The sequence below is a fragment of the Amphiura filiformis genome, chromosome 14 (assembly GCF_039555335.1).
Source record: "Amphiura filiformis chromosome 14, Afil_fr2py, whole genome shotgun sequence".
Taxonomy (NCBI): Eukaryota; Metazoa; Echinodermata; class Ophiuroidea; order Amphilepidida; family Amphiuridae; genus Amphiura; species Amphiura filiformis.
The window spans coordinates 58,979,715-59,051,803 of NC_092641.1; the positions used below are offsets into that span (position 1 = coordinate 58,979,715).

The following is a 72,089-nucleotide window of genomic DNA, read 5'->3' on the forward strand; positions in this document are numbered from 1 at the left end:
TCATTACTCTCTGACCAATGCCCCTGGAATGAAAGTGATATCTTTGATCTGACTGATTACTAATGTCATTATCAGTATAAAACCACCAGAATTCTTATTTTGTACCCGATTACGATAAAAATGCAGTCGCATGTCTACAGAAATAATATTATATAGTATAGTCCTAGGCATTCGTCAAACAGTAGCAACATTGTCGCTTAACATGATGACAGCACAATTCCGAACGGCGGCACTCGCCACTTTGACGCTGGCAATCGTCTTGGTTAATGCAAATCAAGGAAATGTGGGAGAGACACCATCATGGGGTGGGCCACCAGGCGGGCCGCACCGCAAACCAAACATAATCATTTTTAACGCGGATGACATGGGATGGGGTGATTTCTCTTCTTACGGCCATCCAACACAGGAGTGGGGTCCCGTAGATGATATGGCGTATGAAGGAATGCGATTTACGAGTTTTTACGCCGCTGCGTCTCTTTGTTCTCCTAGTCGATCGGCCCTTATGACAGGTTAGTATCTATAGGTTTCGTTCTTGGTCTCCAATGAAACCATTATAATTTCTCTCCTTAACTGCATTCTGGTGAATTTAAAAAAATGTAAACAAAAAATGGGCCTACTAATCCATTTATATAACTATGTTGACCATTATTTCTTGTTTTCATTTTGACGACAAGATACAAGATTATGGTAATTGAATTACAAGATCGTGCTAAAAATGATAATAATTGAATACTGTAGAACATAATCACAGGCTATTTCAGTTCCAAACAGCATCCTAGAAGGATATTAGGCGTTAGCTACCGAAAAACAACTAATTGTATGTATAATTCAATTTTTAAACATTTTTATACAACTTTCCATTCTTTGCAAAGTAAAATATTAGTCCATTGATCACCCAAATTATTTTTCACCAACACCTTCCGTCTACCGACGGCCTCTCATGAACCGACGGCCATCATGAGCAGTATGATAGTGTACGCATGCGTGACCAGACGAGTTTTACCCTACCAGTAAATTTTGCCTTAAATAAGGTAATTTAATATAAAATTTACTCCCCCCCCTATCATGAGTTTTTGGCTAGTGAAAATAAAACAATGTACCTTTTTGGACTCATAATTTACCAAAAATTTGAAAAGGTACCCTAAACAAGTTGTTCAGTTTCAGAAACCTACACTTATTCTTGAAAATCAATGTTTTTAGACCCTAAATGCGTCACTCGTGTAACTTGTCTTGCCTAATAAAACACCTCCTTTTCATTATTTGTTTTGGTCACGCATGCGTACAAACCATTTATATGAGTGCCCCCCCTCCTCCCCGGTGAACGCGTAGTAGGCCAACGTCTGCAGTCGGAAATTGGACTATATTGCGCGTTCATGAAAACAATAATTATTAATCTAATTTAATAATCTTCTTACGACCCCTCCCGACCCAGTGTAAGTTGTGTGGCCATGTGCTTAGAGGATATTGATTAATTTCAGTGGGTCATATGGAAACTTACTCAAGAACTGTACAAGTTAAAAGCACCTACTTTGGCAATTAGAAAATACTGTTGTGACATGATGCTTACATCAACGTCAGTTTTAATTTTCGAATGCCGTTTTTTCTGTTAAATTTGCTTGATGTTTAAATCTCGAGATATGTTTAGTTAACAACGAAAGGGTAAAATCACAATTTCGCCACTTTTACTAGGGAAGAGGGCTGTGTATGTATATCAATGATAGCATCAAGTTTATCAAGAGTTCCTTTTCGTGGAGGTTACTAATGTTACGTTGACGGGCGGAGGTCCACTTATCAGTAACCGTGTTCCGCGTTTGCGTTTTGGCAAATAAATAAAAATCATTGCATCGCATGTATCGCGTTTATTCATGAGGTTATGAATAACGTTTCATGTTGATTAACTGCGGTGTGCCAGGGAATACCAAAAAAGTATACCTTTGTTATATATAACACGTGTCGGGACAGGTTGTATTCTGTTATTGTTTATTACCTAGTGAAATATGATCCCAGTGAATTATGATCGCGATTATAGTATGATATCATAATCATTCATTCCAGGAAGAATGCCGGTACGAATTGGTGTATATGGTAGAGATAGAGTATTCTTGCCTAGTCATGTTGAAGGTTTGCCTCGGTATGAGGTTACCATAGCAGAAGCTTTGAAAGATGTGGGCTATGTTACCGGCATGGTTGGCAAGTGGCATCTAGGTTCGTATGTAATGTTATTTACTAAATCTGTCCATTGTCATTGTCGCATACTGACAAATAACCGATCTTTCTGTATGTGTAATCCTTTGCATTCTATTGCTTACAGGTGTATACTCTTAGGCCAATCAAATTAAGGACAATCGGGGACTAAGGTGGTACTACACCCCCTGATAAATGTTGTGACTAATTTTGCATTTGTCTCAAAAAATAACTGCACCAAAGGAATGTATATTATAGGGGCAAAGAATTCAATAACTTTGCTGAAATTTCAGCGATTCAATTAAGACGAGTGGTTCATTTTATTATGTTATTAAAGAAATGAGGTACATTCTAGATGTACATCTATCATAAATAATGTTACGCTTGTCTTGAGTCACTGAAATTCCAGTGTAGTAACTGGATTCCTTGCCCCTATAACAAACATAAACTTTTGTTACCAGTGTGTTATTATTTTTAGAGAAAAATGCAAAAATAGTCACAAATTATCAAGGGGTGTAGTACACCCTTAACCCACCACTGATTGCAACAGAAACCATTTAATCACCCTTCATTTCAGAAAAGTATATTAATAAAGAAAATGTCAAAAGTCCTCAAAAGTCCAAGTAGTTGAACAGTGCCTAATTTGCATGAATCCAAAATAGCCGCTTATGCTGGGGTGAAATGTCAAAGTTGGTTCAATCTTGAACTGCACGTATATACCCCAGCAGCGGTGGTTGGTGCCCTGGGGTTGCTGCAGCACGGAAAAGACAAGCCCGGAGAATACGTGTTCGTTTTCACCTTTTTCTTTTTAGATCTTGTTTAATGGTGTATACTGAATGAGTTATAATATTTTTAAATGAACAAATGCTTAGTTTCTCACAACTTTGGAAAACATTCGACAAGATCAGGCCCGTACGCAGGATTTTGTCTGGGGTGCTGATTTTGAAAAAGTGGACTTTTTTTTTCCAAGGGAGGGGGGGCACTTTTGTGAAAAGTGGACTTTTTTCCCAAAATTTTGACCATTTTTGACCAAAAAAGCGTAAAAAACATCTTTTTTTTGCTCGCTACGCTCGCAATTTGTGATATTTTGGGACTTTTTGTATACTTTTGCAAATTTGGGGTTGGGGGTGCGACGCACCAACGCACCAACCCCCCCCTGCGTACGGGCCTGGACAAGATGAGTTATTAGAAAACCAACTCACATAAAATTACGACGCATGTATTATGTTATCAATACTGTTGCCTTGTGTCTAGACTAGCGAGTTATTATCTTCTTATATAAACAAATGCATATTTGTCATGTAACATATGGCCAAATTCGTAGTGAGGCTGAACTAAATACTACAATTGTTTAGCTATGAAATAACTAAATTATGAGTAAATATAATGCTGAAAATAAAGTCATGATATAAGCATTCAGTGGTTTGTTCTTATTATTTGTTCTTTGGCAATTATAATATTCTCGAAGCGCTGTTCAATACTTATAGTCAAAATCAAAAGCATGCTGAATCAAAGTGACCCGCTAATAAGCTCTAGACCGCCAAATATCGTGTTTGTCGCCCTCTTGTGCCCAGATGTTTTTCCGCATAAGCGTTGGTCTCTATTCGCCAGCTCCTTGGTAACTGAATCACGCACCTTGGAATCAGTAGTACATGTCATAGAATTTTTTGTTGCGATCATTTCGATCGTGGTGCAGACCTCAAAAGCGTGATCCAGTTGACACAGTGATGATCGGATTACACATAACACTTCGCTGTCGGCTTGTGACAAAGGAGGGCGCGTAAATTAAATTTTAATTTTAATTTTGATAAATAAGAAAACAATTATTTAATTGATTAATAATGAATGAATGAATCAATGAGTGAATGAATGGATGGATGAATGTATGTCCAAGATGGCGACCGGTTCGGACGTGCCTCAACGTTCGTCCGACAACCTTCCAAAATTCCACCTTTGGATTTATCTATTGGTTGCTTATTTGGCATATACATCCGTCGTAGCTTCCGCCGTTAACGTTTGCGCAAATTGTGAGAAGATGGGGATAACTCAGGAGCTAAAAACTTCTTTCAAAGAGGCAATGCGATCTGGCCGTCTAAAAGCAAAAGAACACACGCTTCCGGATACCACAACAACCGGCATACGCAACCCGGACATGTATCCCACTGCCGAGAGTTTCGATCAGTTCACTGGGAAAATCTTGACTGATAATGAATGGTCTCAATTTGAAGGACTTCAATTCCAACTAAGAATCAACATTGCAAATGAACAACATGGTAAGAAACTGAACTTTTATCATCCCGACCCAATCAAATGGTGGAAACTCGTCAAAATTCTAACTTCAATTTTCATTTGGGGAGGTGAATTCCAAGAACAGAAAGCTAACTACGGTGGTGAATATAGCACGACTTTTCTTAAGTATGTGTACCGTATCATCTGCAAATTTCCTATCCCTGATATGGGGAATCGCTCAACACCCAATGCTGCCGTCAAAAACTGGTACATTAGAAAAATAAAATATGGTTTGGACTACATACGCAATAAAATCCAACCTAGTTTCAAGAGCAAAAATCAAAATGGCGTAAACGAAGAACCCAACCAAATTTCTAAGACTAAACTTACTGAACTCTGGAAATCGAACAAAAAACGGGCAATTGAAATCATCAAACATGATTGTATGGATAAGGCACAAGTGAAGTGTCCCGTCAACAAAGAACTAGTCACGGAGTTTTACTCTGAAGCCTTGTTCACACAGTCGGACTTAAACCACTTAATACCGGACTTAAATTACGTCGGTAATAGTATCGGGTATAAGTGGCAGTGTGAATGAGCGTCGGATATAACTATATCCGACGTAATGTGGTTTAAATCCGACAATTTAAATCCGAAGATGACCAGGGTTAAGAGCTGTTAAGACCGATCGAAACGTTACGATCGGTAATAGTAATTACGTGTGAACACTGAACAGCGCTTTTGGGCTGTCGGATATAACTGTGACCTTTCACCTTTCTGCGTGATTCAGCGTGAAGAACACTTCCGGGTTAAATTAAATCACTCGCGCAACTGATTTGAAGCAGAGTATAAATAGTGTGACCAGTGAGAGATAAAACAAAATCATCATGGATGCAGGTGCGAATATCAAACGCAATAGAGGAATGAACTGGCAAGAGAAGGAGACATTAGCTCTGCTGACCATTTCCGGTTAGTTATGACCGGTAATAGCTCGGATATAAACACGTCGGACATAGAGCTATTGCCGATTCGTCGTGTTCACACAGTCGGACTATTACCGGACTTAAATTACGTCGGTAATAGTATCGGATATAAGTGGCAGTGTGAATGAGCGTCGGATATAAAAAAAATTACTATATCCGACGTAATGTGCTTTAAATCCGACAATTTAAGGCTGAAGATGACCAGAGTTAAGAGCTGTTAAGACCGATCGAAACGTTACGTCCGGTAATAGTAATTACGTGTGGACACGCAGCACTATTGGGCTGTCGGATATAATTGTGAGTAGGCCTATATCACTCGCGGAAAATTTTAAGCAGAGTAATTTATGGTGCAGCTGCAAATATTAATATAAACTAGCGGGATGCAGGCCTTGCCGTTTAGATTTTAAAGGCGAGTGGTTAATCACTCGCTAGCATGATTGTAGGCGAGTGGTCGAATTTTCACAAATATCACTTATTTAGGAAATAATCAAGTAGAGTTTCTGTCTTGACACGGTATTTATGTACATTTATGTTGAAATGCGCGCGAAGCGCGCTAACATTTTTCACTTTCTAGGCTTGGAGGGAGTACAGCATCGATTAAATACTGAAATGGCTGATTCAGTGGCTGATTCAGTGGCTGATTTTGGGAGATTCGCAGCGAGTGATATTTAGTGTCTATGGCGAGTGGAAAATCGCTCACTAAAAATCGAGTTTGGGCGAGCGGTGGCGAGCGAGAGCGATCGCTCGCCTCAAACGGCAAGGCCTGGGGATACGATTATTTTTTTCGGGCATCACCGTTAGATGAGTAAATGGGAGCGTTCACTATAACAGGAAGAATTACTGAACAGGTAGAAAAATAGGGGGTGTCATAAAATATTTTTGATGACCAAAATGTAGGGAGTCACAACACAGCATGACTACAGATAGTGTGTTTATTTTATTCAAAAGACTGATGCCTGTTTTTTTTTTTTTTTTTGGGTGTAAACGGTGGGGGGGGGGTCATAAAATATTTGCTGCCGAAATAGGGGAGGTCGCAATTTTATTGAAGCCGACTTTTTGTAAATTTGGGACCCCCCCCCAAGAAAAAAATAGCATGATGATGGGAGTCAGTGTAATTTTTTTAATTTTGTCATTTTTCAAAGATGTCCACCATAGTAGGGCCTACATGTATAAAATGCGATATAGAGCTAAGTCTACTGTAAAATGGGACTACTTTGTCAAACTAAAATAATAATAATAATAATAATAATAATAATAATAATAATAATAATAATAATAATAATAACAATAGGCCTAACAATAATAATAATAATAATAATAATAATAATAATAATAATAATAATAACAATAGGCCTAACAATAATAATAATAATAATAATAATAATAATAATAATAATAATAATAATAATAATAATAATAGAACCTACATAAATACAAAATTGGTCTTAATTTTGGAACTTTTGAATTTGCATTTTTCTTACATGACATACCTACCGCATTGTCTGTAATTTGTTCTAAAGAGGGGCGTTTATTGAAAGTGAATTTTCAGTGAAAACATTTAAAATCGGGTTAAATTTTCTGATGATGCTCATGTAGAAAGAAGGGGTTTATGACCGGTAATAGGCTTTAACGGACATAACACGTCGGGCATACGCTGGCGAAGTTACGTCATTTATCGGATTAATTACCATAGCAATAGGTGAAAACAATTTTGAACATTTCGCGCTGTACTACAAGCAGGTTGCACTCATCACCTGTATGTCTGCAATCATAGATTGAATACAATACCGGTCTTTTCAAAGATACTAATCTTACAGGTGCAACTAATCAGCATGATTCACCTATTGCTATGGTAGTTAATCCGATTATTACGTAACTTCGCCAGCGTATCTCTATTGCCGACAAATGTGGACGCACTAAGGGATTAGCGGAAATATTTAATTCGATCGGACATAAGCCTAGATAAAATATTACCGGTAATAAGTGCATGTGTGAACACAGCTTGAGAAAAGCCGTCGTTTATTAGATGAATGGAACCCTGATTTGGCACCATGGAATGATCATCGTGATCAACTGAACTTAATTCCCCATCTCGACATGGATAATTTGAGTTTGACAATGCCGATTACAGAAGATGAAATCAAGCAAGTCCTCCGAGTGCACCAGGGTACGACCGTATTACTTATATTGACTATAAAATAAGCAATGTGATTAACGTCTTAAAATCAATATTTAACATATGTTTAAAAAACTGTAAAATACCTAGTGATTGGAAACATGCTATCATCAATTTAATTCCCAAATCAAGTGATGACTCAAGAGATTTGTCTGAATGGAGGCCTATCTCAAAACTTGTCACTATTTACAAAACGTTTATGATGGTTCTAGGCAAGCGTCTTATTCCGTGGATTGTTGAAACTAATAGACTTTCTCATAGTCAAAAGGGATGTTTACCACGTAATGGATTACAGGAATACGTTTTTTGTCTTAAAAACTCAATTACTGATTTCAGGCATCAATCTGGTAAATTGTATATTATGTTTCTGGACTTAGCAGACGCTTTTGGGAGTATTGATCATGAAATGATGGTCGATGCTTTAAAGGCCTATGGGTATCCTGATATAATTGTCGATTTAACTAAGGACATTTACACAGAATCTACATTTCAGGTTATTACGAATTCCGGTCTTACCGATCCAATTGTCAGACATAGAGGCATCATTCAGGGCTGCCCGTACTCTGTGATTGCAGGGGATCGACATATGGCTAAGGTGGTTATGTAATGACATGCAGCCGTCCATTCCCAATCAAGTTCAAGGGTATGTCGATGATATCGTTCTTGCTACCACTGACGAAGCCTCTATGACTGACATGGCAGAACTTTTTCTTAACCATTCTGGTATGAACATTAAGCATCGCAAGTGTGCTATTTTACATGGCCAAAGATCTGGTAACAACTGGTACCGTAGGGATGATACAAGTACTATTCAAATTGAAATTCAAGGTGATGAGATACCAAAACTGGGCAAATCTGGTAAATATCAATATTTGGGCCATGACATCAGTTTGGATGGTAAATCTAACCAGTCTCAAGTTGCTGATATATTTACTTCTCTTTCTCAAATTTTGGTCAAAATCGATTCGTCTTTACTTCCTATTGTGGCCAAATTGGAGGCGATCAATATCATGGTTATGTCTAAATTGAACTTTTACCTTAGCAATGTAACCATGTCACTTTCTCAGCTTACTGTTTTGGAAGATGAAATTGTTAAGTTTATTAGATCTTGGCTTGGTATAAATAACTCCAGTAATAGGGACATCATGTTTATTCCTAGAAAGTTTGGGGGATTAGGTATTATCAATCCTACTACCACGTACATTGCTAAAAAGATTTCGTTTCTGTTATCGACTTTGAACTCTGGTGATCCTCAAACAAGACATAGTGCACGCTCATCACTTGAGCTACATATGAAAAAGAGTAAAGTGGACATGAACAATATTGAATCTTCATTTGCTGGCTATTGTACTGATGAAAACGGTAGATTGATTAAGCAATGTGCGGTTAATTGGCCTAAATCGGTCTGGATCGAGCTCAATGAATTGTGCATGCGTGAAGGCCTGAGGTTGGAGATGTCTGGTGACGAGTACGTATATATCTCCTCCCTTGATAATGAAGTGGCTATTGTTTTGCGCAATCAATCTACCACATTCAATCATATCAAAAACCAGCATTTGGATAACCGTATCACTAGGTTTAAGACTAAGATATCTCAAGGTAGAATTCTAAACACACCTTGCATCAATTTGCAAATCTCGAACAATTATCTCACCAATACTGCTATTGCTGATAATCTGGTCAAGTTCATCCTTAAGACACGTCTTCAACTTCTTGAATGTAATTCTCTGTTGCACTGTTATTATCCTCGTGTTTATCCTAAGTCATGCTTACTATGTAACAACCCATTTGACACTGCTTCTCATGTTCTCAATGGTTGCATGATTTTCAATAACATGTACATCAAGCGTCACGACAGGATCGTTAACCACATTCATTCTGAACTCACTAAGACCCGTCCTCAGCTCATTGTGTATGTAAACAAGATAATTACAGGCAACATGCTGAATTCCAACTCGACACAGCTTTATGCTAATGTTATTCATAGTAAACCGGACTTACTCATCCTTGATGAACAGTTGAAAAGGGCTTATATTGTTGAAGTTTCATCTCCGTACGACGCTTTTATTGATCAATGTTATAATACCAAATTTACTTATTACAGTCCTTTGTGTGAACTGATCACTCTCGACACGAATTATTCATGCAAAATCGTCATCATCATCATTGGTTCTACAGGGTGTGTCCACAAAAACGTGGTGCCTGGGTGAAAAATACTTGGGTTTGACACCCGGAGGAGCAAAGCCATTGCTAAGTATTTGAGCACCAGCGCTGCCATTGGCTCAAAAATTGTATGGCAAATGCGTGTTGGTGCGGTCAATGCACAGCGCTAGTTTGTTTTCGCCCTTCTGGTTGTCATTTACTTGGCTATGGGTTTGCTCTTCACCATGGTTTAAAGTTTTTTGCTTTTCATGTGTTTTCCATGGCTTCACACTTTTTGCTTGTAATTAGATTTTGAATTTGCCGCCTGCTCTGCGAGCTTATGTGGCGTTCTCTGTATTTTGTATATTATTGCAGTTGTCTAATAAAATATTTGAATTATGTATGTATAAATGAATGAATGAATGAATGAATGAATGAATGAATGAATGAATGAATGAATAGTTACTATTATAAGCGACATCAACAGCCAAGATTTTATAAGTCTGCGAGCGTCGTATATTTACAAAAATATTGCATAAGCCGTTACGTAATAAGTCAGACGATATAATAAATTTTGTTTCTCTCTAACATCAGGGGTTAATGCGAACAGCGCAACAGATGGGGAACATATGCCTCACAATCATGGCTTTGACTACGTGGGCACAAACCTACCGCTGAGCAATGCTTGGCAGTGTGATGAAGAACACGTAAGATACTTTTTATATATATTTTCACAATGCATGTGTGCAAGTGGCTTTACTGTCCTATGTAATATGTGGGAGAAGATGCATTTTAAAGGTATTTCGTTTTATACCGGAAATTACCTTTTAATGACCTTTGACCCCCAAAAAATTCCATATATGGTCAATTCCAGCGAAAGTGGGACAACATCTATGTTAACTTTCCACTTTAAAATGTCATTAATAAAGGAAATCACGTTATTGATGGAGCATATCATGTCACGTCCAATGTGCTCTCTTTGTGCATATAGGCCTTTACTAGCAAGTCATACCAGGGGACAAGTTATGATGGCTTAAATGAATTGTCGTTACCCACGAATTCAAAAGATAAAGCACCATATATGTCATTGAATGTCCTTCAATCAAATTGAAATTATTACCGTTACAAAGACGTTTGCGTGATCTCTCATCATATGTAAAACGATTGAATTCCACCAAAGTTTGTGGACTCTAGAGGCCATTAAGTCAATTTGGCTAATAATTTTGTTATCCGCGTATCAAAAATAAAATGATCGTTCTGAAAAATGTTAAGTGAATATGCCATAAATGACTATATCATGAAACGAAGTTTCGTTCTATAATTCTGAGGTCCAAGTGATTATTTTATGCAAATACGTTTTACCCATAAAATTCCATAAAATCAAATTTGACGTTACCCACGTATCAACTGTTACCCACGAGTCCAGCAAATATAATTGCCATAACTTAAATTAACATTTAATGACTTAACTGATTTTAGTTTGACAAGCGCTTAAAATTGTAAATCGTAAAAATACGTTCACCGCTTCAAAAAAGAATCTACGACGGTTTAAACTTTTGTTACCCACGAATCCCGAATAGATGCTAACCTTGAAAAACAAGGTGATTGTTTATTTTAAGTTTAAATCAGCACATATTCAAGCCATGGGCATGCTATAATTTTTACAGTACTTACAGTTTATGCACCTAAGAAACGCAAACCCCAAACGGTACTATAGTACTTATAGCTTTACCCACGAATTCGGCGTTACCCACGAATCCAAGGATTTACTCGTAAATTATATGTTTCTTATGCATCTTAATATTTTGAAAACATGCGTAACAAAACAGTTTAATAGCGTCCTCTTGAAGGTATACTGAAGCTGTGTCATGTGGTTTTGATTGATTATCCTAAATTACCATTTTTGGGGTAAATGCAATTGGTTAGAGAAACGGGAATCATTGAAACACAATGGAGGAATAACCGCATGATGGTTTCCAACCTTCTGTAATATTTTTTTTTTTTTTGCCTACCAATACATACCTTCAAATATGTGTTACCCACGAACATTTTGGTTACCCACGAATCCCTACTTAAATTATAGTTAACAATGTATTGATAGTGTTTTAGTTCATAGGAACTGTCAAACACGAGTTAATAGAATATTGCTGCATGAAAATATGGAATGATTTTACTAAAATAATAATATAAAACTGTTTGCTCTGTCTATTTGAATTTGGCAACTTCATTATTCTCAAAATTAAAATTCCCAAAATACCATAATGATCCATTCTAAATATTCCATGTAGTTTGTATTTTGATTAAAATTCATTTTAGTGCCATTACAGCCTGCATTATTGACATGCGGAAAAGTATGTTTTATTTTAATTTTAAAAAATACTAGGAAATGCTATTTTCCAGACGCTGTTACCCACGAATCCATCCGAGATCCTCATCCTGCGACGAAATACAAAATCTAACTTTATATTTATATGAAGCATTTATTCTAATCTTTCGAAAAAATACAGTAATGTTAAATGACAGTCACTTTGGAAAGAGTTCGAAGAATTGACACAATCTTAACTGTACACCTGGTTCTTTCTTAAAATTTGTAATAACCAAAATATTTCTTTGTAGATATATGTAATAAAATTATATTTTACGTTCAAAGTCTTCACCGATGTTTAGTGTATATGAGTCACACATAAAATATTGAAAGATATTAAAGAAAGTGAAATTTTATGGCGTACAACAGGTGAAAAAGGCTTGAATTCGTGGGTAACATGCATATGCGCATTTATCACTTTATTTGGTCTAGCAAGAAAAGTTATTTTTCAATCCGATGGCACTTGATGATAAAGGTATTTCGTTTTATACCGGAAATGACCCCTTAATGACCTTTGACCCCAAATAAAAAATACCATTATATACATTGCTTAAACACAATTCATTTGTGAACATACCATCACTGTCCTATGTTTTTCTTAGCTTATAAAATTTTATGAAGATATTTCGATTTATACCGGAAGTGGTCCCTTAATGACCTTTGACCCCAAATCTGTGTACACCACATTGACACTGGGTAATAACAATGCATGTGTGCAAGTGGTGTCACTGTCCTACGTAATTTGTGGGAGAAGATGCATTTTAAAGGTATTTCGTTTTATTCCGGAAGTGACCCCTTAATGACATTTAGTAAAAAAAATACCACATATACATTTGGTAACTGCAACTCTTACTCACGGCTGTGTAAGAAAGGCTGTGTAAATATAAAGGCATTGAATAATGAATAATTGAATTTCCGTGAAGATTTAAACTCGTTACTTAAAATACCAAGACACTTGTGGAGTGCTTCACCATACCTCAGTTTTAAGGGGATACCAAAACCAGTTTCCAGTAAAAATTACCCATCCAATTTTTGATATATTTCATTTCGTTTATTATAGTGGCATATGAAAAATGGACCAACGTTATTGTGTTTGCTGTATAAGAACGCCACCATTTATCAACAGCCATACTCGCATTACAAAATGAGTGAAACTTTCGTAAATGAGGCTACTGGTTTCATGAGGGACGCTCAGCAACAACGTAAACCGTTCTTTCTGTATTACGGCACCGCGCAGACCCATGTAGATATGTATAGTAATGAAGGCTTTAGAGGATCATCTAAAGAGGTAATAACAAGACGCAAGGGACATCATAACCGCTCTATTAATAATTGGCAAACAAAAATATTATTGTTTTATTACTTTATTTATAACATTCTGCCGAGGCAAATCCCGATAGTGCTCAGAGGCTACTAAATTACAGGGATGCCAACCGAATATGAAGGGACAGGGATGAGGGAGAGGGCCAATTTTAGAAGCAGGAGGAAAACCAGAGCACCCAGAAAAAGAGCAAGGGTCGGCAAGCAAACTCACATGTGGCAAAGCGGGAAATTCAACCAGGGCCGCAGTGGTGAGAAGCGAGTGCGAAGACCATCCTCTTATGGTCGAACCCTAGTCGCAGGTTTGAACCCTGGTACCTTGTACGCTCACGTGAAAAATTTGAGTTAGCTTGAAACTCCCCCGGATAATGAACTTACTGCTAATTGTCTCGTTGTAGCCCGTACGAAACTCGGGGAGCTTATCCTGGTTGCGAAGGTTATTTGTGGAATGTCTAGGGTATGCGCTTTTGAAGCTGCAAAGTCCCTGGGTTGTTGTTAAATGGTTTATGGAATGGTGTAAAGTGTGCTGAGGTTTGTGGTTCAACGTCTAGCGTTGTCCTTGCGCGTAGCGCACTATAAATCACTGCGCTTTTGTATGGTTATGGTGTCCCTTACACCTTTCGCCTTACAGCCGTTTGTTCGTATGAACACTCCAACCTAGTCACCTCACTAAAATGATCATATTAATCATTCTACAACTGGTCTTAAAATGATCATATTTAGTGCAGTGATATCTCCATCTTTTTGTTTATTTAAGGTTATAAAAGTTGTTTTTTTTTTTCGTTTTTTGGCAATCGTGGTAGCTATTGTTTGTTTTATTTTGTTTTTTTAACTCTGTGGGCAACCTTGATGGCTATTGCTTTTTTTTAAAATAGTGCTGCGTGCAACCCTGATGACTATTTCTTTTTGTAGTTTGCCTTGTTTTTTCAGCCTCCTCCTCCGCTACACCAGGATGCTTTAACCTAAAAAATTTATTCATTTATATATTTTATTTTGTCAAAATATAGTTTCAAAAACTCAATAACAACAGATGGTGCTATTTATAGTGTAGGCTAATTATTTACGACCATTCTATCTATCTAGGCTATGTCAATCCACTGTTGGATGTAGCCTTCCTCATGATCACTCCAGATATTTCTATCTACTGCTACTCTCGCCCATGTTGTGACAATATGATGTTATTTCATCTCTCCACGTCCTCTTCTGTCTACCTCTTCATCTTTTTCCCATTCTTGGTTGCCATTCTAGCAATCTCTTTGTCCATCTTTTATAATTTTTTGTGGCAACATGTCCAGCCCATTTCCATTTTTATTGTTTGATTTTTATCAAACTTTCTGGTCAGCTGTCTGATGGTTGAGCACCTTACTTTGTCTAGCAGTGAGATGTTTAACATTTGCCTTTCCATTGGTCTTTGGGCAGATTAATATTTAGTTAATGACCATTACATTGAGTATATATACTTTCCTTCTGAGTGACATAGGTATATTTTTATTGCATAAGATTTATTTTTGTCTTCCAAAGCAGCTCCATCCTGCTTTTATCCTTCTCAATACTTCTTCCTTAGAACAATCCTTTAACCTCAGTGTTTGGCCCAGATATTTATACTCCGCGGCCGCAACTCTTTCAATTTCCTGGTCTTCAATGATGATCTTTTCATCTGTTGCCAAATTTGTCATGTATTTTGTTTTCCTTAGGGCATTTTCGATCCCACCTTCTTGCTGTCGTTATTGAAGTCAGTAAGTTGTGTTTGCATGTCCTTCACTGTTGAGGTAGTAGAGGCAACGCCATCTGCAAATCGGAGGTCTGTAAATTTTTCTCCATCAACATTGATACCTATTTCATCCAAAGGTAGCTTTTTGAAGATAGCCTCCATAGCTGTCTTTGGTATCTCCTTGTTTAACTCCTCTGGATATCTTAACAATTTCAGAAACGTCACTATCCAGATGGATTCGAGATGTTGCATTATATATCCTCCAGAATACAAACATACCCTTCATTTATACCTATTTCTCTCAGTGCTTGGAAGAGATCATGATGTTCTATAGAATCAAATGCTTTCTCGTAATCAATGAATCCAATACATAGGTCAAGTTGATATTCTTTTGATTTTTCAATGAGTTGGTTTATTGCAGGTTGGTGGTCCATGGTTGAGAAACCTTCTCTAAAACCCGCCTGCTCTCGTGGTTGATTATTATTATTATTATTATTATTATTATTATTATTATTATTATTATTATTATTATTATTTGTGTTATTATTATTATTATCATTATTATTATTATTATTGTTGTTGTTGTTGTATTCATTGTTAGGACGTTATGGTGACAATGTACGAGAAATGGCGTGGACGGTTGGTGCTATAATGGACGAAGTAAAGCGTATGGGAGAAGATTTTAACACCCTCGCCATCTTCACATCTGATAATGGTCCACTTATAAACGTTTGCAATGAAGGAGGCGATGCAGGAATTTTGAAAGGTAAGCGACTATATGAAGACGTTTAAGATTCTTTTGAAATGTCGATTAACTCTTAGCCTTCAGTATCTAGGGGCTTCACGTCAGAGTGAATAGAATAAATTATCTTAAACAGTGCAGTAATTACTAATGAACGGTACTTCGCAAACTTCATGGACGCAACACAAAAGTGCACAATCAGGACATAAGCCACTCAGTTATGAAATTGTCCCACAAAGTGGAATTATTATTTGTTTAAGCAGTGGATCGCATGTTGTCGTAGTTTCAATGTGTTGGTTCCAATTAAAACGTTGAGCCGCTTCCTAATACGATCAAATTAAAGCCATAATGTACGAACCACAAACTGCTCAAATAATATTATTAATACTAAAGTAACTGCCGGGAAAAGTTCCTGTCCATTTGAAGCTGAAATAACAAGGTAAAGTAAAAGAAACTCCACTGGCGATTTCGGCCGTTTTTACATGGAGTTATATTGGTGGGGGGGGGGGTAAATAATTATGCTTTATGTCAAAATGGCTCTGTTGACATACAAATACAAACATTTGGATGTAAGTTTGGACATGTGTAAACATTACGAATATTCTTTAAAAAAAACAGGTTTGAAAGAAAATCATATTATAAGATCGTACATCATGCTCACGTATAGACCTACACTTATATTATCAAATTATTTTATTGTATTGTCTGACAGGTGGAAAGATGAATTTCTGGGAAGGTGGCGTTCGTGTTCCCGGTATCTTCCGTTGGCCAGGTCATATTAAAGCAGGAATTACCACCGATTTTGTGGCAAGCCAAATGGATATCTTTCCAACGTTAATGACTATCGTCGGAGGTTCTGTGCCTGATGACAGGATAATTGACGGTCAGGACATTTCGTCAACACTCTTCAAATGGTTGCCCGAACCTCAACCGGAGCCCACGAGCAAACTTCTAAATCGAAACCATCCAGGCAATGAACCTCGTATGCTGGTATGGTATTGCCAAGATAATCTGTACATAGTCCGATATGGTAGTCACAAGTTCCATTTTTTGACCCAGAGAGTCTGGACAAAGGAGGCCAATTTCAATGAACCAGGACGATGTGGGGACGGGGGCTTTCCATTTCAGCAAAATACCCACTGTGGTCCTTGTCGTTTAGATAATCCAGAATGTGTCTCACAACACGACCCTCCAATAATGTACAACCTAGACCAGGATCCCAATGAAGCATACCCTTTGGACGTTTCCCTTCCCCATCACAAGGCTGTTTTAGATGAAATGATGCCAAAATTACAGGCATTTCAAGCGTCTTTGGTCATGGGTACTCCTTTACTAGATGTCCGAGATAATGCTGTATGGCCATGTTGTGATGGGTCTTTCCCAAACTGCGGATGTAACTATCAATATTTAGGCCCAGTCCCACCGCCAGGAGATGTTTCTCAAAGCTCAAAAGAATTTCTAGATATGATGATTGACCCTGCGAATGATAATTACATTTTGTAGACCTTGGATGTATCTCAACTAGGTTCATAATAAGCGTTTGCTTATCGTACATCTCATTGTCTCTTCTTATCATCACTTACCGTTTTTACCTCTTTACAAGCCGACGACGAACGTCGGCTTGTACTGTCTTCTTCCAATTCTTCTTCTTACAAGCCGACGTCAAACGTCGGCTTGTGCTGTCTCTTCTCAATTCTTTCTTCTTTCTTTCTTTCTTTCTTTCTTCTGGCAACCGCAATCAACTGCATGTAGCTCCGCAAGGGATTGACAGATTTCAACCAAAGTTGACCCAAATGACCATTGGGCTAGGCCAAACCTTCCATTTGACTTTGACCTCGCTGTGACCTTTGACCTAGCTATAATGGTCAAAATGTGATTTCACAAAAAATGCTACTCCTTCCACAAATTTCATGCGATGGGGACATGGTTATATCATGTGACTCGACTTTAGTCGGTGTCTATAGGGTGTGCTCAGATAAGAGGTCAAAGGTCATTAAGGGGTCATTTCCGGTCAAAGTCTAAAAATATTCAAAAATCACTGTCTTTACAAATTACATAGCAGAGAGTCGCCATTAGCACACATGCATTGCTACTAGCCAGGGTCTTTAGGATGCCTACAGTTTTGTGGTCAAAGGTCATTAAGGGGTTACTTCCGGTCAAAAACCAAAATTATCAAAAATGTTCAAAAATTTTTTATCTCAAAATGTAAACAGACCAGAATAATATAACCAACATACAATAATTAGTGTTACCTGATGTATGCACGGTATTTTTATTTTGGGGGTCAAAGGTCATTAAGGGGTCACTTCCTGTTTTTAGCTAGATAACTTCAAGAATTTTTATTTCAACAACTGAACATAGTAGAATTTTTTAATTTAAACTGGAACAATGCATTTTGTCGGTGTATATAAGGTTTTTTTTCCCATTGAGGTCAAAGGTCATTAAGGGGTCAAAAGGTCAATCAAAATTTAAAAAAATCAAAATCCATGTATAAGTTCCGATTAAGCTGAAATTCACCAGGAATATTTCTTATGACATCCTAAGCACAATGCAAGAGCAGTTGACCCCATCCGTAACCCAGGGGACAAGATATAAGGGTCAAATTGCGGCTTGTATTCAACGTCTGTTGACTCTAGTTCTTTCTTTCCTCTGGCAACCTCGTGACATTTTGCGTGACTTGCCACGTTTCGCCCTAGCTCTCTTATGCTTTGACAGATTTCAACCATACTTGAGCCTGGACTGAACCTTCCATTTGACTTTGACCTTGCTGTGACCTTTGACCTAGCTATAATGGTCAAAAATGTGATTTCACAAAAAATGCTACTCCTTCCACAAATTTCATGCGATGAGAACATGGTTATATCATGTGACTCGACTTTAGTCGGTGTCTATAGGGTGTGCTCAGATAAGGGGTCAAAGGTCATTAAGGGGTCATTTCGGTCAAAGTCTAAAAATATTCAAAAAATCACTGTCTTTACAAATTACATAGCAGAGAGTCGCCATTAGCACACATGCATTGCTACTAGCCAGGGTCTTTAGGATGCCTACAGTTTTGGGGTCAAAGGTCATTAAGGGGTTACTTCCGGTCAAAAACTAAAATTATCAAAAATGTTCAAAAAAATCTCTTAATGTAAACAGACCAGAGTAATATAACCATCATACATGAATCAGTGCTACCTGATGTATGCATGGTATTTTTATTTTGGGGGTCAAAGGTCATTAAGGGGTCACGTCCTGTTTTTAGCTAAATAATTTTAAGAATTTTTATCTCAACAACTGAACATAGTAGAATTTTTTAATTAAAATTGGAACAATGCATTTTGTAGGTGTACGTAAGGTTTTTTTTTCATTGAAGTCAAAGGTCATTAAGGGGGTCAAAAGGTCAATCAAAAATTAAAAAAAAATCAAAATCCATGTATAAGTTCCGATTAAGCTGAAATTCACCAGGAATATTTCTTATGACATCCTAAGCACAATGCAAGAGCAGTTGACCCCATCCGTGACCCAAGGGTCAAGTTATAGGGGTCAAAGGTCAAATTTCGAAATTGGTCCAATCGAACTCAAATTCAACAGGAATTATTCTTACGACATTCTAAACATGTTAAATATATTTATGACCCCAAAGGTCAAAGTTTAGGGGTCAAAGGTCAAATTTCTAAATTGCTCAAACTTGACCCATTAACAGGTCGGCTTGTGTGTCATGTCTCGCATGACTTTCTATATAGCTCTTGTTTCTCCTTGTCTCTTGGTTATTGCATTTTAATGAATAAAACTGAAGTACACTGATCATCATTAGGTGTGAGGGTATCAACACAACATTCTTTGCAGAATAGGTGAATTTTAATATTTTCGTTGATATTCTGTATATATTTCTTTTACATCACATTGCTTATTTAATTTCTTATCATTTTGTTATCTTATCAATCATTTAAAATTTCTGCCTGCTTTTGACATTTATTGCATGAAACGTAATTTTTCTAATCATGTCGCTGGGTATAGGACCTGATATTGTAATTTAACTTCTGAAATGCAAAACCTCATAGATTTTTGGTAATAGTAACAAAACCGCTACATACAGTCAAATCAAGTTTTGAGAAATGATCGTAATGTTATGTCTCAACACGATCCTCCATTAATATACAACCTACACCGGGAACCCTATGAAGCATACCCTTTGGACGTGTCCCTTACCCCATCACAAAGCTGTTTTAGATGAAATGATGCCCAAATTGTAGGCGTTCCAAGCGTCTTTGTTCATACCTCCTCCATTACTAGATCCCCGAGATAATGCTGCATGGTCATGTTGTGATGGGTCCTTCCCAATCTGCGGATGTAACTATCAATATTTGGGACCAGTCTCACCACCAGGAGATGCTTCTCAGGGCTCAAAAGAATATCAAGATAATTTATGATGATTGACCCTGAGAATGATAATTACAGGTGGTATTGGTAAACCTTAGATGTACCTCAACGACGTTTGTAATTGCGTGTGCTTATCTTACATTTCATTGTCTGTTCTTTATACCCCTTACCATTTTTCCTCTGTTCTCCTTGTCTCTTGGTTATTGCATTTAAATGAATAAAACTGAAGTACACTAATCATTATTTGGTGGCAGAGTATCAACACAGTTCTTTGCAGAATGGGTGAATTTCAACATTCTTGGTCATATTCTGTATGCATTTCTTTTACGTCCCAAATTGCTTATCATTTTGTTATGTTATGTCAATCATTTGAATTTATGCCTGCTTATTTTGACATTTATTGTATGAAAAGTAATTTTTCTAACCATTTCGCTGGGTATAGGAACTTGTAATGTAATTAAACCTTTGAAATGCAAAACCTCATAGATTTTCCAGTAACAGTGACAAACCGCTTATATACCGTCAAATCAAGTTTTGAGAAATGATCGATCTAAAAGTACATAGGATCTATTTTTTAGTCTTAAGATAATGGCAATGTCGCAACACAAGTTATCTTTTCCACTGATACCGGACAAAAAGCCCATGTTAATGAGGTTTTGCATTTCAGAGTACAAATTGTATATGCATGCATTTTCTCCCGCCCAGCAACTATTTGTTATTCATAAACTGAACTGGAAATCACAAGCTTTGTAAATATTATAATATGAAGAAATGCCTATTTTCAAAATGTATCTTTAGTCCATTCGACCAGTTTGTCATGACTAGTAATTGAATATATGAATACAAAAACCACCTAAGTCCATACTTTGGCCAAATTGAGTTAAGCATGGGAAATTGTTGCTATACATAGGCCTGTTATATGCATGAAAGAACAACTCAAATTCATCCTCTGTGTCTATTGGGCATGTGAAAAATAGCATGTATGAAAGAATCACCCAATTTCATGATTTGAGTCTTGTAACACTTTGATTGAAATCCAGTATGTATAAAAGTCCAGTTGTAACACATTCATTGCTGGAGAATGACTTTTGAACAAAAAATGGGTTTAATAAAGGAAAGTGTGTGGTTTATATTACATGGCAGAATGCTTATCAACATTATACATACCTGTGTGCTTTATTTTGTATTATCTTACTAGTGGTAATCTCATTCTAACATTTTTGTCTTTGTATATGATTCAAAGTCCAAAATTTAAAATGAACCCCACGAAGTCCCTGAAATGCTAATCGCCATACCTAATACAGGTTAATCCACTCATTTGCACGTAAAACTTACCATATTGACCAGGTAAATCTAACTGAAGGAATTAAAATGATACACAGGTTTTTCTTTCAAAATAACTTCGCATGGACTTAGGTGGCTTTTGTATTCATGTATTCAATTACTAGTATTAGCTTCAGTAGTGTTAAATTAATCCTCATCTAGCAACGGAGGGATATTCCTTCTTTGTATTTGTTTCCCGTCGCCATAAAACGCTCAACGCCCCCCACCGCTCATAATAATCATCCGACTTACATACCTAGGGTAGGGTGGGATTTTTATGAGCATGAAAATTGCCATTTTACAGGGTGAGACAAAAAAGTGCTATAGGGCAAAGAATGGATATTTATGTGAGAACCAAGTTGAACTTTCCCATTATAGAATATTTTTATAAATGCCACACTCGATAGTCACGGCGCGACGCGATGGCCGTTTCGCCGCCATTTTTTTCCATTTTATTTTATTTTTTCTAAAAATTGCCCCACCCCCTCTGGCTGCTCTAGATCGACAACAGACACAAAAAGCTGGTATCGCCCATCCCTACAGAGGTTGGATCAACACATGACTTCTACTTTCACCACGGTGATTTCACACGCGTTTGAATAGAAATTGTTTTGCGTACTTTCCTAAGCACATTTTTTCAATATTTTGACAAGTTGACGTCGAATTTTCTATTATATATTGTTTGGCAATAATGTATGTTGCCATGACAGTTTTTCCGAAGTGGTAGTTTTAACAACATTTATTTTCATTTTAGACTTTTTGATAGTCTATTTTTTCTTCATTTCAGCTTAATTTAGCAGTTGTCATGGTTGTGTGTAAATTCCTATTACTATTAGATACGTTGTAATAAAACACGATTTTAAATATTTGTATATTAATTTTCTCTGAGGGTTTCCAGCAAAATTGATATTTTATTTTCCTTGGTATGGGTTTCAGTTGTGGCTAGTAGTCAGGTAATGATGATGGTGATGATGATGATGATATGATGATGATGACGACGACGACGACGACGATGATGATGATGATAATGATGACGATGATGATGATGATGATGATGATGATGATGATGATGATGATGATAATTAATACACAAACGACAAAGAGGAACAAACATGCCTAGCATGTAATTCTATTTTTAACATGGAAACGTTTGACCTCTTATCTTCTCGCAAACTAAGATTATGCATATCTTATCTCTTCAATAAACATTGTAAAAGTCGATTTGGCCTTGACACGTGGGGCTTGCCGAAAATGTGAGCATGTCTACTATTTCCATGATGTGAGTGATACCATAGAAACGTGCTCTTTGTTTAAACATTATAAGTAACATGAGTGGCAAACATTAATGTTTCATATTGCTTGCAACCCCCCCCCCCAAAGCAATGTTGGAGCCAATACTAGACCAATTGTCCGTTCCTGTCTCAGTTCTCAGTATCAAAACAACATTGACTGGTGGGTGCGGGAGGGGGGTTGGGAATTTCATACTAAACTAAATCCCTCATCACTGCCATCATCGTCACCATCACGACTCTAATACTCATCTGACATCGGTTGTATTATCCATCATCATCATCATCATCATCATCATCATCATCATCATCATCATCATCATCATCATCATCATCATCATCATCATCATCATCATCATCATCATCATCATCATCATCATCAACAACAACAAAAACAACATCATCATCATCATCATCATCTAAACCATCATCATTATCACCATCATCATCACCATCATCATCATCATCGTCGTCGTCATCATCATTTACACTATAGCCACACAAATAGAAATCTTACATTAACTGCAAGTCATCAGAAAAACAAAATATTTTAAACAAATTATTGTTTTATTACTGTGCGCACAGTTTGCAACAACAACATCAACTGCTAGATTATGCTCAAATGAAAAATAAAATAGACTTTCAAAAATCTATAATGAAAAAATATTTTGTTTGAAGTATGATTTAATATAGGCATGAGCCAAGTATGTTTTCTGCTATAAGTAAGTATAAATAGACTTTCAAAAATCTATAATGAAAAAATATTTAGTTTTTTGTGTTTTTTATCGCAAGGATTGGGTATTTTTATTACAAATTCGGAATTCTGTGAACGCCAGCATGGTCAGGAGGCTTCGCCAGGGTGCAGAATTCGGTGGAAGTTTGGACACTAAAAGGCATTTGATCCTTGATTTTATTGATATGAACTTTGTTCAGTTGTAAGCATAATGACCGGGGTACCAATTGTATATCTTTATTAAATTTTAAAGAAATTTTTGCCCAAGTTTGACCTACGCAAATCGTTAAGTGTGTATTGACAAAACGCTGTGTGTCAGTCCTACATATATAGAGGCACGGAGTATATAGGACTGCGAGCGAGTCTAATACTGTATGTGGTTATCGATTGTGTTAGGAACGGCAGAAAACGGTTGCGAAGAAGACTACGTGGATCGCTAAAAATTAAGCGTCCTTAACAGCCAGTCAACTTTAAGACAAATAGGTGAAAAATTTAGGGTCCCCTGCCCCTATGACGCTACGCCACTGCCAGTCGTTTTAAATCCACCTTACATAGAGTGTGCTGACATTCAAGGTTTAGATATCTCGTCAGTGGACAAGCATTAAAATTGGGCATCGCTCTAAAATGTGTCATAATACAAAACGGCATATGCTAATTACTTGGTTTTAAAATAAAGATGGATTATTTGCCTTATTGTACTTTTTTACTCACCCTGTGTATAGTATGTTTTACTTGTATTAGTGGTTTGGTAAATTATGAAGTCAATGGACCTGGACCCATCCAGCTTTTGGTTCAACCTACCAGTCAGAGTTCTGCTCCTCCGACTCCACATATGTACCATTAAGCCTTCGAGCCCTGCCGCACTGTAGCCGGCCAGCACATTATGTGTTATTCTGCTATTTATTGGTATTATTTGAAGTTATACATTTGTTATTCAATCTTTAATATAATTGAAGAGCTCTGTTGCAAAAGCCCTTACATCCACTTTTAGCTGAAACTGAGTTATTGACATGACATTATAGTGTGGGTAAAAGACAAATTTTGGTGGTTGTTTGACCTCCATACCACTTTCCCTTCCGGAAATATCGTATATTTCCCGTTTGGGAAATCTTAGGGAATTTCCGGAAATCTGAACTTAAAATGAATATAAAATTTTTGGAAAATAATTTCTTGATGTATAATAGTAGCCTTGAATGTTCTTTAACTATTAAAACCAAAAGGAACTATTTTTGGGTCACTATGTTTGAAAAAAAATCATTGTAATTAACGAAAGCTGTAGCTTCGGAAATGCTCAAAAACGTAATTTTCCCAGATTTAATTAAAAATTCATAATTTAAAAGGTAAATGGGATAAGTCAATCTTTCTTTTTGATTTTGAAAGCATTAGTCAAGTTACATAAAGTAGTGTAAACAAATGGGCTCAAATTTGATTGCAAAGGTGGTTTCTAGAAAAGGGGTAAATGTATTTTGTTGCAAAAGCCCTTACATCCACAAAAGGCGCTATATTAAAGAAATAATAAAATAAATAGGAAGGCTTGGAAATTGTACCAAAACCATTCTTTTAGTTTCTATTCATCAACACTTTATCCGAACGAGTAATACTTGCACAATTAAAAAGTCATTTTCTCAAAAAGTCAAAAGTGAATGTAAGGGGTTTTGAAACAAAGCTCTTCATATGTTAATGTATTTTCCTTGACTTCTGGGCCAAACTGAGTGTTAATCACTCTCTAGGCAAAGCAAGTTCTGATAATAAAAAAATAAAATGAAATTAATTAAACTATATAGATCACATTCTAATAAACAACACGTGGGTCAAATCTCACCACCCTAACTGTTGAGTCGATGACGACATTGTTCGAGTAACCTTCTTCTGACAACAGTATTTACGAACCATAAAAATACAAATATCATCATCATAAGCAAATTAATTTGCTTTCCAGGAACGTCAAGCTTGATGTAATTATAACTATTCGATGATTTACATCGATTTATTTAACAACCTTGTTTATCAACAGATTGAACCAATATGCGATGCAAATAACGATGATGACAGAGCAAAAAATTCAAGGATATACACAAAATGTCAATATTAATCACAATCACATTCTTTGCCATTTAACACCTTTATCACTCATTTTGTGACTTATTTTGAAACAAAGCTATTTAATGTCCTCTTAATTTAGTTCCAAACGGTCCATCTGTCTCGGAGGTATCTCACCCAATGCTCGATATTATTCTTACTCGGCTCCATCCCGTGGTGGCGTGATCTTTAGGAGATGGAGTTCTAAAATTTGTAGAGTCATGTTGTGCACAAGTTTTAAACTGAAGCTTGTTTGGGAGTTCGGACGCATGTGTGGGATGCCGTAGAGTGGGGATTTCAAGGGGACGGTCATGTCGATTTGAAAGCGCTCTTTAACAAACCCATAGTTCGTTGAATTTAAAACCGCAAGACAAAACAGGCGAAAATAGTAACTTTTTGCACAAGATTTGCAATTTGAAGATAATTGGCCATTGCTTTTTAAATGTATATTGTGATATTCACATGCGATTACAGAGTTTAGAATCTAAGATAAATATACTAAACATGATAAATGCCGATAATAAGATTCACTATTTGTAAGTGTCTACATGGTCTAGTGGTGAAGGTTTATAATCTCCAGGTTATGGTTCAATTCCCAAAGAAGGTATAGTGGTCACAAATCTGCTGTCGTCATAAGTACAAGGTAAGAGGCTTTTCTTCAAGTGATTTGTGTCTCTTTTTTTTCATTTTTTTACCACTAACGCGGTTTGCATGCAAACTAGTCACGCAAATGCGCAAGCTAGTCAAGCAGCTGCCTGGTTAGAACTGCTTGACTTACCTAAAATTAATCAAAATGTGCACCATCTGGAATAACTTAAAATTAGTCATAAAGTCATTGCCGTAAACGTAAAAAAATGCTTTTTTGGAAAAATTTAGCCCCCCCCCCCCCCCCCCCCCCGCCGCTTTTTAGATATCCGAGGACCGCACTGGCCAAAAAATTGGGTCAACAATTGACAACTTCGGTCGGTAAAAAAATATTTCCCTCGGTACATTTACAGATGGTGCCCCCCGGTTACGAAAACCTGGCTACGCCACTGAGTCTAGCGACCAACCTAAGTTAATCAGGCAACTTAGTCAAGTCGGCTCGACTATCCTTAGACTGACTAGCCTTATTTTAATCAATATGGGCACCATCTGAACTGGACTAACTTTATGTTGGTTAGACGGACCAATTTAAGTTTTTAGTATAATAATAATAATAATAATAAATAATAATAATGATAATAATAATAATAATAATAATAATAATAATAATAATAATAATAATAATAATAATAATAATAATAATAATAATAATAATAATAATAATAATAAATAATAATAATAATAAATTAATTAATTAATTTCGGTGTTTTATATAGCGCCTTTTCCGGATCTTAGAGGATCAAAGCGCTGTAATTTCGCTGCCATGGTGAATCATCACAATCAGATCGCATCAACTAGGCTGGTTGCAGCCGAACTTGGCGCAAACCTATCTGCACTTAGATTGTAACATCCACCAATTATCTATGCAGCTCCCCAAATTCCATTGGGTGAAGGAAGTTTTTGATAGCCAAACAACTAATCACCGATTTTTTTTTTTTTTTTTGAGGAAACCGAAGATCCCGGAGAAAACCTGCGAGAGCGAGCATGGAATCGGGATAAACCAAGTGCACATGAGTCCTTGGGCCGCGCCGGGGCTTGAGCCCGGGACCTCAGTGGTGCAAAGCGAGGGGACTACTGCTGCGCTAACTCGCCCTAATAATAATAATAATAATAATAATAATAATAATAATAATAATAATAATAATAATAATAATAATAATAATAAAATAAATCAGTAAAATGCGTAAAAGGGGTTAAATGTAAATATGGTTAATCTTAGTCAATGTTACATTAAGGTTTGTTACTGTTGCTTTGTGGTTTTAAAAATGCAATTCGATATGTCTAATGTCCTCTCAGGTTTTACCAAAAAATACGTGAAACGTCGCTATCTAAGCCCTTAATTCAAAAAGTTGACTTAATCCATCTAAAAATGGGCTATTTTGTATAGTATAACATGTAAAATGGTCCCTTTGTTATATCTTTTTACTTTAGACCTTTGATATTTGTGTACATCCATATCAAAACGCTGCACTTGTCGGCTGCTACATGTGTCTCATTTCACATAATAACTAGGAATAAATATCAGGCTCATATCAAGTGTAGGTCACTTCATATCATCCCCAAGTCAAATTGTATAAGAAATGTTCTCTGTATTCCTAAACCATGTGACTTGGGATGATTTGAAGTGACCTCCACTTCGGAGATGAGTCTGGTATTTATTCCTAGCCATTATGTGAAATGAGACACATGTAGCAGCCGACAAGTGCATCGTTTTGATATGGATGTACACATTTTAACCTGTTAATTAGGGGTGGGTGAGGATAGGTGATTCGCACCACCTGCATCCCCCGCACACACACCTCACCCCTACATTTTGGTGGGTTTTGGCCCCCGCCTCATACATGCTTTTCCCCTTGGCAAAAGGTCATTATATTATGTTAACATCATACATATATATATATATATATATAACATGTGTTATGTGATATCTATCTCTTTCATCTTTCTTTCTTCTTTCTTTCTTTCTCCCCAATCATAGAGTAAAAGTAGGTTGTAGTAACATCGTGGGATGCAAATAACATCTTGCAATCAGGGTGAGGTAACCCTATTAACCTCTACTGACAACACGCATCCTGCTAGCGCGTCAGTATATGGCAGAAACCCCTCATGAATTATGAAGTACAAGAATAAGGAAGGCCGTAGAACCCAAGCCATAATGGATACCATCTAGATGGTTCGAAATCGCCCAGTCATAACTACTCAGAGGCAAGACCTCAGAATGAAGTTCTGCAATCAAAGCCACGAGGAGGCTCCAAGGCGGGGAAGAGTGGAAGCTTCAGAATGGAGATTAGTAGGAAGACTGGACAAGAGTTATTTGTTTGCACATACAACACAAGAACAATCAGAACAGAAGAGTCCTTACAACATTTGTTGGAAGAGTTAGAGGAAGGTTTGGAAGGGGGGAGCTTGGTTGAACAATAGATGAGAAACAGAAGATGACAAAAAGGCAAGAGGAGTTGGTTTCCTGATACATTCAAAAATCAAAGACAACATTATAGAGGTGAAGAGTTAATCAAATCGGGTCATCTTACTAAGACTTCAGCTAGCTGGAAAGGAAGAGATGTGCATCATCCAGGTATATGCACCAACAAGTGACCATGATGATGATGAAGTGGAGCAGTTCTATGAAGATATCACAAAAGCACTGGAAGAGCACAAATCAAATTATACTATAGTTATTTTTTTATCATGGGAGATTTTAATGCTAAAGTTGGTAAACAACAAGAAGGTGAAGAAAATATCTTGGGAACATTTGGAGTTGGAGAAATATATAGAAGGGGTGAGACCATGATAGAATCTGCTGCCCAACACAGTCTTGTGATCACAAATACCTGCTTCAAGAAAAATGTGAATAGATACTGGACTTTATACTCAGTAGTCAGAGAGGAATTGTGAAAAACTGTGAAGTCACCACAAGAGTAGATATCGCTAGTGACCACAGAATGGTGAGAGCCTGCATTCACATCAGCAGAAAGTTAGCCAGAATTACCGGTAAATTCATCAAGAGCCAGAGAAAGAAGAAAGTTAACTTGCTTAAACTAAGAGAAAGGAAGGAAGAATTTCAAATCCATATGCGAAATAGATTTCATATCTTGGAAGATGAACATCTCAACATAGATGACAGATGCAGCCTGATAACAAACATCATCCTAGAAGAGGCAGCATCTGTAGCACCTCCAAGTAAAAGATCAAAACAGAAGACAGAGGAGGATATTGAAATCGACCAATTGAACTAAAAAAGAAAACAACTCAGGGAAAAAGATAACAAGTCAGCAAGAGAGAAAGTAGAATATGCCGAACTTGTTAAAACAACCAGAAAGAAACGAAGACAGAGAAATAGAAATAGAGGAAGGAGAAACAGATTCAAAACATACTGGAAATGGGAAAAGGTCCCAAAGAAATAAATAAAAAAGTCGAAAGAAGGTCAGTATCCAAAAACTGGGCAAAAAGGATGGTTCACCAACTTCAAATAGGGAGGAAATCCTAAAAATATGTTGAGACTTTTATCAAGAACTATACAATTCACACACGGAGGCCAAGAGCCAAGAAGCCAAAATAACATCACCAGAAAACTCAGAATTACCAGACATCACATTAAGTAGAAACAGCAATCAAGGAGATGAAGAAAAACAAGGCACCAGGACTAGATGAGATAACAAAGGATATTCAAGAGGAGGGAGGAAGTGAAGTAATAACCCATCTAGCAAAACTGTTTAACAAAATCATCACCAAAAAAATGCATCCCACAATCTTGGAAAGAAGCAAAAATCATTCTTCTTCACTAGAAGGGAGACAAAGCAGACATCAAGAATTACAGACCCATTAGTCTTCTCTCACATCTGTACAAAATCTTCACAAAAATTCTTCAAAATAGACTAAAGAAAGAACTGGATGAACATCAACCACGCGCGAGAGCAGGCAGGTTTTAGAGAAGGTTTCTCAGCCATGGACCACCTACTTGCAATAAACCAACTCATAGAAAAGTCACACGAATACCAACTTGACTTATGTATGGGATTCATTGATTACGAGAAAGCATTTGATTCCGTAGAACATCAGGGCACTGAGAGAAATAGGTATAAATGAAGGGTTTCCTTCCAACAATGACGCATGGCTCCGAAACATGGCCATTAACTAAATACTTAGAAACTAAACTACAATCCGCTCAAAGAGCAATGGAACGGCAAATGTTAAACATTAAAGTAAGGTACTCAACCATCAGACAGCTGGCCGGTGTTGCAGAAATTTTGAGAAAAATCAAACAATCAAAATGGAGATGGGCTGGACATGTTGCCAGAAGAAATGATAACAGATGGGCAAAGAGATTGTTAGAATGGCAGAAGATTGGTAGGCAGAAGATCAGGTGGAGAAATGATATAACATCATATATTGGTACAACATGGGCGAGAGTAGCATTAGATAGAAAGGTATGGAGTGATCATGAGGAGGGTTACATGCAACAGTGGATTGACATAGCCTAGATAGATATATTAATTTTGATATCGTATCATTTACATTTACCGCTCCATATGTTAAATTCCCAATGATAAAATGTGCCTCTTCAAATATCAATAAAATAATACGTGTCATATCAGCCCAATATACCCCTCTGTGGTCTGTGCATTACATACAATTCAACACTTATTATGTTACACGGAAAAACAGTGGCATGATCGACGGGAATAAATAATGTTTATTTACTTATTATGTTAAATAATGTTTATTTACTTATTATGTTAAATATTACCCATTGGTTCACATGGTAACAGAGCTAGGATAAACTTAATAATAAGAGGCAAATTGGCACATATCAGAAATACGATGAGCTGTTTAATACTTATACAACCATGATTTAAGAGCCTATTTCGCGCCAATTTTCAGAGCAATTTTGAATTTTGAAATTACGCATTGAAATAACTTAATTGACTCAGTAGCTTCACCTAATTTAGCTTTATCGTCAATTCATAATGTTATTAATATACGCGATGTGTTTAAACCAATCACAGATAAATCCAATCACAGATAATAACTTTTAAATACGTGGACGCAAATGCAGGTTCTTAAAAAACTATAATGACCGTGTCTCATGAGGTAGGTAAAAGTACTCTTTACAATGGCCGCGTTGTGTGACGTGTTATGCATTCGAACAATTTACGTTGACGCTGGCCGCTGTATTTGGACATCGCATGATTGCGTGTTTGTCGCTAGCGCTATTTCCTTAATCAGCTACCGTAAAAACGTGATAGTTAGCATATGTGCTTACGATCGAGCGCTTTTAGAACATGCAAACATGAAGAGCCCCATTTACAATAGTGTAAAAGGTTTTGAGCAGATCATTGATACACACAGTTATATAAGAATAAATAAAACTGCAAATGTGTCTCTCAAACCCCATTAACTCAGTTGGTAAAGCGCCGGACTTTGGTACAATTTCATGTTTTCAAAAGCGCTCGATAGTAAGCACATATGCTCACTATCGAGTTTTTACGGTATTCGATTTTTTGCCGGATAAATAAGAGATACAGTTAAAATAATATTTTGCTTTGATTCATATTTAAAAGATGAAAATGTGACGTAAATGAAAAGTGACTTTCATTGTGCTTTGGACCTCAAAATTTCCTGCGCCCCTCGGGATATTCCCCGGTTGCGACGCACAATGTTTAGATATTTCAAAATACCCTCAAAACAACTGATGCGCAGTCATTAACCTCTAATAAATGCCCCTGGGATAGAAATTATATCTCTGTTCTGGCTGATTCCCAATGTCATTTATCAGTATGCAAAACCACCAGAATTGTTATATTGTACAAGATTACGATAAAAATTCAGTCGCATGTCTACAGAAATAATATTTCTGGGCATTCAAACAGTTCGTCAAACAGTAGCAACATTGTCGCTTAACATGATGACAACACAATTCCGAACGGCGGCACTCGCCACTTTGACGCTGGCAATCGTCTTGGTTAATGCAAATCAAGGAAATGTGGGAGAGGCACCATCATGGGGCGGGCCACCAGGCGGGCCACCAGGCGACCCACCAGGCGGGCCACCAGTCGGGCCACCAGGCGGTCCACACCGCAAACCAAACATAATAATTTTTAACGCGGATGACATGGGATGGGGTGATATCTCTTCTTACGGCCATCCAACACAGGAGTGGGGTCCCATAGACGATATGGCGTATGAAGGAATGCGATTTACGAGTTTTTACGCCGCCGAGTCGCTTTGTACCCCTAGTCGATCGGCCTTTATGACAGGTTAGTATCTATAGGTTTCGTTCTTGGTCTCCAATGAAACCATTATAATTTCTCTCCTTAACTGTATTGTTGATTTTTGTGAATTTAAATAAACATACACTGAAAATAAATTGGTCAGTATGACTAACTTTACTTTAGTCCAGATGGTGCCCATTTTGACTAACTTAATGTTAGTCAAGCAGGCATGACTAACACGTGGGACTAGCTTTGCCTGGTCGTGCAAGCAGGACTAGCTTGCTTGACTAACGTCAACATTAGTCAAGCAAGCTTGACTAACCAGCTGACTAGTTTGGACGTTAGTCATGCATGCATAACTAACCTAGGCTAGTCGCATGAATAGTAAACGACTAACTTTAAGTTAGTCAGAATGGTGTCCATTTTGACTAACGTAACATTAGTCATGCGCTTCTAAGCTAGTCATGCAGGCTTGGCTAACATGATCAAACGAGCTGGAAGAGGTAGAAATTGGTCTCGGATACATATGATGAAGTCAAGGTGGTGGCTTTTGAGCAGTTCTGCAATGTTTTTATTCCTTCGTTCATGACTTAACATATACATAACCTGTGTAATGTGAGGAAGCAAAACATTAACTACACCGATATGAGCTATGAATTTGTCTCTGTGCAAGTAAGTCTTAATCTGCACTGCATAATTTCACCTGCCAACATTATATGGATCGGAGATTATTTATGTCATACAAATTAAGTACGACGAATTGTCTGAAATAAAAGATAATACAGACAAAAATATGAAATATATCGAAGTATTTTATTATCATATTAATCTTACCCAAATTTTTTTATTATAATTTTAATCTGTCTAAAAATAATTAATTTTACAGGGATAATCAGTGATCATTAAAATTCAATTTTTGCAAACTTGCCGATTTCTTTGCAGTATAGAAAGAATTCCCCTACACTAATTTACCCTCACACTAACTCTTTCAAAAATAGTGTTTGTGACAAAATCACTACTTAGATACATTAATCTTCCTTACAATTTCTAATCATGTCATCATGTTCAAGTTTATTTTTACCATCATCATATCATTTACGGTAACAGAACTTTATTTAGTTGAAAGACTCAGCTTCCATCTGATACCCTTTATTTTTTGATGGGGTGAAATTGTATTCATATTTCAGTTCAGTAAAATTTGCTAATTTTCGACTACACATTTTACCATTTAAATTCGTAGTTTTTCAAATAATTTCATGATAGGTAGATGTAATGATCCTTTACCTGCTGAAACATGTAGTTCTTTCAACAAATTTGTCGTTCAAAGACACAAAAAAACAAATCTTTAAAAGACCCATTTTCAGCAATCTCCATGACCATAATCGAGGTCAATCTGTGACCGGATGACTGACTGGCATTGTGTATCGTTTGACCATATCGACCGCTGCGATAGAATGCTCAGGTGTACTCGTGCATAGATCGCTGTTGTCATCCATCTCAGTGCAGCGGGAAGCAATATCATATTCAAATGAATAACGCGCGATAAAAGTCATATAAATCCAAATTTTTCTCTCACGAATGATCACAAAATGATGTAAACAAATGTGTAACAGTAATAAGTGAAGCAAAGAAGGTAAATGTCCAAGAATACAATGATTTATCCCGGTGGTTCTCAGGAGCTCCGTACGACACACGTCCTATAATAGCATGGCGGTCATTGATTGATCATATATTTTGCATGGCTAACCTCACGGATTCACTTATTCCTATCAAACAACATCAAGTTAGTCCAGGGATAAAGACAAAGGGATAAGCATCCTAGGTTATATAACCAAACCGGAAGATGTAGCCTAGGTCTAGACAATAGGCGGATTAGCGGCCATTTTGTCTTCGACATGATTTTATTCACGTGTCCTTATACTTTAGAACACAAATATATAAGTTAACAGGTTTACAAAATTAAAATTATATTTTGAATATACAATATAATTATTCTGTAGTAAATCGATCAAATGACGGTGATTGTTCAGGTAGTATATGCTTGATAAAATTAAACTGTCTGACCAGCTAGTATTCTCCTCTGCCGTCAGTGTGATTCCAGACACACCACGTACCGTGTTGCGAAGGTGGAGGAGACTAAAGCTGTATTGACGAACACGCATGCGTTAAAAATGATGTAGCCTAGGTCGAACCAGGGGGATGACACTCTTATTCACATTTTCATTTTACAACGCAAACCTATATCGAATCCCGGTGGTTTGCGAATAATGAAATGTCCGCATCCCAGATCAATTAAACCCTGGTATGAATTATTTATTAGCTTTCGCCACGATCCGTTTTGCAATAACATAAAAGCACTTCAAATAACAGCCCGTTGAGTTCAATGAACTACGCCCTGAAACCGATAGTGCCCCGTAAAGAAGCTCTAGCTCCCATTGACCTCTATACAGGTCAGTGAGCTCTCCATACACAAATGAACAAGTACAATAGGACAAGGCCAGCACCTATGACCTGCTTAGTGACATGTTATTTTGAAGTCTTCTAAAGCTTAATATCTTGAAGATTAGTATTCGTTTGTACATTATGGACTGCGCATTTATGATGCAAAATATTAGTTCTTATATAAAATTACAAAATATTGGTATTATGACACACGGTATAGGTGATATAAAACGACTAATAAAATCATGTCATCATGGCGTCATGTCAAAGGTTCATTATATCCCGTATGTTTGTCTAAAGTAATTAATATTTTCAGAACAATTTCTACACCCATTTAATATGTACTCAGGTGGAACCCGACTTTTTTTAATTTTCATTTCTTTTTATGTAACAAATTCAGGTTTTTCCATTGCGCGCGCTGCCGGGCAATACAAATTTAATGCTAACATTGAATAAACGCGGAATTAAGAATATGCGTTTCTAGTATATACAGCGTCTGACTCTACCTGAGGACCTAGCCTGAGTCCCATGGGCTCCAAGAATGGCTCTCCATACACAAATGAACAAATACAATGAAGGGTCGCCATTGCTCTCCATACACAAATGAACAAATACAATGGAGAGTCCGATTGCCATGCAAATGAGCCAAGTGTCCTCTCAAGGTATGCTCTGTGGTCGAACAATAGCGTGACGTAGTTTCCGGCATTGTTCCTATGCACTTTCACCCTCCTGGTTAGTCGAGTCATTCCTATCACAAATTAGTCTTGCAATTCATTACATGCTAGTCATGCAGGCTTTTGGTATGGTAATCCATACGCTGGCGAAGTTACGTAATAATCGGATTAACTACCATAGCAATAGGTACTAACAATTTTTGATTATGTCGCGCTGCACTACTACGTTCATGTGGTACCTCTGCATTGAACCATAGATGTCAAAGAAATGCTAATCACTTGCACCTGTAAGATTAGTCTCTTTGAAAAGAGCGGTATTGTATTCAATCTATTATATGATTGACGACAGGTGACGAGTGAAACCTGCTTGTAGTGCAGCGCGGTATATTCAAAATTGTTTGTACCTATTGAAATGGTAGTTAATCCGATTAATTACGTAACTTCGCCAGCGTATAGAAGATCTTATCTGACAACACATACATGATTCCACTAAAATTATATAAGATGGATTCCATTATTATTTCTTCTTCACGAAAGAAAAGAAAATTATCTGAATTAAAATTCTGCCAGGGTTCGAACCCACAACCTCTGGATTCACAGTCCAGCGCTTACACTACTATGCTATCAGTCGTTCTGTCAGAAATAATTTTGTTCATTATACATGTACTTATTGATTACGGAATTAGGCGCATACACTTGAAATACTATTACCGTACTTATCTCTTTGTTAGGGCCTACAGAATCTCCAATCACTAATGAACCTTGCCTCTGACTATGAAGTTCCTATCTACCAAAACACGTTTCAAAACGTAAAAAGGGGCCAAGTTTAAAAAATCTTTCCTGTGTGGCTTTTCACCCTTTTTTAAACTTGGTCCCATTCAGTAAAGTGGTACCGTAATAACATGAAGAATGAGTCCTAATTTCTACATGCAACAATTAGGTTTAAGACTGTTCGAAAGCGGTGCAATATGACGTAGGCTATGTATTATCAAAAACATTTGAAGGTTTATGTTTCATTATATTGCGTGTTCATAAAGAGTAGTAGAGTATTATATATACTTAGCAAATTGACTGTCTGTCAACCTGTTACATATTATAGGCCCTACATCTGTACATAAGGCGCAGGATCGCACAAGACGATGAAGAATTTAACAAAGTGAGTATTTGCTACTTTTGCTTAAATCAAAATACATTATAACGTCTTTACGGAAAAACTTCAATCAAGCACGAACATTAATTAATTTACTCTACAAAATGAACACTGACAACTAAGAAAACAAACAAGTAGCCTAAAGATGACTTCGTATGGGTCTTTAGAAACTTTCATAAATGGGACCAAGTTTAAAAAAGGGTGAAAAGCCACACAGGAAAGATTTTTCAAACTTGGCCCCTTTTTACGTTTTGAAACGTGTTTTGGTAGATATTAATTCTTTTTTTGAGGTAAAAAGATATTGCGCGGTAAGTGGTTCTTTTTAGCCATGCGAGGCGAAGTAGTTGGATATCCATATTTCGCGGTTAATGGTTCTTTGTAGCCCTGGGGTTAGTTTATCCATATTTCGCGATGAGTGGTTTTTTACAGCTTCAAGGGGCAAACTAGTTGGATATCCATATTTCGCGGTTAGCAGTTCTTTGTAGCCCTGCGGGCAAACTTGTTGGATATCCATATTTCGCGGTTTGTGGTTCTTTGTAGCCCTGTGGGGTAAACTAGTTGGATGTGAGTGGTTTTTACAGCTTCGAGGGGCAAACTCGGTGGATATCCATATTTTGCGGTTAGCAGTTTTTTGTAGCCCTGCGGGGGCCTATGTTCGATATCCTCATTTCGCGATTAGTGGTTTTTAAACTGCAAACCTAATAAAGATATTTTGATAATTGAAAATAGTCTTTATCATAAATCGTATTGAAAGAGTCAACAAGCGTCAGAAATTATAATTTGACATGGAACTTCGGTCATATTTTATTTGAAATATAACTGGATGTTAGGGTCTGCATGCATGGTATGCATAGTATGATGATATACAGACATTGACCTTTTCCTAAAACTATTAAGCAGCAAGTTGTGTATCACACCCATCATCAGGGCGATGTGACTTCATAAAAGGGCAATGTCGGGGATTATAGGACACAATCGATGGGGAGAGATGAGGTCCGACCAGGTCCGACCGAGTCTCCTACACAGGTTACGCTCCCTGTGGGGGCGGAACCAAACTGGCTGATGTGGAGACTAAGCCAGTTTGCGTCGGTCTGATACTCGTCTTTGACCATGCGCAGATCTGGCTGGTCAGGAAGATATTTAATATCCCGAATTTATAATATGCCTACCAGTTCCATCTATAACCGATTTGCTAGAGAATATTTGTTACCATGTTTAATAAATTATTAATTAATCGTATAATAAAATGTGGCCAAATGTATATTTGTGTACATAGTGTGTGGATCCACTCTTCTACGGACTTGGCTACTAAGCATGTCGGGAAGGATATGGCGGTATGCTGACCTGGGTCAATATGTTCTGGGCAGATGAGGGCCGACCAATTGCCTACGACCTTATGTGCGATCATGTGTAACAGGCAATTCCCGATAATAATAGAGGTTCCCTGCCATCATGGGTTCGAACCCCTTTATTGTATTTTATTGTTAAACCTGAATAGCGTGATTACTTTTGAATGAGCGGCAGCACACATATTTTGTTTGAGGATAGCTGGATCTATCTGCTTTTCCTCACATCTTCTCTGTAGTACAAAGCTGTCTTTTTATCTAGTGTTTAGACAATGTTTACTCAACCATTGCTATCAATGGATGTTGCCATTTTTGACGACTTCTAACTTTTGAAATGCCCAAAATGAATCAATAAACGACAGATAACACCAAAAATATGAAGAAATTATTTCCAAACCGTGTTAAGTCAACAATCATTATGTTGCTCATTTTCAAGAATGCTGGTTTACAAAAAGCACGCCATTGTCTCATTTCGTGAACAAAAGTACACATACCATTGTTTCCTTTCGTTTCCTTTATAATCGGTTACCCAACTGAAGCTATAATACGCAAACTTTATTGCGATATCGCACATGAAAACAGTCACATGTGCACAGCCAGAGAAGATCCGATTTAATCAGTTGAGCTGTTTCAATGAGTGTTATCTTGGTTTAATAGCTTTTAATGGGGTTAAGTCCTGCAAAGGTCGAGATGAATTCTACTGTAGACATGACTGCATCATGGACACTCAGCTCATTTGCATGGCAAAATTACCCGTCTCCTCCGCAGCCAATTTGGTTTCGCTCCATCGAAATCAAGCAGGCCACGGAGGAGACTACCCTCCTTTGTGTTTGTTCATCTGTGTATGGAGAGCCATTATTGGAGTCTATAATGACCTAGGCTACGCTCTCAGCTAGAGTCCGACGCTGCATTGTACTAGAAATACCTTTTCTGTGAAATCGCTATAGAGCCAACCGGGAACACGTATTCGTTTTGAAAATATAGCATTAAAATTAGTATCACCCTTGTGGCCCCCGTGCAGTGGAAAACCTTAATTCTTTCATTAAAAAGAAATGAAAATAAAAAACAACACGGATCTACCTGTGCACCTATAAAATGGGCACAGCAATTTGTCTCAAATATGAGTGAATTTTAAAAAACATACGGGATATGATGAACATTGACCTGACGCCATGATAGCAGGATCTATTAGTCGTTTTATATACAATGTATATACCGTATTGTCATAATACCAATATTTGTCATAATGTATAATGAGTAATGTTTAGCAACGCAAACGTGCAGTTCATATGCACAAACGAATACTGATCTTTATGATATTCAGGTTTTTGTACATCACGTATAACCTGTCACATAGGAGGTCATACGTGTTGACCTTCATCTATTGTATTTGTTCAACTGTGTATGGAGAGGAGAAACGCCATTAAAACTCCATCAGTATTAGGGCGTAGTTCAGTGAACTCACCGGATTGCTATTCCAAGTACTTTGATAATACAGATAATATGTATTAATGGGCCGAGGCGATTGCAACTGAAAACCTAATAAATTATTCATAACAGTTATGTAATCAATCGATAGTGCGGACACTTTTCATTTGCAAACCACCAAAATTCGTGATCTTTTAGCGTTGGAAAAGAAACCACGTGAATAGAGTGCCCTCTCAAGAATAGATTCTCTGTGTTAAAAGAATAGGTTTGGTACAATGTTCAAGCCTTCCTATTTATATTATTATTTCGTTTATATCGTGCCTTTTGTGGATGTAAGGGCTTTTGCAACAAAATAAATTTACCCCTTTTCTAGAAACCACCTTTGCAATCAAATTCGATCCCATTTTTTGCACTACTTTATGTAACTTTACTAATGTTGTCAAAAGAGAAAATGAAATATCTCATTTACTTTTTTAATTACGAATTTTTTATTAAATTCGGCAAAATGGAATTTTTTAGTATTTCCGATAGCTACAACTTTTTTTCAAAACGATTTTTTCAAACATAGTGACCCAAAAACAGTTCCTTTGGTTTTAATAGGTAAATATCATTCATGGCTACTATTAGGCCTATACATCAAAATATTTTAACATGTCAAAAATAGTCCCCCTTATACCATTTGAATTTAGGCCTATCCTGACATGTTTCTACATCACATTTTAGGTCGCAATATCGAAACGGTGCAAATACCTGTGCCAATAATTGCTTCCCCCCTTGTCCCGCCAAAAAAGCGTCCCCCTAATTCAACACCCTGGGATAAGTATTGCATCACATCACCCCCTCCCCTGCACCTCATCCCGGTGCGGCACTGGTATAAAATGGAAGCCGAGCATACACGCCCGGCATCCCTAGGAGTGGGGTATGCTGTATGTATGATCTGTCTCAACACTGCCACCTGGGTGGATTGGAATAGTAGAATCACGATAGAAATAATCCCGCAGCTCAAAATCAGTCCCCGGGGAGGCACGTCAATATGAAATGGGTATAGGTGTAGGGCTCGCACTTTCGCAGTAAGGGGCGGTATCGGCATTCGGTAAGAGCAAAATGTAAAAAATATGGGGTCATTGGGTGAGAGCACGATTTTTGGCATTCTGTGAGAGCAATATGTACAAAATATGGGGTTATTGGGTGAGAACATGACCTTTTTTTTAAATGGAACCTTTGGGTGAGAGCCGAAACAGTGCCACAGAAACCACAAAAACCGACTTTCTATATAGTTCTAACATCGTGCAGTTATTGTTAACTACATGTATGCACACAACACAACAGGGGCACTCACAATAGGCAATTGACCCATACTGATAGCGCTGTGTTGTAGCTATAGTTAGCGTCATATATCAAAAAGTATAAAAGCTATGATTTTAGTACTTGCTCTATGCTTCAATTACTTATTCTTCTCAAAATATCTGATTGTTTAACCCGGTACAAGCTTTAATAACGGGGGACCATACATTTGTATGAGAAAGGAAATCTCCATCTTATCCAAACTTATGTCACTAGCATCATTATCGATTGGATTAGTCGACCGTAGCGGACAATTCGTCATTGGATTAATATTAGCACGTGGTAATAAATTTGCATTGGACAATAGATTACTAGAATGGTTTAGTACTGCATATATCGGTTTAATCTTGCGGGTTTATGGCTAAAAATGTCACGGTGAATTTGCCGTGGACAAAACTGCACTATGAATGGCTTCAAATTTCTTTCTTTTTTTTTTCAAAAGAACTCGGGAAGGCATAGGAAAAGAAAAGGGGCAAGGAGCCTGTTTCCCACCAAAATTCAAACCGATCATGAACCAAAATGAATGTAAAATACCAAATTTTTGCGCGCACATTGTCTCAATAAAAACGTTTTGGCCCGGTTTTTGGAGGTTCGAAGACTTAATAGTTTATAATATGTAGGCCCTACAGTCTCTCTTAAAAACCCGGTATATGTACATATCCCATCAATAATACCGGTTCAAATTGAAAGCTGACTACGCCCATGATGTGAACTCATTTTAAAATAAGAATAACGTTTTTCGTGCTACGCGATAGGTGCTATAAAATGTAAAAATATTTGCTTCATCGAGGTGCTAAAAAAATTGCTTCACCGAGGTACTAAAAAATTGTCACAATCCAGCCCCCCCTCAACCTCAAATGGTGCGTCCCTAATGTTGTCCGCTCAGCTGGTACCATGCCTGCCAGTCAGATATTGGAAAAAAGTAAAATTCTAGACTGATACAAGTCTCTCTTCGTTTTTGAAAAGATTTAATGTGAAATGTTTGGGAAACTGCCACATAAAACTTGACTAGTGTGTTGGAATAAGCCCTCTAAGAATAACATATGTATACTAAACACCTTGAAAATATATATATAGTAAGAAGGAATCCGAAGAACAACTTTCTTGCCCTGTTTGTATGAACATAATAAAGCAACTTTAATAGACACGTATCGTCTCGGACAGAGACTAGCTGCCTGCCTGCCTACCTGCATGCATGCAGGGACCGCGTTTAAAATAAATGATACCATCTTGGCAAGGTACTATTTTTTGGTGAATTTTTTGTATTGAACGGTGATCTTTCCGAAATAAACATTCAGAGAACACCTCAAAGAAATGTGAAAGTGCCCAATATATATTCGAAGCTGAAAGATAGACTGAATTACATTTAAATTTGCCGACCAAAAATGTGATATTTTTGAACTTTTTCTTGTACCCCTTTCATGGAAACGAAAAATTACAACAAAACTCGGTAAAACTGATGATTTACACGGAATTTCAATTCTCAAAAGAAAACGAATTTCAGGTTATCTTGCACACAAAATAGTTCTTGTCTCAAAAATCCAAAAGTAGAATGCGTTTTATCGGCACTTTAAAAAAAGAAGCTTCGGGACTTTTGGTCTCTAATTTCGTACCACGACAAAAGAAGTCTGATATGGAAACGTAATAGAAGGTAGCTATTGTATTCTAACAATAAGATCGGGGTCAAATAGCTTACAAAAGGCTCCTCCGATTCATAGTGATCTACAATCAGTCGCCAAGCCGCGAATTATCGATTTGCAATCAATCACATAGAGCTATAAAGCACTTTCTTAAAGTAACTATGGATTGAAGGCAATTAGATGTACATCGTTTATACCGATAGATGGCGATGTTTAATTAGGCAAAAGAATACTACCATAGAGCGTATTAGAGGGAGAAACTTGTGATTATAAGCTAGTAATGCAGTCTTAACAAGTTTGAGATGTGGGCTTGACTAACGTTATATTAGTCCAGCCTGCATGACTAGCCTCCTTGACTAGTTTAAAGCTAGTCACGGGACTGCATGACTAGTTTATGTTTTCAGTGTAGTGTGACATTTGTTGACAGTTTTTGCAACGGGTATTATTTATTATGTTAATGTTGAAATTGGCATTTCGACTATACTTTGATCAGCTCGTAATCGGCGGGAATTGTTAGGCTTTTACCACTGCGCCGAAAAAGTAGATCCACGTTAAGAGTGATATTGTTCATCTGGAAGATCTACAATGTGCATGTTAAAGAAAGTATACAAGTATAGGACTTGAATTAATAATGTGTGATTTTTCTGGCGAGGTGTCATGTTAAAATTCCCGTCGATTACGAGCTGATTAAAGTATATATTGCGAATGCAATGGTCCCTAGGCAAAAGTCAAGGTTTTTATGATTCTTTACCCAAAAAGAGCATTTTCAACCATTCAATAGGAGACCAAAATCCGTGTTTTGTTGAAAAAATTGATCCAACACAGAAAAATATCTCCTAGTGATTGTTGATGAATATTTCTTAAATTTGGTCAAATTAAAAAAATTTAAAAAAGTTGTTAGATATTTATAAAGCGCTTATAATAGGTACGTTTAGAGGTTATAGTAGAGTAAAGTTACCTCATGACCCCAAAAAATTGCAACAGAAGGTTTTTTGGTACTTTCTTGCAGTATGGGGTCTAACAAATAACATATCAAAAGTTTAGAAAAATTGAACTTGGGCGAAGGGTCCAACTGTGACGTAATCAAAATGGCCGCCAAAAGCTGGAAAAATACCCATTAATCTATTGATTTCATCCATTTTCACTCGTTATTGTATGTTCTACTGGTGACAACCGTGTTCGGAAGTACATTACTAGATGTAGTAATGAATCTTTAAATTGTGGTATTCAGATGGATCAATTTGAAAGCCATAATAAATTTCAAAATGGCCGCCATTTTGGTATTTTGGCTTATGAAGTCAAATCATGCACATAATTGTAAGGCGTTAGATTTTTTTAGAATTGCCAATATCCTTTGCACCAATATTCCCATTCAAATTTATATAGGCAGTTTTTCACTTACGCCAAATTTATATAGAGGTAGGCATACAAACCAAATTGGCAGCAAGAGTGAATTTCAAAATGGCCGCCATTTCGGTATATGTTGGCTTATTGAGTTAATTATGCACGTATTGTAACTTGAAACTTAACTTTTAAAATAACCAACATCATTTGCATCCATAGCACCATTAATATTAGGGTTCTTTCAAGTAGGCATATGTACCGACTCGCTTTTCTCCACCTGTTGAGCCGTAACTTGAAGAAGAAGAAGAAGAAGATGAAATACCAATTTGGAAGCCATCCTCTGAGAATAATTCTTGATTGATATTCTCACATTGGCCTATTTGTCCACATGCTCCAGTGTAATTCAGTTTATTCTTTCTGCAGCTGCATTTCACTGTGATGCATCTTGCAGAACAATTGCATCGAATCATCTTCAGCAATAATTCTGGTGCTGGACTTTTCATCATGTGTGGAACAAATTTGTCAATTTGAACAATCCATCTCCAATAAGTTGGATTCATACCATCACTTTTACACATCCAATGCATGACCTGTAGATACGTTCTCTGGAGTAAAGTTTTGCAGCTGTAGGTGGGAGTCATTCAGGTTCAACAAAGCTCTATGCTGTGCAAACTTGTTTTTGGAAAGAAACATGTAGCGTAAGGATTCCAAAGACTCTGATTGCTGATCATTAAACAAGGACACCATTGTTTTACAGCCTTCACTTTCTACATATTCTTGATCCGTACTGGGAGTAAAAATGCCTTGGAACAAACTTGTAAAACAGGATCACCATTGATAAATTTGTGCAATACATATTTCATACCTACACCAAAGATTCTTGAAGTAGAGTCAAAACCTGAAAACGCACGGGCAAACAACAAATCCGAAAGTCTTAACTGAGTAAGCGTTTCTTGCCAGCAAATTGCCAGTATCTGATATGTCTACCCTATTTGCAGCCTGACTCTTGCGGCGCTGATGCGGCTATCCTTTGTGTTTGGTCCAACAGTGTATCCATCAAAGACAACTGTGGTCTTGCCATAGTGATCAAATGTGAAAGATGCATAATTATCTGCAAGGGTGCTTCCTTCTGCCCATTTCAAGCGATGTAGAAGAGAACCTCTACCAAGCACACAGTGATCAGTCCTTGGAACTGTCTCAGGAGCATCAGCCTCTGATGAGAACTCTGATGAGATCATGTATGGTTTGTAGTATTTAAGCACAGATCTCCAGATACAACCAGGAACCTTTGTAACAACAGAGCTAGACCAATGGTTTGGTCATCAGTGACCTGGACCTTACATTTTGACTCTAGCCTTCCGTTTCTAGCTGTATGAAAGGACAGCCTGTCCTTCCATTTGTTTGACCCACCTACTTTGAACAGGTTTTGCACATTAACATCCTCTTCCGCATTTATCCCTGGCATATGCTTGGACTGTCAAGGTCACTGATGACCAAACGATTGCACCACTATTACAAGCCATACAAGATCATGCGACTTATCAGAGGCTGATGCCACTGAGAAAATTCCAAGGACTGATCACTATGTTCTTGATGAAGTTTCTCTTCTGATAATCATGCATCTTTCACAAAGTCTGTTTCCAAATAAGGTAGGCATTTCAGATGCTGGCAATATGCTGGAAATAAAGAAGCCTTCTTCTCAAATGATCTGAACAAACAGATTCTCGTTAAACTAACTGGGGACCGTATGCAACAGAAAGGATGCCATGTGATCCATGCTGAAGAAGATGCACATGTTGATACAGCTGTGAAAGCAACAGTCGCAATGGCTTCATTTAAGTCAACAACCCTAATTGTAGAGGATACATCTGTTGGTATTACTTCTTCATTATGCATGCAGAAAAGGACGGTAAGGACTTGTGCTTTCTGTCTGACAATGATAAACCATATGTGTATGATATCAAGGTTTTGAAGCGCTAACTCAGTTATAACATTTGTTCGGATATGTTGTTTGCCCATGCGTTTTCAGGTTGTGACACTACTTCAAGAATATTTGGCGTAGGCAAGTCTGTATTCAATGAAATCATTATTGGTGATCCTGTATTACAAGTTTGTTCCAAGGCATTTTGCACTCTCAATATGGATCAAGAATATGTATTAAGTGAAGGCTGTAGGCCTAAAGCAATGGTGTCTCTGTTTAATGGTCAGCAATCAGAGCCTTGGAATCCTTACTGTACAGGTTTCTTTCCCAAAAAAGGTTTGCACAGCAAAGAGCTTTGTTAAATATGAAACACGTCCACCTACAGCCTCAGCTGCAAAGCTTCACTTCAGGAGAACGTATCTACAGAACAATCTACATTGGATGTGTACGTCGTAAAAGTGATGGTATGAAGCCAAGTGACTGGGGATGGATTGTTCAAGGTGACAAATTTGTTCCACTCATGATGTAAGGAAGTCCAGCACCAGAATCATTGCACTAGAGCATGTAGACACATGGGCCAATGTGAGAATATGTAAAACGAACTATTCTCAGATGATGATGATGACAACTAATTCCAACATACATGTATAATACAATGTGGTTGATGTTGTGGTTGACTGCAAACAAAGGCATCGTGTTATAGCAAGACGAATTTTGTGTACCGGTATTTCAAGAATATACTGCAAGCAACATATTGATATACATTTATAACGGTGATTATAGCTGACAGCCATGCTATATGGCTGCCAAATTGGTACATATGCCTACTTAAAAGTATCATTTTAATGGTACTATGGGTGCATAGGATGTTGGTTATTTTAGAATATCTGTCGCTTTAAGTCTCAAGCTGCAATACGTATATAATTTAAGTCAAGGGTACATGCCACAAAATAGCTTTCCATAGACTTTACGTGCAAAATAGGGGTCACGTTTTAGGCTATAAGTCGAGTTACGTCTTACTTTGAAATATATATTTGATATCATCTTAATCAGAACAAAATTCTGCATAACATATCTGAAAATGACACCATATTTTAGGTCTACTTTTTGAGAAAAATAGCGCTATATAAAAGACCTGATTTTCCCGTGTTTACGTCCGACTGCTAACCACGTTTTGACCTCGTGTGTTCATGCGCTCATCATCGTAAGCATCACTCAAATTTTTGCGTTTTCTGTTCAAATTAGTAGAGATCACATTCACAAGTTCTAGCAAAACACGATTTGCAACACTAAAATTGTTAATATTGTACCGATTTGGAACATTTTTATGCAAAGTTGGGACTATAGTCGTGATAAACTTTTACCGGAAACCGCTTCACAGGCGGATTTAGTGGTATGAACCCTCCATAAGCCAACATACCAAAATGGCGGCCATTTTGAAATTCACTCTTGCTGCCAATTTGCTTCGTATGCCTACCTCTATATAAATTTTAATGGAATATAGGTGCAAAAGATACTGGCTATTTTTAGAAAATCCAACGCTTTAAGTTTCGCTTTACAGTTACGTACATGATTTGATTTTATATGTTAAAATACCAAAATGGCGGCCATTTTGAAATTCATTATGGCTGTCAAATCGATCCATCTGAATACCACAATATAAAGATTTATTACTACATCCAGTGATGTACTTCTGAACAAGGTTGTCACCAGTGGAACCCACAATAACGAGTGAAAAATGGAGGAAATCAGTAGATTAATGGGTATTTTTCCAGCTTTTGGCGGCCATTTTGATTACGTCACAGTTAGACCCCTTGCCCAAGTTCGATTTCTCTAAACTTTTGATATGTTATTTGTTAGACCTCATACTGCATGAAAATACCAAAAAACCTTCTGTTGCAATTTTTTTGGGGTCATGTGGTAGCTGTGTCATATTTTGATCCTACTATTAATTACTGTGCATCGGTTATTTGCAGGGCATGGTGGGAAACCTTAACCTTTTGCCTTTGAAACCGAGGTCCAAAGCAGAATGTTTAGATTTTTCACAATACCCGACATATTACCAATGCAAAGTTATTAACCTCACTCATAAACTCTTTACTTTTCAAAATAACACACAATTTTCCTCAAAAATAAACAATTTTACATTATAAAGTTAGGGAGTGTTCATTAATACTTTGGTAGGGGGGGCTGGTCTACCTCAAATTTTTCACTCGTAAACTTTTTCGACCCCCCTCGATGGACCGCTAAACTTTTTTGACCCCCCTCTTTTGACAGACAAAACTTTTTTGACCCCCCTCGTATAACAAACATTATGCTTAATAGTGTTGTTTCCAGTGGTGCGGTATCTGGGTCAGATCACATGTCATTGAGGGAGGCAAATGTTTGAAACATTCCTGGTGGGACAATTGCGCATGAAATACAAGCACAAGGAAATATTCACTTAATTTAGATTTGTCCCAAATCAGGGTGTTTATCTGATTTTACAGAGATAAAATGAAATCTAGGATTTATTTGGAGGTTCATAGGCACATCAGCATAATTGTTGATCTGTGGCTATCATGATAGTAGAAATGCGCGCAAAGCGCGCAAAAAATTTGGCCATATTGAAGCTTGAATGGTCAAATATTGTTAAAATTGGAACTAATTTATGCAAAAAGCTAAAATGGTCAAATATGAGATTAATTTGGTCACGCAAATGTACACATGTATCAGTTTTGGCCCCCAAATATCGTGGCACCTGGGCCTGTACCCACTCTGCCCTATGGTAAATCTACCCATGGGCCTATATGTGTACAAAATAATTTTGTAATGAGAAATAGCACAGTGGAGAAATAGTAAACTGAAGTGTGCAGTTTACGTGCAAAGAAATCCAATTTATTTGCAATATTTTCTTGATTTAGTTGTATTTTGATCAGATTGGTACATACTCATATTTGTAGCCTACTTTGAAGAGATATAAAATTCTATAATAAAAAGTGCCAGTATTTCTTAGACTAAGCCAGATGTTGCATGTTGCTGATCATGTTTAATGTTATATTAATTTTAAAATTATTAGATATGTGTACACTAAGTGCCATCATTTTTCAAGCAAAAGTACTCAAAACCCAAACTTGCCCATGTTTAAAGTGATATAGAGGGTCTCAATGCGCGCGAAGCGCGCGAAAATCTTGGGTTTTAAAGCTGAAAACTTTTTTGGCCCCCCCTTTCCTACCACCTAAAACTTTCTGGTCCCCCCTCTTTTAAGGTCCAAAACTTTTTGGCCCCCCTCCTTTTACCAGCCCCCCCACCAAAGTATTTCTGAACATATGACGTGATACTGTAGTCAACAAAAACAGTAAGTCCAGTTGCAAAGATTTATAACCTAATCTAACTTTATTCAACTACTTGGATGATTGAGAATATTCATAGGTACATTTTACATTATCCCTTTCCAAAATTCAAACAGGCTAAAACGGGAGGCCATTAACAGAAGTAAGAATCACAACCTGTGCTAATATGGTAGCGCGGTCAGCTCGCGCGCAGTTTGTTCGACGCACAACTTTTGAATATCAGTAACCACGTTCCGCGTTTGTGTTTTGGGAAAAAAAATAAAAAATTATTGGATCGCATGTATCACGTTTATTCATGAGGTTATGAATAACGTTTAATGTTTCCTTTTGCTTAACTGCGGTGTGCGAGGGAATACCAAAAAAGCATCACCGTAAAGCTAGCAGTCTTAATGCTTGACATACTTGAATTTCGGTTTTGGTATGTTACAACACATTTCGGGACAGGCTGTATTATGTTTTTGTTTATTACCTGGGGAATTATAATCCTGATCAAGTTGAGCACTTTATTGACTTTAGTCATATTATGCACATGTATCACTGAACATCAACATGGAGCTGTTATGCATACATCAAGTGCACGGTAGTTTGATGGGATCATTTATTAATTTTTCAAACAAAACATCATGTGCAACCAAATTTTAGGCTTTAACAGCTAAAAATGATATCATGCTAATGTATACAGATGCTTTTGAGTCAACTTTAATTTGCCCTTTTTTACAAAATTATTCCCTTTTATAGTATTTTTAAAGCTTTTTCGGATATAAAATGTACCTATTAATGACAAAATTGGTGGCGCTATTTAGATACTGGAAATTACTCTTTCAAGCTTTTAATATAAATAATTCCTTTTATTGTTTGATAAAATATGTTCATAAAATGTCCTTCTTGCCAGCTGTTTTAATGGTAGTATTAATCACCTAACCCTTGCAAATAAAAAAATATGATTTAGGATAAATAGCGCCATCTATAGTTTGCATTTAGTTAATAATGAAGCCAATTCTATATACATCAAACAACCGTGAGTGAAATACTATAATATAAATGGCAACTTTGTTCATAATAAATATCTTGGTTCCCACATTCACTTTTACCAAAACTGTTCAGCTGCAACTACTCATTGCACAGGGGACTTTAACCCTAACCCTGGACCAGATAATACTGGTAACTGTGATCCTCTGAAGCATAAGTATATACATCTCTTACAGTCGTGCTCAACTTTCTAGTATGCAATGTACTGATCATACTCTATCACTTGATACATGGAAAAACATTCAATCGCTAGGTATCCAGTGTAAACGTACAACGTATCGTGGTGTGAGAGCTGGGTGGCGAAAACAACTTAAGAAACATACTAACGCTTCTGCAACTTATCTATGAATCCACCATCCCCTTCCATGCCATATGTGAATCTCGGTGTTATCAATGCGCAGTCGGTTGGAAGCAAATCGGCTGTTTTAGAGGATTCCATCTTAGAACATAAATTTGACTTGGTTGCCATTACAGAAACTTTGCTACAGCCTGATGAATCTACAGCAGATTTCACTCCTGAGGGTTACACATTCACCCATATTCCCCGCGTGTCCAAACGTGGTGGGGGTGGGTCTTCTGTTTAGATCAAACATGAACATCGCTATTTACAAATTTGACCAATTCAAGTCTTTTGAATCAATTCACTGTGAAATTTCAGATATCTCACAATCTCTGCGCTTTGTTATTATTTGTCGTCCACAGAAGAAAAGCACTGGTTGTTCATTTAATGACTTCATCAATGATTTCCATACATTAATGGATTTGTATGTTCTGCATAAATCAAGCCTCATCATCACAGGTGAATTCAATATCCACATGGATGTGCCCGACGATCCTCATTATCTGGGCCACATGTTGGACCTAGTGATCTCAAGAGAGGGTGAATCTATTCTTCATTCCAACGTTAAAGAACGGTTTTCTGATCACTTTGTGCTGGCTTGTAAATTGAACATGAATCGCCCTCCTACACTGAAAAACATTATCACCGCCCGCCACTTGAAGGCTATCAACATCACTGACTTCTGTTCTGACTTCTGCAGCTCAGATTTTTCGACCAACCTGTCCGAGATCACTGATATGTCTCATCTTGTTGATCAATACAACAAGTCTCTCGCTGACATCTTCAATATGCATGCGCCTGCTAAAACTCGCACTGTCATAATTAAACCTTTTTCCCCGTGGTATAATGATGAGATACGCGAGGCAAAGCACAAGAGGCGACAGCTGGAGAAGAAATGGCGTCGCTTGAAGCTGGAGATTGATAGGCAGCTGTATTCTGAACAGCGGCAGTTTGTCATCGCTGCCATGCGCAATGCCAAGATCAACTTTTACTCTGCGCTGATAAATGAATCTGCCAACGATCAAAAGCAAATGTTCAAGACATTTGATAAACTTCTTCATCGAAGCAAAGACTCACCTCTTCCAAAATCGTCTTCTTATGAAACTCTTGCTAACAGATTCAGAGGAGGCTTTAAAAGGCATTCCTACAATGCACTATGATTGGGAAATTTGATCAATATAACCTAATTTTAAAGGCAAAGTCCCCATTGCCACACACACAAAATGGTAATTTTAAAACTGCAGCTAATAGAGCTAAAACGAGCTAATAGTTGAGACTTATAACTTATATTTGAATTTCGTACAGGAAACATTCATATTGTCCCACTACAATAATTTTATTCATAAGTCTCAATGTTTTGAATGTTAAATAAAAGGATGAAAACACCAGATATTTGCACACAACTGGGCCACAAGTGTACAAAAGCCAGACATACCAAGCTCAGAAACCCCATTGGGTTATGGGAATGCCTTTAAACATCCTCTGCAGATTCTCGGACAATTTCATAAAGAAAATCCAAATTATTCGCGATTCATTTCCTCCAACTGTTACCTCTACCTGCATTGATGTAGCAAGGAATATCTGTTTGGATCACTTTACTTTAACCACTGAGGACGAAGTAAGGAAAATCATTATGAACTCTCCAAGGAAGTCTTGTTCCTTGGACCCTGTCCCGACATGGATTGTTAAAGAAGGTATTGACATCTTCCTTCCTGCTCTCACCCACTTGATTAACACTTCCCTGCAGTCTGGCTTTGTCCCTGCTGTTTTGAAGGAGGCGCATGTTAGACCTCTCCTTAAAAAGTCGGGTCTCGATTAAGACGATCTGAAAAATTATCGGGCCGTGTCGAACTTGCCTTGGATTTCCAAACTCATTGAAAGAGTTGTCTCAGCAAGAATATCCGATTTTCAGGAAATAAACCAGCTTCAAGAATGCTATCAATCTACTTACAAGAAACGTCATAGTGTTGATACTGCTTTGTTACACGTCCAGAGTAATATTTTGAGTGCATTGAACAGTGGGGATATCTGTGCTCTTATTTTATTAGACTTATCTGCAGCATTTGACACTGTTGACTCAGCAATTCTTTTGAAAAGGCTGCATGATTATATTGGCTTGAGTGGCACTGCATTATTCTGGGCTAAATTATACCTAAGCGATCGATCTCAGCGTGTTGTCATATGCAACTCCATGTCGTAACCATGCGCACTTGAATTCGGCTTACCGCATGGATCGGTGTTGGGGCCGCAGTGGTTTACAATTTACACTCATCCAATTGGTGACATAGTCAGAAGGCACAATCTGCAATTCCATCTTTATGTAGATGACACCCAGATTTATTTTGCTTTTAAACCATGTGATTCTTCTCAAAGTATTTCTCGCATTGAAGCTTGCATCGAGGAAATCAGACTATGGATGCGTGTAAACTTTCTTAAACTCAATGACACCAAAACCGAATTTTCTCATCATCGGCTCAAAACATCAGAAATCTAAATCCATCATATGTAATATTGTCATCGGAGAATCGCAAATTACACCATCTTGTGATGCAAGAAATCTGGGTGTCATCTTTGACTCTGACATGTCTCATAAACTGCAAGTTGCGTCCTCTCTCAAAGCCGCCTATCATCAAATCCGTAACATCGGCAAGATACGCAAATATCTCACAACAGAAGCAACTCAACTAATTGTCCATTATCTTGTAATATCTCGCTTGGACACATGTAATTATCTTTTGTACGGTCTTCCACAATCACAACTTCGTCGTCTGCAATTGGTTCAAAATACTGCCGCTCGCCTCATCACTCTCACAAAGAAACTTTCGCACATCACTCCAATCCTCATTGACTTGCACTGGCTGCCTGTTGAACAACGCATTGAATTTAAGATCCTCACTTTTGTTTTCAAATCACTAAATGGACTTGCACCGTCATATATCTCAGAACTTCTGCACACTTACATACCTGGGCGCACTGGACTTCGTTCAGCCAATCTTCATCTTCAGGAACCACGATCTAGCAACTCTTTTGGCGACCGTTCTTTTATAATTATTTTGTGCTCCTAAACTTTGGAACAATCTACCAATTCACATTAAAAACTGTACTACTTTGGACTCTTTTAAATCTTTGTTAAAAACACATCTGTTTAATAACGCTTTTGCTGATGACTTGTAGTGTAGAATGTTTTTCTTAATATGGTATTTTGTGTATTTTGTGTATTTTGCTCTTTTCATCATGTTTCCCTTTGTGGTCATAATATTCCTGTTGTTGCGCAGTGAGCGGCTCTGTCTTATACTTGCGCGTTATAAATTTTCATATTATTATTATTATTATTATTATTATTATTATTATTATTATTATTATTATTATTATCATTATTATTATTATTATTATTATTATTATTATTATTATTATTATTATTATTATTATTATTATTATTATCATTATTATTATTATTATTATTATTATTATTATTATTATTATTATTATTATTATTATTATTATTATTATTATTATTATCATAATATGATATAATACATTCCAGGAAGATTGCAGGTACGAACTGGTATATGGGGTGACGGAAGAGTATTCTGGCCTAATCATGTTGAAGGTTTGCCTCGGTATGAGGTTACCATACCAGAAGCTTTGAAAGAGGTGGGCTATGCTACCGGCATGGTTGGCAAGTGGCATCTAGGTTCGTATGTAATGTTATTTACTAAATCTGTTCATATCTTTGTAATTGTCGCATAATCGACCTTTCTGTTTGTGTAATCCTTTGCATTATATTGCCTAGAGAGGGCGATCGTGTTCCCGTGAAAAGCGTTACATTGACGGTGTATACCTGAATCGAATATAACTAAAGACATACGAAGCTTCTGTGGCAAAATTGCTTTTGGCAGCCGGACTAAATGAATGGTTCTTCATATCTCTTAGTTATTTTCGTCTCAAGTGTATATACTCTTTAGGCCAATCAAATTAAGGAAAGTCGGGGCTTAACCCAACGCCGATTGCAACAGAAACCATTTAGTCACCATTCATTTCAGAAAGGTATATTAAAGAAAAAGTCCAAGTAGTGGAACAGTGCCTAATTTGCATAAATCAAAAATAGCCACTTATGCTGGGGTGAAATTTCAAAGTTGGTCAAATCTTATTTAAAACCATACCAATATCTTGCTCGCATCATAAGAATTCAGAAAAAGAATAGTTTGACAAGTCTCGGCATACAGTTCTTGAGTTTCTAGCAAAAAGGTCAAGATCAAATTTTGTGGTCCACAGTCTAGTCGTTTACAATGGAAATATGCTCCAAGTTTAATCCAACTGGTCTCAAATTGTTCCTTTGGCAAAAATAAATCAAAATGAGAAAAGTTGCATTGTTTTAGATGCTTTGTTACATAGGTAACATCACAAAATAGGTCAAGGTAAACACGACTCAATGGAATTCGATATTATTTGCCATGTTACCAAGGTAACAACCCACCTGAGATCTGGCAAATTATTCTTTTTTCAATGTTTCTGCAAGCGGAGCAATATGACACCATTTTTTTAATCAAAATCATTGATATGGTTTTCAACAGCAGTTGACCAAATTTTCACCCCTGCATAAGCGGCCATTTTGGATTTATGCAAATAATTCACTGTTCCACTACTTGGACTTTTGGGTATTTTTAATATGTTCTTTAGTATACTTTTCTTAAATGAATGGTGATTAAATGGTTTTTGTTGCAAATAGTCGTGGGTGATTCCTTAATTTGATTGGCCTATCTCAGAAAAACGGTGTAACTTTATAAAACCTTTTCTCCCGTAAACCATAATAAGACCTGACCAATCAATTTAGTTTCAATTTTTGAATTTTGTATTTAAAAACAGACTTATATAAACTCTTTAAAAAAGTTTGGTAACTTTCCAAAACGGCTTTATATCAGAAATATTTGAAATCTATTTCCATATTGTTTCATATCAATACAAACATTGTTCTTTCATGTCAAAAATGACACCAAGTTTGTGACCATAACTTATTTCATGGTTGAGTAATTGTCTTTGAAAGACAAGGAGGTCTTAAACAAAATGTGCCAAATCTACCATTGTCTGCGCCATTTACATTAGTAAACACGAATAAGGAATAACCATACTGTTTCATTAAAAACGGTTTCAAAGTGCTGCCAGTCTGATGTACCGGTCTTCTGCAGCCGTTGTTTTTCTTTGGCGGCCACTTCTCGGTCTGTCTTTGACATCTCCGGTCTGACGAAACTTGGCTTTTAGCTTGGAGATCATACTGAGTCTGCGGGAAACTCCAAAAGTTGCCGCACTTTGATTCGGAGGTATGCCAGCCTCAATCTGACCAATAGCTTGAGCCATATCCAGATCTGATAATCGAACCATGGTTGATTAGAACTTTCTTGCAAATGACCACTATTAAGAAGTGACCAGCAAGAGAGATCAGACAATGGTCAGTTTGGTACATTTTCTTTGAGACCTCTCTGTCTTTCAAAGAGAGTAACTCAGCCGTGGAATAAGTTATCGTCACAAATGAGGTGTCATTCACATAGTTGACAGGAAAGAACAATGGTTTCACTGATATAAAACAATGTGGAGATAGATTTCACAAATTTCTGATATACAGCCGTTTTCGAAAATTTCCAAACTTTTTTGAGGAGTTTATATAATGCATTGATGTCACACATTGCTACAAATAAATGTAAATTATCTACATCTACGTCATCAATAGAATAGCAATTAATTTCTGATCATTCTTGTATATCGTGGACAAATAATATAAATTCTTAAACACTTGAGAATGTTCTTACAATCTTATCGGTTCTTACCCGTGTGATATGATACGATATCATACGTGTGCGTGTCGACGCGATACTCGTACGTGCTATTTGAACCAATTAGAGGTGCATAACAACAGCGGGACTGATCGATTCTAAGCCCTAGGTAATTCCTTGTAAAATGTAGGATTTAATTTAGTATACTTATGATTAACATATCGTCAGCCTGCTACGCTAATTGCCTAAGTCATTATTTGTAATTTTGAGAACAAAGTACAAAATATGGTTCAAGCATGCATTTAAACATATTTATTCACCAATCTTTGCAAAAGAACAAGAAGATAATGATTCAAATGAAAGGGAATAATCCGAAATAATTAGGGTGATTACGTAACTGATGCATGCTTGAACCACATTTTATTCTTTGTTCTCAAAATTACAAAAAATTACTTAGGCAATTAGCGTAGCAGGCTGACGATATTTATTTGAATTGAAGTGTTTAAGAATGAGAATAAAGGTATTGTTTTTAACCGCTGTCGTGCATCTATCATCTCATATAACACGCGACATCATACTTAAAATAGTGATGTCGCAAGAGTTATATGAGACAATAGATGCACTCCAGCGGCTAAAAACAATACCTTTATTCTCTAATTGTATATAGAGTATTCATTCATTCATCTTTATTTCATTCAAATATAAAATATAACAGCACAACAATTAAACACATATATTGAATGAGGATGTTCTCGGAAGGCCGGACGGATGGCCTGTATTAAGAACCCCCTGTCCTAACCAAAAAAGTTTCAAAATAACAACAACAACAAATATATATACCGCAAAAATGTCAATACACACCCCACCCACCCACCCCCCTCATTTACCCTAACAAAAACCAAAAAAGCCTGTTTTGTGATCAAGAATATGCAAAACATTACCGTGATAATTCAATACTACATTAACTATATAATACGATACACAATTAAATTACTTTAAGCCGTACAAGGAAATTAGATAAAATACTAAATGTAATTTAGAATAATATTATCTTTCACTTTGGTTTTGAAATGCTTGATCGTCTTTATAGTCTTTATATGTTTCTCAAGTGAATTCCACTTAATTGGGCCCGCTGTTTTTAAGGTTTTATGAGCGAAGTTCGTTTTAGATTTAGATTTCGTTTTAGATTTAGGAACCTGGTAATATTCATTATTTCTCAGGTGGTACTTGTGCAGAATACTCTGCCTTACAAAATACTTTTGAAATGCTTCTGGAAGTTGATTGGTAAAATGTTTATACATAAAAGTACTTAATTCAAGATCGTAGACATTAAGTACTTTATAGTTCTGAAAGAGAGGAGCTGAATGACTTAGGTAATGACTATTTGATACAATTCGAAGTGCCCTCTTTTGCAGCTTGAAAAGTATGTTTTACAAGTGCTGCCCCATGCTATAATACCGTAATTAATATAAGGAAGTATCAGTGTACAATATAATGAATATAGAATATGCTCAGGTACGAAATGTTTAATTTTGTTAATGATTCCTATACCCTTAGACATGTTTTTTGCAATGTTATCGGTATGATTTTTCCATGTCAGGTTCTCGTCAATTGTTACTCCAAGAAATTTTGTATTTTTAACTCTTTCCAAATTCGTGTTATCCAAAACAATGTTAACACTATCATTATAAATACATGTTTTACGACTTGTACCGAGTAGCATGTTATTTGTCTTGCTTGCATTTACAGACAGCTTATTTGCTTTAAACCAATTATTGACCTCTTCTATTTCCTTGTTAATGAGGTCAAATTTAGATATAATATCTGGATGTGAATAGGTAATAGTAGTGTCGTCTGCAAACAAAACAATTTCTAGAACAGAGGTACATGTAGTATTTATAATATCATTAACATACAGTATGAATAGTAATATGCCTAAAATCGACCCCTGAGGTACACCACATGAAATGTTCATATAGCTGGATTTACATGAATTGTAATATACATATTGTTTCCTATTGTACAAATAATCTGTAAACCAATTTAATACATTTCCCCTGAACCCATAATACTCTAACTGTATAACAAAATGCTGTGTGGTTGGTAAAATAAAATGTTTCTTTGGGACGATATGCGCAAACATTTTGAATTTGACACTATATTTATACACTATGGCTTAATTGTGACAATGTGCGCGCGCAGCGACCACAAATTTTGTATTTTACACTATTTTGACCCATGATCGGGGTGAGTTTTGAACTTTTTTCTTTCATTTTTTGTCAGGGGGACAGTCTGCAACCACTAGTATGTTCAATAGCCTTATTGTGATGTGGCGGGAGTGTTAAAAATACGAGCCCTGAGCATAATATGATGCGCGCGCATACTGCCGGGCAAAAACAATGGAAATTGTGATGATGCTTGTTCGTTTTCACTTTTTTCTTATTAGATCTTTGTTTAATGGTGTATACTGAATGAGTTATTATATTTTTAAATGATCAAATGCTTATTTCTCACAACTTTGACCATTGGCACTCTATTGCGGAAAACTTTCTACATGATGAGTTATTAGAAAACCAACTCACATAAAACTACGACGCATGTATTATGTTATCAATACTGTCGCCTTGTGTCCAGACTAGCGAATTATTATCTCCTTATACAAACAAATGCATATCTGTCATGTAACAGATGGCCAAGTTCGTAGTAAGGTTGAACTAAATACTACAATTATTTAGCTATGAAAGTCACTTAATTACGAGAAAGTATCATGTTGAAAATAAAGTCATGATATATGCATTTAGTTGTCCTTATTCTCCGAAATATTTGTTATTTGGCAACCATAATATTCTGAAATATAATTGACTTTATGCAACATGTAAGCCCTGGTTCATAGTCAAAATCAAAAGCATGCTGAATCAAAGTGACCCAGGCATAAGCTCTAGACAGCCAAATATCTTTGTTTGTCACCCTTCTTTGGCCAGATGTTTTTTTTGCCTCGTTTGTGCTCCTTCATGACGGAGGGCGCGTACCGCGCAAGGCGTATGGACCATCGGAATTTCTCTCTATACAGCCTGTCTAAATAAAATGTGCAAGTAGAAAGCGCCTTCTTTGGCAGTTACAAAATACTGTTGTGACATGATGCTTACATCAATGTCAAGGGCGCAGTCTTAGCTCTCAATGCCGTTTGTTCTGTTCAATTTGCTTGTTTTAATCTCGAGATATGTTTAGTTAACAACGAAAGGGTAAATCACAATTGTCCCACTATTACTAGGGAAGATGGCATTACATGCAAATCAATGATAGCATCAAGTTTATCAAAAATTCCAAAAATTACAACTGGCACAAAAGTGTTTTCATACATTTGTGTTCAGTGAAGCAGATCTCTGGATTGCCGAAACCAAAATGAATAAAACAACTGGTATGTGAAAGCCAGGACTGCTCCCTTTACGTTGATGTAAGGATCATGTCACAACAGTATTTTCTAATTGCCAAAGAGGGCGATTTCCACTTGCACAATTTCTATGAGACAGGCTGTATACGTAGACGATACTTCAAACGACACTTAAAGCATGACAGTAACAGAGAATATGGCGTTATGTAAAAAGGACAAAGTAAAATAAAGCACATGCGACCAAATTAATTAATAAGAAATTAATTATTTAATAATTAATAATTATTCAATATATGAAATAATAATGAATCAATGAATGAATAATTACTAGTGACATCGACGGCCAATATTTCTGTCGTCGTCTATTTACAAAAATATTGCATAAGCCGTTATGCCAAACGTCCGAAGATATAATAAATTTTGTTTCTCTCTAACATCAGGGGTTAATGCACACAGCCCAAGTGATGGGGAACATTTGCCTCACAATCACGGCTTTGACTACGTGGGAACAAACCTACCGCTAAGCAATGCTTGGGAGTGTGATGAAGAGCACGTAAGTTACTTTTATATACATGTTTTATTTCTTTATGTTCTTAATAAGGCAGCTCCACATCTCTAAATGCCTAATAGGAAATAACCTCACGCCATGTCCATGACACGCAATACGGTTCACCTAGAAAACCAACACTCACGCCTTCCTGCATGTGGACCGCTTTACGATTTCTCAGTTTTAGGGGATACCAAAACCAGTTTCCATTAAAAAAATACTTTGTTAGTACTAATTATGCATCCATATTTTTTAATATCTCATTTCAATTATTATAGTGGCATAGGGAAACTGGACCATTATCGTTATTGTGTTTGCTGTATAAGAACGCCACCATTATTCAACAGCCATACTCGCATTACAAAATGAGTGAAGCTTTCGTAAATGACGCTACAGGCTTCATGAGGGACGCTCAGCAACAGCGTAAACCGTTCTTTCTGTATTACGGCACCGCGCAGACACATGTAGATATGTATAGTAATGAAGGCTTTAGAGGATCATCTAAAAGAGGTAATAATAAGGCGCAAGAGACATCACAACCGCTCTATTAATTTGCAAACAACAATATTATTGTTTTATTATATTATTTATAATTCGGTCGATGGCAGTTGAGGGCTCAGAGGTTCAGAAGCTACTAAATTTGAGGTCTCAGAGGCGACTAAATTAAAGGTATGAGGGAGAGGTCCGATTTTAGAAGCAGGGGAAAACCAGAGCACCCAGATAAGAACGAGCAAGGATCGGCAACCAAACTCACGTGTGGCAAAGTGGGGAATTGAACTCGGGCCGCAGTGGTGAGAAGCGAGTGAGAAGACCACTGCGCTAGACCATCCTTGTCCCTTACACCTTGCATCTTCAAATCAAATTCAATTCAATGTAGTTTATTCACATATGCTTTTCCATCTTACATAGCAACAACAATAATAGAAAATGAATTATAAATAATACAGTATAATAAATTAAAACACGATACACTTTGTAAGATTGCATTTTAAGCAAGTACACTTAATATGAGTGTTTTATATTATTACTATCCACTTTCACTACCGTTTATTAGTGAGAGCTGGTGGCCTATTGGATACGGCGTGCAACTACTAGTAAACGGAGGGTCGTGGGTTCGAGTCCCATGCCCGCATGCTTAATTTCTTTCTGCAACCATAATGGGCCGCAATATATCACTAACCGCGTAGTCCGAGGCAAGGTTCATTATTGTCAGGGTTATGGTCTTAGGGTTAGGGTCTTATGGTTAGGGTTAGGGTAAGGGTTAGGGGTTAGGGTTTTGGGCTAGGGCTAGGGTTATGGTTATGGTTATGGTTATGGTAGTGTTTATGGTTAGGGTTAGGGTTAGGGTTAGGGTTTAGGGTTTAGGGTTAGGGTTAGGGTTAGGGTTAGGGTTTAGGGTTAGGGTTAGTGTTAGGGTAAGGGTTAGGGTTAGGGATTAGGGTTAGGGTTAGGGTTAGGGTTAGGATTATATTCGTATTAATTAGTACTAATATACTAGTAACAGTATATTGTGTGTATGCACTTTATTCCGTAATCAATAAGTATCATAAACAAACACCTTTCTGGCACAACGAATCATAGCACAGTCGTGTAGGCATTAGACTATGGGTACATAGAGTGTGGGTTCGAACCCCAGGTAAACTGTTGTAGAATTTTAATTCTATCGATTTCTTTTTATTTTATTAAGTAAGAGGAAATAATAATGGTAATAAACTCGTGTTATATCTAGCCTTATAGGCCTATAATTACATGTATGTGTTATCGCATTGCGGCCCATTATGGTTGCAGAAAGAAATTACGCTGCCCGCACATCCCCTTGTCATGGCTACAACTAACATACCTGGGCTCAGTAATACAAGGTTAAGACAAGGACCTTAATCTCTATTGTTTCCCTAACCAGGTATATAAATGAAATACCTGTATACATTACGCTCCAAAAATTAAAAAAAGTCTCGTTGTGCGAGAGGAATAGCACCCTATTATATCAGGTTAATCCAGGTTATTATTATTATTATTATTATTATTATTATTATTATTATTATTATTATTATTATTATTATTATTATTATTATTATTGTTATTCATTGTTAGGACGTTATGGTGACAACATTCGAGAAATGTCGTGGACGGTAGGTGCCATAATGGAAGAAGTAAAGCGTATGGGAGAAGATTTTAACACCCTCGCAATCTTCACCTCTGATAATGGTCCACTTATACAACTTTGTAATGAAGGAGGCGATGCAGGAGTTTTGAAAGGTACGTGACCATCTAAAGATCGTTTAAGTTTCACTTGAAATGTCGATTAACGCTTCATATATCGTCACCCTCATAACCAAAGTGCCTAAGTCATTATTGCATGTTTCTCATTTGCAATTTTGATTTTCTGAGTATTAAACCCATAATTAATCAAATTTCCAGCCGCATTCTTCATTAACTTGTAGAATTCATCTCTTTTGATGTATTCCCACATTAGTTAATTCCATGAACCATTTAACAACAATTCAGGGACTTTGCTGCTACAAGAGCGCACACCCTAGACATTCCACAAATAACCTTCGCAACCAGGATTAGCTCCCCGAGTTTTGTACGGGTTACGACGAGACAATTAGCAGTAAGTTTCTTGTCATGTGGAATTTCAAGCTAACTCCATTTTTCCACGAGAGGGTACTAGGCACCGCCAGGGTTCGAACACTTGCGTATAAAACCCTCACACAAAAATGGTGCTGCTTTCTCCAAATATTTATCTCCTTACGCTGCTTTTTCCAAACTTAACTCCTTGCGCAGTTCTCCAAACACTTTTAAGTGTTAAAACTCCTTGCGCCGTTCTCTATCTCCAAAATGGTGCTATTTTCACCTTTCACACAATTTCTTCAGAAACAGGACTGCGTTGCAGTTGTTCCCCTGTTTCCACTTATCTTAACAGATGTGTTGTTTCATAAACCAGACTTCAGCAAGTCGACAGAAGAATACATATTCCTTTCTTGGAAGAATTTTTTTTAAAGAAGCTTTAAAATGATGTATATCATGTCTATAGTACTTGACATTTAAGTAGTGAAAAATCAATAAAACAGTCAATAAATCCTTTGTTTCCTATTGTTTATTGTTAAGTTCAATGGAGTATATCTCAATAGTGGCACTGGCGACATCCGGGCTCAGTTGTGGTGGATGGTCACATATAGAGGTTAGCCCAGATCAGTGAACAAAGCACTGCTTTCCACTGGGGCCCTCTTTACATATTAAAATACACAGAGATACAAAGTTATGAAAAAATATACAAATATTGAAAAATAAAATTTCCTTCATCTTAATCTTAAAATACCAACAACAAAAAATCTGTATAAATTGCACTTTTGTAAATTACATGCATGTCATTAAAAATAAAGTCTGCACAAAAAGTAACGCAGCTGCCACAAATACGCCTATAGCTCCAGAACCAAATGTCTGCTTTCACAATATCCCAACATAAAAAGGAAGAACGATCCACCCACGCGCTCTCCGATGCCCAATCTATCCGACTTGGTTCAACATCAACAACACAGCAGCGCCTCGATAGAAAAATACCCGAACTCAAAAGCTGCAGCTATCCGTATGGAATCGAAGCCAGCGCGACTTAGACAACGGCGGGCCCCACGCACCACAGCGCCGGCACAACAACCATTGATCGATGTTAACTGCAACCTTCAAACTCATGCACCTCTCCCCAAAAGCACTACTACGCTATTGAACGACATCCGACAAATGCAGCACCAAAACGCGCGCAAATAAATCACCCCTCCCCACACCGGCATAGGCAGCCGTTTAGTCGTTAGAGTGTATGAATGAATCTCGTTCATACATATCAGAATATTTTTGTGATTCTTATGTCATCAAAACGATAACAAAAAATTACAAATACATTATTAAAAACATGATTTTCCTTGCATCTTCCTTACCCGGCGATCTCACATCCGGGACACCGGGCATAAACGCTGTTTTTGCCCAGCTCTCGACCAATTACGCGCGCTGTTATATAGCGTGTATGTATGAACGTAAATTAATGCTAATTTACCGGTTGATTAACCGTCATTTTTAATTTGCCGGTAGATTAACAACACTGACTTATTTATATTTATTTGTGTTTATCCTTTGTTTGTTAGGCCTCTGCACTTGTCTTGTTTAGTTGGTGGTGCAACACTTTTGCAGGCATTTGCCTTTTGTTGCATCTCCTCCATCTTGTGTTTTTTTATCATTTTGGTGTTAATTAAGTATTCTTTGTACTTTTGATGGAAATAAATTGAATTGAATTGAATTGAATTGAGTTGAAACATTCCGAAAATAACTACTAGCTCCAAAACTAGCATATATAACAGCTGCGCCACTTCCCGTGCAGACCATACAAATTAAAATCAAATGAGCATAAAATGTAGGTACAACAAAATTGATAAAATTGCATTTATATATAAATAGATTGTAAATTAATAAACATTAACCTTACACATTACATCACTTCCTGTGGGTTTCCCCAGTTATTATGTCATTTTCACTTTACAATCTCAGGGGAATTCCCAAATATCTAACATTAGAAATGATTCAATTTGTTGTTGCTCAATTTGATGCAAGAAAGGGGAAGGGGAAGGATGCAAGAAAGGGGAATCCCTACAAAAGTCTCATGATATAGATTTTAATTGTAAACAAAGATGAATAATCAAATGTAATTACATGACATTACAAATATTCCAAAAAAAAAAACCCTAAATCAGGTTTGATTTATAAACTTATATTATCTTGCTTGTACAGAATAACAATATTGTGTCCCTTTAATACCAACAAGTCTTGCCATGTCAAACTCTTTACATGTCAAAGCGAGGGAAATAATGACAGCGATCCATCAACTTTCCCAAAGCTGCTGTAAAAGGACAATTATATCTTATTTATATTTTTTTACAAATGCTTCTAATGCCTTTTCTGGTTTTATCGTCTGACAGGTGGCAAGATGAGTTTCTGGGAAGGTGGCGTTCGCGTTCCCGGTATCTTCCGTTGGCCAGGTCATATTAAAGCAGGAATTACCACCGATGTTGTGGCAAGCCAAATGGATATCTTTCCAACGTTAATGACTATCGTCGGTGGTTCCGTTCCTGATGACAGGATCATTGACGGGCAGGACATTTCGTCAACACTCTTCAATTGGTTGCCCGAACCTCAACCGGAGCCCACGAGCAAACTTCTAAATCGAAACCATCCAGACAGTGAACCTCGTATGCTGGTATGGTATTGCCAAGATAATCTGTACACAGTCCGATATGGTAGTCACAAGTTCCATTTTTTGACCCAGAGAGTCTGGACAAAGGAGGCCAATTTCAATGAACCAGGACGATGTGGGGACGGGGGCTTCCCATTACAGCAAAATGCACAATGTGGTCCTTGTCGTTTAGATAATCCAGAATGTGTCTCCCAACACGACCCTCCAATAATGTACAACCTAGACCAGGATCCCAATGAAGCATACCCTTTGGACGTTTCCCTTCCCCATTACAAGGCTGTTTTAGATGAAATGATGCCAAAATTGCAGGCGTTTCAAGCGTCTTTGGTCATGGCTCCTCCTTTACTAGATGTCCGAGATAATGCTGTATGGCCATGTTGTGATGGGTCTTTCCCAAACTGCGGATGTAACTATCAATATTTAGGACCAGTCCCACCACCAGGAGATGCTTCTCCAAGCTCAAAAGAATATCAAGATATGATGATTGACCATGAGAATGATTACAGGTGGTATTGGTAAACATTAGATGTATCTCAACTACGTTCATAATTGCGTTTGTTTATCGTACATCTTATTGTCTCTTGTTATTATCACTTACCGTTTTTCCTCTTTTCTCCTTGTCTCTTGGTCATTGCATTTTATTGAATAAAACTGAAGTACACTAATCATTATTAGGTGTGAGGGTATCAACACAATATTCTTTGCAGAATGGGTGGATTTTAATATTCTCGTTGATATTCTGTATATATTTCTTTTACATCACAGTGCTTGTTTTATTTCTTACCATTGTGTTATGTTATCAATCATTTAAAATTTATGCCTGCTACTTTTGACATTTATTGCATAAAACGTAATTTTTCTAATCATGTCGCTGGGTATAGAACCTTATACTGTAATTATCACTTGAGTAATATTATTCCAGTGTGCACAAAGTTAGGAAGTTAAAATTTAAAAGAAGAGCTCATGATATTATATCAATCACAATGCAACAGGAATTTAAATAACTTGACTTTTTGGACTTTATTTTATATTGGATGAAATCACATTGTTATTACTATATGATTTTTTTTGATGATTAAATATAGTTAGTCAAAACCCTCAATTCCGTGACCATTCTCTGGCTAGTAAGGTTTGACGATTGATTCGACTATTTAGAAAAAATAGGGTATGTCTAGCACAAGGATTCCGATTCTGACATTAGTTTGACATTACGGCATCATTTTCACCCAGAAATCCAAGTTGGTGGCCGGCACCATCTTGAAAAATTTAGTTTTGAATCAGAGGACCTAATTTTTTTTGGATAAGTCGACCACAAGAATTTTAAATCTGACATTACTTTGACATTACGAGCTCATTTTTACCCAAAAATCAAAAATGGCGGACGCCGGCGCCATCTTGAAAAAATAAGTTTTGAACCAGAGTACCTAAAATCGTGCACAAAGACACTTTTTCGGGTAAGTCGACCCCAAGAAATCCGAAAGTGACATTATTTTGACGTTATAACATAATTTTTGCCCAGAAATCCAAGATGGCCTCTATTTTGTCGAGCGTAATTTTTGAATGGGAGCACCTAGGATCATGAATTAACTCCCTTTTTTTTGGCTAATTATAAAATAGTAATGGATATGGAAGCATAGATATGTCATTTCAACTTTATCTGGGGTTTACGTCCCTTATCTATGAATAAGGCACCTTATCTGGGCTTTAGATGCCTTATCTGGGGTTTACGCTCCTTATCTGATGGAAGGCGCCTTATCTGGGGGTTAGACTGCCTTATCTGGGCTTACGTCCCTTAGCTGGGGTTAAGGCGCCTTATATGGGCTTCTTATATGTCCTTCCTAATCTGCGGATGTAACTATTAATATTTGGGACCAGTCCCACCACCAGGAGAAGCTTCTCCAGGCTCAATAGAGTGTCTAGATTGTGATGATTGGCCGTGAGAATGATAATTACATGTGGTATTGGTAATTCTTAGGTGTATCACGGCTGTTTGATGTATATATAATTGGCTTCATTATTAACTAAATGCAAACTATAGATGGCGCTATTTATCCTAAATCACATTTCTATATTTGCAAGGGTTAGGTGATTAATACCGATATTAAAACAGCTGGAATAGCTGAAAGAAGCAACAAGGAAATTTTAACAACATATTTTATCAAACAATAAAAGGAATTATTTGTATTAAAAGCTTGAAAGGGTAACTTCCAGTAACTAAATAGCGCCACCAATTTTGGCATTAATACATATATTCTATATCCGAAAAAGCTTTAAAAAATACTATAAAAGTGAATAATTTTGTAAAAGAGGGGAAATTTAAGTTGAGAACGACTCAAAAGCATCTGTATACATTAGCACGATATCACTTTTAGCTGTTTAAGCCTACAATTTTGTTATACATGATGTTTTGTTTGAAAAACTAATAAATGATCCCATCAAACAACCGTGGTATCTCAACTACGTTCGTAATTGTGTTTGCTTGTCTTACATCTCATTGTCTCTTCTTTATATCACTTACTTACCTTTTTTTTTCTTCTTTTTTCTCCTTGACTCTTGGTTATTGCATTTTAATGAATAAAACTGAAGTACACTTATCATTATTAGGTGGGAAGGTATCAACACAATTCTTTGCAGAATAGGTGAATTTTAATATTCTTGGTGATATTCTGTGTGCATTTCTTTTACGTCCCAAATTGTTTACCGTTTTGTTATTTGATATCAATCATTTACTGCTTGCTTATTTTGACATTTATTGTATGAAAAGTATTTTTTCTAACCATTTCACTGGGTATAGGAACTTGTAATGTACAGGGTGTCCCAGAAAAAAAATACCGAGTGAATACAATTGAACGTAAGTCGAGAAGTAGACATCAAAATCAAAAAAATTGAAATGTAACGCATACCCTTTTTCGTTGTGCATCACATTATGAAAATTTGATTTGATTCGGTTGACTGGTTGCGAAGAAATTAACGCTTACATAACATCATACACACATCAATGCAGTTCATTCCAAGTTTGATCAATAGGCGCTTTTTTCATACTCGCTCACCGTTTCCTATAGTTTGTGTGTCTCATTAAATTTAGTCCACATTATCTATTTATAATCTAACGGTGTTATGTTATTCATGCTTTCACTGACGATGAATAACAGTTTGTCCGGCCATCTTGAATTTCAGGTGTCCTAGACCTCGGACAACCATGAAACCCCCTTTATTCAATCAGAAAGCCTTGATTTAGTGGGGATAGACACCTTAATGACCCTTGTAGGTCAAGCAGATTCCGAATTATTGTCATTTCATCTGGCGAATATGATGATTATGGTTGCTACGGGCGGCCATCTTGGATTTCAGGTGTCCTAGACCTCGGACAACCATGAAAACCCCTTCATTCAATCAGACAGCCTTGATTTAGTGGGGATAGACACCTCAATCACCCCTCTAGGTCAAATAGTTTCAGAGTTATTGTCATTATACCTGGTTCATAAGTACATTTTGGCGGCCATTTTGAAAAACGGCCATATACAGAGTTTGCCCGGGTTTGGAATTTGAAAGACCTATGCATACCCTACTCGAATCAACATTCAAACTTTCTTCCTGAAAAATTGTATACGGGTCTGTAGGACAGGGCCAGGACTACTTATATTAGGGTCCCACTTGGAGTGTTTAGTCGTCGTATGGGAGTCTCCGGCGTCGGGCCTGTCGGGCCTGCGGCTTGGTTGTTTTGTTGATACTGGGGCAAGAAAGCAATAGTATTGTTCCTTTGTTTCACTTTTTACCCCATAATTTCCCTCGTTATGCAGGCCCTGTCCACTTTCGGGGGCTAATTTATAGTTTAAGTTTGTTGGATATCCATATTTCGCGGTTAGTGGTTCTTTTTTTAAACAAATACTCATGTGTGTACTCATAAACAGTTGCGAGAGTGCGTGCATAACCATAAACATTTGTGCGCGTAACCATAAACACGTGCTTATTCATAAACACTTACGCGATCCCGTTCGTTGCAATAAACACTTGCGCGCGCGAGTGTGTACCCATAAACACTTGCAAACGCGTTGCAAACACATAAACATTTGTGCAAGCACGTGCGTACCCACGCACAACTTGCAAAGTTGCATGCGTACCCATATACCCTTACGACCGTGAGTCCGTACCTATAAACACTGTGGGAAATTGCAGTTTGATACGTCCAGTCATGGCGAAAAGCATAGCCGGACGTGAACACGCGCGATTTACCATAATTTCACAAAAACATTATGGGAAAGCGTTGCATTATGATTCCCCACTATGTAATAGGGGGTGTTGACTTTCATAAATAGATCGTGAAAAGGCATGCTTTGCTACTATTAAATTAACTTCAGAATGCTAGACTATATACAATATATTCTGTGATGTCAAATTACATTAAAGTTACTGTTTTAAATTAAGGTTACTCTTGCTTTCGTGCCCTGCGGGGCCTTTATATTTGTTCCAACTGAAGGCCCTGTGGCCTTGATGTTTTCAGTATCAACAAATAATATCAAAGCCGCAGGGTATGCAGACCTGAGGCCGCGGCGACTCCCATACGACGACTAAACACTCCAAGCGGGACAATTAATATAAGGGTCCGCAGGACAAGAAAGCAAGCGAAATCTTAATGTAAAACAGTAACCTTAATGTAATTTGACACCACCGAATATATATTATACTTTTACCCCTTAGTTTCCCTCATTCTTCAAGCCCTGCCTTCTATCGGGGTTAATTTAAAGATTAGGCTTGTTGGATATCCATATTTTCCGTCAGTGCTTCTCTGTAGGTCTGTAGGCGAACTATATAGTTGGATATCCAAATTTAACGGTTAGTGGTTAGATTCATACAATTTGCTTCGAGGACTATTAAATTTTAAAAATATCAATTTTTAATCGTTTGCCATAAAATGATTATTATATCTCGAATTCCAAATTATTTGATATCAGGAGGACATTTCTGGTTTTTAAAATGCAATTCTATATCTCTAATGTGCTCTCATGTTTCACAAAAAATACGTGAAACGTCGCTATCTGAGCCCTTAATTCAAAAAGTTAACTTTATCCATCTAAAAAATGGGCTATTTTGTATAGTTTAACATGTAAACTGGTCCCTTTGTTATTTTTCCTTATAATTTTAGAGCTTCTTTGATATTCTGACTTTGTCAATTGGGATGAGGACAGGTTATTCGCACCACCAGCATCCCCCTGCACATACATACACACCCCTACATTTTGGTGGGTATTTGCCCTCGCCTCATACATGCTTTTCCCCTTGGCAAAAGGTCATTATATTATATATGTTAACAGCATACATTATCTATAACACGTGTTATTTGATATCGTATCATTTACATCTACCGCTCCATATGTTAAATTCTCAATGATAAAATGTGCCTCTTCAAATATCAATAAAATAATACGTGTCATATCAACCCAATATACCCCTTTGTGGTCTGTGCATTACATACAACACTTATTATGTTACACGGAAAAACAGTGGCATGATCGACGGGAATAATAATGTTTATTTACTTATTATGTTAAATATTACCCATTGGTTCACACGGTAATAGAGCTAGGATAAACGTAATAGTAAGAAGCAAATTAGCACATATTAGAAATACGATGAGCTGTTTTTAAACAGCTGTTTTTAAACAGCTCATAAGTATTAAAAAACTGATTAAGAGCATTTTTCGCGCCAATTTTCAGAGCAATTTTGAATTTTGAAATTACACATTGAAATAACTTAATTGACTCAGTAGCTTCACGTAATTTAGCTTTATCTTCAATTCATAATGTTATTAATATACGCGATGTGTTTAATCCAATCACAGATAATAACTGTTAAACAGGGGCGTAACCAGCTTTTTTTAGTCGGGGGGCAAAATAAAATATCGGGGGCACGGACGAAAAATATTACAGTTGCATCATACAATACATAGAGACTGTATGTCTTCGAGTTTCAAAAAAGGCTTCATTGGGATGATGTGCGCGTGTAGCGCGCAAAACTTGGTATTTTCAATTATTTTCGCCCATTATCCGGATGGCTTTACCTTTAGCGCGCCAAAAAGATGTATTTTACACTATTTTGGCCCATGATCGGGTGAATTTTGGTAGAAAGAAAAGGGGCTCATTGTCCCTTTTCTTTTCCATTGCCCTCCTGATTTTCTTTTTGATTTTTTTGTCACAGAGGCATTTTAAAAGAAAATTTTGTCAGGGGGCACTGTGCTCTCCCGCTGCCTACGCTACTGCTTTTAAATACGTGGACGCAAATGCAGGTCCTTGAAAACTATAATGACCGTGTCTCGTGAAATAGCTAAAAGTACTCTTTGCGTTGCGTGAAGTGGTTTTTATGGACATCCCATGATTGCGTGCTAGTGCTATTTCCTTAATTGGCTATTCGATTTTTTTGCAGGGAAAACGAGATATGCAGTTAAAAATGTATTTTGCTTTCACATTTAAGGGCAGTGTAATGGGAGAGAACATGGACCTTTTCGGGCATCATTATTTCTGAATTATGTGTCCAAAGTATATAAAACTATACATTTTTTTAAAGGAAATGAGTCAAGGAATCCCATGGTGACGTCAGATTGTTTCAAAGTTTTTGAAAAAATCACAAAAAATCACTTTTTTACCCCAATATTTTTGTGACAA

General features: G+C 37.0%; 1 protein-coding gene across 1 annotated transcript; it reads left to right on the forward strand.

Annotated features, from left to right (window-relative positions):
* The first annotated feature begins 205 nt into the window (after positions 1-205).
* On the forward strand, positions 206-17,355 carry LOC140169536 (arylsulfatase-like). The gene is made up of 5 exons (XM_072192798.1): positions 206-509; positions 2,056-2,205; positions 4,185-4,457; positions 15,712-15,876; positions 16,565-17,355. Exons 1-5 carry the CDS (start codon positions 206-208, stop codon positions 17,353-17,355), a joined length of 1,683 nt encoding a protein of 560 aa, XP_072048899.1.
* Positions 17,356-72,089: the final 54,734 nt, after the last annotated feature.

Excerpts from the sequence above, each read along its gene's own strand:
- LOC140169536 (XM_072192798.1), top strand. The coding sequence starts at position 206 with ATGACAGCACAATTCCGAACGGCGGCACTCGCCACTTTGACGCTGGCA. Across the intron at positions 4,458-15,711 it reads CATTGCAAATGAACAACATG|GACGTTATGGTGACAATGTA; the intron begins GTAAGAAACTGA and ends ATTCATTGTTAG. Across the intron at positions 15,877-16,564 it reads CGATGCAGGAATTTTGAAAG|GTGGAAAGATGAATTTCTGG; the intron begins GTAAGCGACTAT and ends ATTGTCTGACAG.